At 45.9% G+C, this 65,522-nt stretch overlaps 2 protein-coding genes across 2 annotated transcripts; both read right to left on the bottom strand.

Annotated features, from left to right (window-relative positions):
• Window positions 1-6,578: 6,578 nt before the first annotated feature.
• On the bottom strand, window positions 6,579-39,926 carry LOC137535287 (zinc finger protein 420-like). Its single transcript, XM_068257109.1, has 8 exons — window positions 39,840-39,926; window positions 37,861-37,978; window positions 35,881-36,000; window positions 35,623-35,757; window positions 35,417-35,495; window positions 34,923-35,020; window positions 25,989-26,868; window positions 6,579-12,289 (listed from the first exon to the last, which is right to left on the bottom strand). Exons 3-8 carry the CDS (start codon window positions 35,983-35,985, stop codon window positions 10,239-10,241), a joined length of 3,348 nt encoding a protein of 1,115 aa, XP_068113210.1. The 5' UTR covers window positions 35,986-36,000; window positions 37,861-37,978; window positions 39,840-39,926; the 3' UTR covers window positions 6,579-10,238.
• Window positions 39,927-47,793: 7,867 nt separating this feature from the next.
• Window positions 47,794-64,771, bottom strand: LOC137537114 (zinc finger protein 432-like). The gene is made up of 7 exons (XM_068259249.1): window positions 64,673-64,771; window positions 59,039-59,158; window positions 58,230-58,364; window positions 58,021-58,144; window positions 57,798-57,895; window positions 55,940-56,651; window positions 47,794-50,961 (listed from the first exon to the last, which is right to left on the bottom strand). The coding sequence occupies exons 1-7, from the start codon at window positions 64,769-64,771 to the stop codon at window positions 49,586-49,588; spliced, it is 2,664 nt and encodes an 887-aa protein (XP_068115350.1). The 3' UTR covers window positions 47,794-49,585.
• Between the last annotated feature and the right edge of the window lie 751 nt (window positions 64,772-65,522).

Raw genomic sequence — 65,522 nt, 5'->3', positions numbered from 1 at the left:
ACCTATTCTGGGGACACATATACGCCTGGCTACCTCTTCTGGGGACATATATACGCCTCGCTACATATTCTATGGACTCATATACACCTGGCTACCTATTCTGGGGACATCTATAACCCTGGCTACCTATTCTGGGGACAGCTATACACCTGGCTACCAATGCTGGAGACAAATATACGCCTGGCTACCTATTCAGGGGACATCTATACACCTGGCTAACTATTCTAAAGACACACCTGGCTACCTATTCTGGGGACATCTATACACATGGCTACTTACATTGGGGACACCTGTAGACCTGGCTACCTAAACTGGGGAAATCTATAGACCTGGCTACTTATACTGGGGACACCTATAGACCTGGTTACCTATACTGGGGCCACCTTTTTTGGGGGGAGAACTGCCAGATTATCTGTATTTTTGGGGAACTGCTGCTGTCAGATTAAGTGTATTTTGGGGAACCGCTTCCAGATTATGTATGTTGGGGGAACCACTGCTGCCAGATTACATCTATTTGGTTGGGGGAACCACTGCCATATTATCTGTTATTTGGAAGAACCTCTGCCAGATTACGTGTTTTTTTTGTTTTTTGTTTTTGTGAAATGCTGTAAGATTACATGTATTTTCGGAGGAAACACTATGGCAGACCTTAAACTTCCTCGGCAGACCTTTAACAGCACTGCGAAAGTCATATATATTCAGCCCCACCCATGACCACGCCCATTTTTCGGCACGCAGCGCGTTTTTGTTAGTAAAAAAATCCTTCGTAAGTAAATTTTTATGTCTTTGTCAGTAAAAAATAATGTGAAAGGTTGGCAACACTGACTAGGAAACACCTTTGTTTTTTGTCCTCACCTCGGACAGAAGTAACTTGCTGCTGCACCTTTGCCGGCCACTTTCTTTTAGGTGGTGAGACTCAGTGTTGCCAGGTTCAGCCTCTCCTGATGTGCCCTGTGACTATCAATGGTTCTCCAGTGGCAGGCCCCCATTCTGCTGGTCTTGGGGCCCCGGACATGTCAGGTGGGGGGCTTAATGCCACCTTTTTTGTGAGGTGTCCATCTGGTGTTCTCTTCTGTCTAATCGCCAGCATGCGGGGCAGGTCACATGATGGCTCAGAGTGCTTTCCAAGCACTCGGAAAGCATTAGGCAGCAGTGGTTTGTTCCTGTTTCCGCCCTGAGAAGTGGAAACAGACTGGCCTCTAGTGCATTCCATGCACTATCTGGGAGGAGTCGGTCTCACCTAACTGGTGGTTTGACGCTATAAGGTCACTTCTGGATGCATTCCAGGCCCCGGAAGTGTGGGCAAGCTGCCGGGGACACTCTGTGGAAGGTGCAACAGCATATTTAAAGATAGGGAAGGGCTCACAAGTAATCACGAGTCCGTAACAACTCAAATTCGTTAATAAAATGAGCCTTAATTGCTGCAGCTGTGCGGCTGGATGATAAGGAGTTATTTATCCACAATTCTGCCATCCTGCTTGCGCTCCAAATACTGTAGCTTGCACGCATCCTATTGGACGCGTTGCAAGCCTCACCACAGAGCACTTCCTCCTTCCGGCTTGAAGTAGGAAGTGCGCTGTGGTGAGGCTTGCAACACGTCCAATAGGACACGTGCAAGCTACAGTATTTGGAGGGCAGGCAGGATGGCAGAATTGTGGGTAAATAACCCCTTAACATCCAGCCGCACAGTTGCGGCAATTAATGCTCATTTTAATTAAGAATTCGACTCCTTATGGACTCGTGAGTCCATCCCTGTTTAAACATGCTGAGCATAGCGAACAGCGTCCACAGCTTACAGTTCCTGCGGCTATTGGACTGGGGTGCCGATTGCTTCATTTTTTTTGCCTATTTCACTTGTCATCTTTTGTAAGTCAGCTGTCAGCTAAAATGACACTTTGGTCTCCTGGCAGCCCCCTGAGACATCTTGAGGAATCACAATGTTCTGAAAGAACTCTGAAGATCTCACTCCTATAGATCACGCTCTCATGTGCGGTCAAGAAGTAGATCTCCAAGAGATTATCATCATCACCATCATAAACATTTGCCTAAGCATTGTTGAGCATGTGGCAGGACGCGTACGAGAGGAATCGGCGCAGGAGACTTGGGCGCAGGATAAAGCCTGTATGGCTGATCCTGCTTCTGCACAAATTCCCATTGATTTTAAATACTATTCCCCCTCCAGGCCGCCATGGATGGTGGGGAATGAAATCATTTGGTTTCCAGCAATTGCTGGAGGCCGAATTATAGTGTTTTATAAGTAATTTCAGCGCCGTCTTCTGACAGCGCTGAAGTTACTCACTGCTGCGCCCAAGTTTCCAGCGCTGGAATGGCAGTATTTGGGCAGGACAGCCTTGACTGGAAAGCTAGCGTGCTGAAGGTGCTTTGATGTCCAGCGAGCAACAGCAAGCCATAGAGGTCTCGGAGCTCATAAAAATGCCATTCGTGAATCCATGGCAGAATACATAGGAAACATTCTGCAATTGGCCACCATTGAGCCTACCCCTTCTACATCGCAGCAGGAGCAGATCGAGTCAGTAGATGAAGGGGAGGTAGCAGGGGCATAGCAATAGCCATAGCAGCTGCAATGGGGCCCTTCAGCAAAGGGGGCCCAGTAGGTATTTGATGTATTCACTATTAAGTTTGTTGTGTTTCTTCACCCTCTGTCTCAGTGCCCATGAACAATGTGCAGTGTTGGAATGCATGGGAATGTAAATTACCCAATTAACTCATATCCATAGGGAGGTTAAAGAAAGGCACTAAATCTAACTTATGTATAACAGAGATGGTGGCATATCTCTGCCCTGACCTTCACTTACTTCTCCAGGATTACTTTACTTCTTGTGTATGAAACTGATCACCCAAAACTGGGGTGCACAAACGGTAATCAATTTGTCCGTATGGCATTGTGATTTCTCCAGGCTTCTAGAACTTGACATACCCCCCCCACACACACACACACACCCTTTTTATGTTGTTTTGTTTATCCTCTGACCACTCCTATATGTGAAAAGCTTAATGTGACCTAAACTCCACATAACCAGTCCCGGCTGTTACAGACACAGTATGTGCTGCTAAGGCTCTTCTGCTATCCCAGCCATCTGCCCCTGCTGCCTCCAGCATGTCCTGGCTGTTACAGGCACAGTGTGTGCTGCTGAAGCTCTGCACTTCTGCTATCCAAGCCATCTGCCACTGCTGCCTCCAGCATGTACCGGCTGTTACAGGCACAGTGTGTGCTGCTGAAGCTCTGCTCTTCTGCTATCCCAGCCATCTGCCCCTGCTGCCTCCAGCATGTCCCGGCTGTTACAGGAAGTGTGTGCTGCTGAGGCTCTGCACTTCTGCTATCCCAGTCATCTGACCCTGCTGCCTCCAGCATGTCCCGGCTGTTACAGGCACAGTGTGTGCTGCTGAGGCTCTGCTTTTCTGCTATCCCAGCCATCTGCCCCTGCTGCCTCCAGCATGTCCCGGCTGTTACAGGCACAGTGTATGCTGCTGAGGCTCTGCACTTCTGCTATCCCAGCCATCTGCCCCTGCTGCCTCCAGCATGTCCCGGCTGTTACAGGCACAGTGTGTGCTGCCGAAGCTCTGCACTTCTGCTATCCCAGCCATCTGCCCCTACTGCCTCCAGCATGTCCCGGCTGTTACAGGCACAGTGTGTGCCGCTGAGGCTCTGCACTTCTGCTATCCCAGCGATCTGCCCCTGCTGCCTCCAGCATGTCCCGGCTGTTACAGGCACAGTGTAGTGTGTGCTGCTGAGGCTCTGCACTTCTGCTATCCCAGCTATCTGCCCCTGCTGCCTCCAGCATGTCCCGGCTGTTACAGGCACAGTGTGTGCTGCTGAGGCTCTGCACTTCTGCTATCCCAGCCATCTGCCCCTGCTGCCTCCAGCATGTCCCGGCTGTTACAGGCACAGTGTGTGCTGCTGAGGCTCTGCACTTTTGCTATCCCAGCCATCTGCCCCTGCTGCCTCCAGCATGTCCCGGCTGTTACAGGCACAGTGTGTCCAGCTGAGGCTCTGCACTTCTGCTATCCCAGCCATCTGCCCCTGCTGCCTCCAGCATGTCCCGGCTGTTACAGGCACAGTGTGTGCTGCTGAGGCTCTGCATTTCTGCTATCCCAGCCATCAGTTATGGTGAGAGGCCCCTTGTTGTGTCACACCTGTCCCCCAGAGCTCTCTAGTCTTCACAGATGGGTGTTCTCTCTGGCCTTGTGGCTGCTCTGCTGAGTTCCTCTGTACTCTATACCTACACAAGGGCAGCACCCCACCCCCCTGCGGTGTCGCCCATCACAGTGTGGCCATACTGAAGGGTATCCCTGCCCCCTGCTGCTTCCGGCTCCTGTGATTCAGCTCTGCAGTCCGGGTAGTGTGAAGGTCGGCAATGGCATCTGGAATTTTGTGGCAGAATCTAGTGGAGTGGATGGAGGTGAAGGGAGGTCGCCCTGTTGGGATGGGGAACAAGCTGTGTCTGTTCAAATTGCTGCAGGCTTATGTACATTAAAAATAGACCATATCACACATTAGCTTTATTTTATTGGTTTATGTCAATGTTACAGAGTGCTCTCTGGCTACTAACACTGAGCTTACAATGGTCTCATTTTCATTCATTACAATAATACACTTTATTTATTACAGTAATTTAATTGATGCAGTTAATAGTACATCTTACATTACATGCAGAGGAACAAAACACGTCACACTGTGGGAACAATATACAGCTGATATTCAGCACATTATCCAGAGGAATAACTTTATTAGCAGCTTTAATGACAGGAGCTTGTAGTTGGAAGGTTCCGGGGAAAGGTAGGACCAGAAAGACACAAAGAAATCCGGGAACCAATAGTGAAGATGGTCAGAAAACATGAAAGGTGCCCAAGAGGAATAATACTCCCACTTTCCTGGTTGCCAATATATAGCACCACCTTTATAGCATACGGGGGATGGGCCGCCCTGCCTCAGTGAGCGCTTGTGCCTGTTATCACAGACCCCACCTTTATAGCATACAGGGGATGGGCCGCCCTGCCTCAGTGAGCGCTTGTGCCTGTTATCACAGACCCCAGCTTTATAGCGTACGGGGGATGGGCTGCCCTGCCTCAGTGAGCACTTGTTCCTGTTATCTCAGCCCCCACCTTTATAGCATACGGGGGATGGGATGGGCTGCCCTGCCTCAGTGAGCACTTCTGCCTGTTATCCCAGCCACCACCTTTATAGCATACGGGGGATGGGCTGCCCTGCCTCAGTGAGCACTTCTGCCTGTTATCCCAGCCACCACCTTTATAGCATACGGGGGATGGGCTGCCCTGCCTCAGTGAGCACTTCTGCCTGGTATCCCAGCCACCACCTTTATAGCATACAGGGGGATGGGCTGCCCTGCCTCAGTGAGCACTTGTGCCTGGTATCCCAGCCACCACCTTTATAGCATACAGGGGATGGGCTGCCCTGCCTCAGTGAGCACTTGTGCCTGTTATCCCAGCCACCACCTTTATAGCATACGGGGTATGGGCCGCCCCACCTCAGTGAGCACTTGTGCCTGTTATCCCAGCCACCACCTTTATAGCATACGGGGTATGGGCCGCCCCACCTCAGTGAGCATTTGTGCCTGTTATCGCAGCCACTACCTTTATAGCAAACGGGGATGAGTCACCCCACCTCAGTCAGTGATTGTGCCTGTTATCCCCCAGTCACTGTGTCACTATTGCTGATATGACCAGACAAATAGAGTGATACCTGAGAAATGTGTTGTTAAAGTGAACCTCCGGACTAAAAATCTACTCAGCAGAACTGAAAAGGCTTGGGGTTTCTTTAACAGTTTCACAGCATCAGGACTTTGTTTTTCTTACCAAAGCATAAATTTTAGCTGCATTTTTAGCTAAGCTCTACCCATCAAAGAAAACTGCCTGGGCTTTTTTTCCCTGATGCTGTGCAAAGCATGATGGGTTTTCCTATGTTGTTATTCACGTTGCCTAGCAACTGGAAGGGGTGATCAGCACACAGGACATTCGGAACTGTGTCTCAGGCTCCCTGTCACCTGCCCTCATAAAATCAAACATTTGCCTGCTCTTCTAAAACAGGGTGGGTAAGAGATTATATTACCTATTTTAATTAAAATAACTAATGTAACTTTAAATTTTAAAGTATTTTATTCTTTTTGGACACCTCTGATAACCCTTTCTGATGCCCTTAACCTGCTGAGCGGTCTGGACGAGCTCAGCTCGTCCAACACCGCCAGAGGCTGCCGCTCAGGCCCTGCTGGGCCGATTTTCACCAAATAAAGTGCAGCACACGCAGCCGGCACTTTGCCAGCCACGTGTGCTGCCTGATCGCCGCTGCAGCGCGGCGATCCGCCGCGTGCAGCGGCGAAAGAGGGTCCCCCCAGCCGCCCGAGCCCAGCGTAGCCGGAACAAACAGTTCCGGCCAGCGCTAAGGGCTGGATCGGAGGCGGCAGACGTCAGGACGTCGGCTGACGTCCATGACGTCACTCCGCTCGTCGCCATGGCGACGAGGGAAGCGAAACACGGAGGGCCGCTCATTGCGGCCTTCCGTGTTATTTCTTGCCGCCGGAGGCGATCAGAAGATCGCCTCCGGAGCGCCCTCTAGTGGGCTTTCATGCAGCCAACTTTCAGTTGGCTGCATGAAATAGTTTTTTTTTTATTAAAAAAAAACCCTCCCGCAGCCACCCTGGCGATTTAATCAGAACGCCAGGGTGGTTAAAGTGGGATTAGACTCCTAAATCTAAAAGTTCAGTAAGTGTACTTGGTTACATAAAAGAACATTTGAAAGCATTTCCACACATTCTCTGTGTGTAAAAACCTTTATTATCACTGCAGAGAGCAGTACAAGATAGCTCATCTCTGGTCATCGGCAAATTGAATCATTGCTGGCCATGTGGTACTCTCTGCCTTTTTTCTGCTGAAGTGACTCAAGCTATTGCCAGGGTGATGTGTCTGCTCAGCAGAGGGGCAGAGGGAAGGGTTGGTGCAGAGTCAGAAAGCTGACATTCTGCCCTGTTAGCTATCCTGGCCTGTTAATTGCCAACATGACTGCCCTAGCATGTCGTCTAGAGCAGGATTCAATGGAGCCCCATATTAGCTACGTTCCAGCGTGTAGCCCTTCCACCTTACAGAAAAAGGCCTCTACCTCTTTTTTTTTTTTTTTTTAATAAATCAATATGTTTCTATTGAATTTTTAACAGACAATACAGATAAATAAGTAAAAGTAGCTATAATTACAATAAACTTTTCAGGAATCTAGAGTAGCCAAGATTCAAGTTAAAAAAAACCAAAAAAAACAAACCACTGGGTAATATTCAAATTGTACATCATAGATATCCCTTATAAGGGATAAAGGTGGGATGTAGCAGAAACAGAAAATGTGAATAGAAGTCAACAGATAAATAACTGAGGGAAAAAACAGGTACAGGGTAAGACCAAGTCTGCTCAAGTGGTCTCCTCCTTCCGTGTTTCAGGCTCTTCAGGAGGGAGACCTTTGGGGGAGTAAGGAGAAGAAATGACAGACCTCTACCTTTTTTTATATCAGGGCCATTTTCTGCAAGAGGGCAGATCTATGCATCGGAACCCAGCTGATAAGGGGTTCCAGTAGATCTAATTAAACAGACAATGTGTGGGGACAGTCTAAGTTTTAAGCATTGGTGTACCTCTGTGTTTTGTTATGAACACCAGAGATGCATTTTAACTAAACTTAGGATATTGCTTTATAGTAGCTGTTCAATAGAAATCAAAGCTAGTGCTTGGTAAGATTACTTATAGATGGTACAGACAAGAACTGTAATGCTCTTACCTGCTAATGGTTCCAGCGAGGGCTCAGGCAGCACTGGGCTGCTGCAGGAAGCTCCCTCTTCCGATTTCTGCAGCGGCATCCCCAGCACCCCTGCAGCTGTGACTCAGCATGTACGTTCCTCTAGCCTCCCCAGGGGGACACGCCTGTCCCAGAGCAGTTCTTATAGGTTGAGGAGGCGGGTCTAGCGGGTGTCAGCTGACACATTGGTCAGCTGACACTTTTCTGCTGGAACCTTTGCTGATTGGCCAGTTCCTTTTCTGGGCAGGTCTGTGATCTTTTCCACCTGTATATAAACTCTGTTCATTCAGTTGCTCACTGCCCGTGATAGCAATCAGTACGCTGGTTTTGCTGGGCACTTTATCACTCCGTGATAAACATATTGTAATTCAATGCGACTTCCATTATTGTATTTCTATGTGACTACCAGACTGCCTTAGATATGACTGATCTAACGTGTATGACCTTGGCCTGTTACCGATTTCGATTCTGCCTAGTCCTCTGTACTGCAGCCATCTGATCTAACGTGTATGACCTTAGCCTGTTACCAACTCCGATTCTGCATAGCTCACCGTACTGCAGCCAGCTGATATTGTGTATTGGTCCACATAGCACCTAGTGTGATAGGAACAAAGAACATCTATCAAGCTCTAGGCAATCTGACTGTGGGTACATGTAAGAGTGATGTGCAGGTACTCTGCAGGGAAATGAGGAGATTCTTCCTTTATTACACATTCTTCATGCACAATCTGAACCAGGTTTACGGGTGATTGACAACATCTCTGCATTCAATGTGCACAACATTCTCAGTGGATTCACTACAGCTCTGCGGGGAGTGCATATGTACTACTGGGTAACTTAATTCATAGTCACTAAACCCAATTTTACCAACATATCAAATTAATTAATTTCATGAGCAAAGGGAGTGCATATATTTGCATAAATGCTCAGCGCAGAGTCCAAAAACAAAAGAATCCCCTGATGACGCTAGTTTGCGAAACCGGCCGGGAAGGAGACAGGCGGCACCTTCATACTGTCCTTTACTGCTGACCCATACACGCGTGCAACTTTCTCGGGGTTCCCATTGCATGGGCCACGTATTGAGAGGTATCATTGCTGAATTGGTGGATCCTGGACAGACTGTTGCTTCCTGATGTCCTAGCAAATCGTTGATACAACCTTATAATGTGGGTTGTCACCAGCTGGTAAGCCTCTTTCCTTTTTTGGATATCCATGATTGCAGAGCTGTGCCGTGAACCCAATATTTATTGTGGTGGAGATTTACCTGCTTTTATCCTTTGTTGAAGACTCGTCTTTTGTTTTTGGACTCTGCGCTGAGCATATATAATTTATCTGTTTGTGAACTCTGGACATCGTTCTTCTCTCAGCAGCGGCCACTTTGTTTCCTTGGCGCTGATACACATATGCAAACTTGTATATTTGCATAAACCTGCATCAACACATAATTATTTGCATCTCACTGACCATCCGTACTAATAACACAACTACACATCAGGCTTAATTCTTACAGCAGAGATATAATATATAAAAGATTCCTGTGTACACATCAGATATACAGTCACAATCAGAAATGTATATCTGACTTTAAAAATACGGTGACTGCGTTACTTTATTTCATGTTTGCGGACTATGCACTTCTATTACTGTATATATCAGTTATTTATAATGATTGTTATCTGAGAAATATAATATTGTATCATATTTTATCTTTTTATTACAGTTTATATTTATTAGGAGCATTTTTTCCCGACTCCAGGTACCCGAAAATAGCTCAGATTGCACAGCCCTGGATGGGAGTGTAATATTCCCACATCTCCAGCTCACAGTAGGTAAATAACTGTGCTATGCAGGATTTTCCTGGGGAATCACATTCCTATTTTCACTTACATTTAAAAAAATAACAATTTGTAAAATAAAAAGGGATCACAGGCAAGTTCTAACTAGGCTTAGTACTATATGTACCCATCCCCTCAGTTCAGGGACTTTACCAGTTTACACGCCAATGCACTGAGTAGCCTGAAAGAATATCAGGATTCTGGTAAAAACTCTACATGTGCACTTTGCAATAATAGAAGCATTGGGAAAGAACACTTATGGCCAAGACATTTCCCACACTCAGCATACATCTGACAAGCAGTGATTAATGCACAAAACATTTCCTACACTCAGTACATGACTAGGTATTCTCACAAGTGTGAGATCTCTCATGTTTGACAAGCTTTCCTTTCTATAAAAAATGCTTCCCACACTCAGCACATAAATAGGGATTTTCAACAGTGTGAGATCTCTCATGTCTGGCAAGCCTTGATTTATACACAAAACTTTTCTCCCACTTAGCACATGAAAAGGGTTCCTCCCCAGTGTGATATATCTCATGTCTGACAAAGTTTGATTTTTGCACATAACATTTCCCACACTCAGTACATAACTAGATATTCTCACCAGTGTGAGATCTCTCATGTTTGACAAGCTTTCCTTTCTCTAAAAAACGCTTCCCACACTCGGCACATGAATAGGGCTTCTCACCAGTGTGAGATCTCTCATGTCTGACAAAGTTCGATTTATGCACAAAACTTTTCCCACACTCAGCACATGAAAAGGGCTCCTTCCCAGTGTGATGTATCTCATGTCTGGTTAGATGTGATTTATGAATAAAACCTTTCCCACACTCGGCACATGAAAAGGGCTTCTCACCAGTGTGAGATCTCTCATGTATGACAAGCTGTGATTTATACACAAAACATTTCCCACACTCTGCACACGAAAACGGCTTCTCACCAGTGTGAGATCTCTCATGTGCAGAAAGATGTGACGTGTACCTAAAACATTTCCCACACTCAGCACATGAAAAGGGTTTCTCGCCAGTGTGACATCTCTTATGCCTATCAAGTATTTCTTTTTGTCCAAAAAATTTCCCACACTCAGGACATGAATAGGGCTTCACACCAGTGTGAGATCTCTCATGTATGACAAGGCTGGATTTACAGCTAAAACTTTTCCCACACTCAGGACATGAATAGGGCTTAACACCAGTGTGAGTTCGCTCATGTATGATAAGATGTGATTTTTGCCTAAAACCTTTCCCACACTCAGCACATGAATAGGGATTCTCACCAGTGTGAGATCTCTCATGTGCAACAAGCTGTGATTTAAATGAAAACCATTTCCCACACTCTGCACATGAAAAGGTTTTCTCACCAGTGTGACATCGCTCATGTGCGACGAGACATGACTTACGCATAAAGCATTTCCCACATTCACCACATGAAAATGGTTTTGCACCTGTGTGTGATCTCTCATGGGTGACAAGAAGTGATTTTTGCGTAAAACATTTCCCACACTCAGCACATGAAAAGGGCTTCTCACCGGTGTGATATCTTTCATGTGAGACAAGCTTTGATTTATATGCAAACCATTTCCCACACTCAGCACATGAAAAGGGCTTCTCACCGGTGTGAGATCTCTCATGTGAGACAAGCTGTGATTTATATGCAAACCATTTCCCACACTCAGTACATGAAAAGGTATATTCACCAGTGTGACATCGCTCATGTGCAGAAAGATGTGATTTATACTTATAACATTTCCCACACTCAGCACATGAAAAGGGTTTCACACTAGTGTGAGATCTCGCATGTGCAACAAGAAGTGATTTTTGCATAAAAGATTTCCCACACTCAGCACATGAAAAGGGCTTCTCACCGGTGTGATATCTCTCATGGGAGACAAGCTGTGATTTATATGCAAAGCATTTTCCACACTCTGCACATGAAAAGGTATTTTCACCAGTGTGACATCGCTCATGTGCAACTAGATGTGACTTATGCTTATAACATTTCCCACACTCAGTACATGTAAAGGGCTGCTCACCAGTGTGAGATCTCTCATGTGCGACAAGATATGATTTTTGCCTAAAACTTTTACCACACACAGCACATGAATAGGGATTCTCACCAGTGTGAGATCTCTCATGTGAGACAAGCTGTGATTTATATGCAAACCATTTCCCACACTCTGCACATGATAAGGTATTTTCACCAGTGTGACATCGCTCATGTGCGACGAGATGTGATTTATGCTTATAACATTTCCCACACTCAGCACATGAAAAGCGCTGCTCACCAGTGTGAGATCTCTCATGTGCAACTAGAAGTGTTTTTTTACTAAAACATTTCCCACACTCAGCACATGAATTGGGCTTCTTAGTATTGTGAAATTTCTTATGTCTGACAAGAGATGATTTACAAAGAAAACATTTTCCACATGTGGAACAGGAATAAGACCCTCCAGCAGGGGGAGAGCTGTACTGGGTATGGGGCCCCTCAGGGTTAGACAGGTGAGGGGAGTCTGGGGGAATATTTGGGGTCACCAGGATATCTGCAGGAGACTCTTGTCCAATGTCATCATCATCATCCGTTGTACAGTCTGTGGATACAGAGAGACGAGTCTCTGAGAGGTTCCTGATTCCAGGAGTCCGCGCTGCAAATAAAAGAAACATCATCACTTCCGGTTAGAGAATTCTGAGGGGAGGAACAATTATCATTAGAGTTGGTCAGTGAGCTGCTGAGGACTCTAAGTTGATGCAAAGTTTATGCAGATTTAAATTGGACCAAATGCGGCAGCTGCATAGCTTTGCATATCATTAGCATATCATTTGCACCATCTCAATTTTATTGGCATCTCTCTCAGAATTCTTGCAGTTTGTTCATGGAGGAAAAGCTGTTTTAAGTTTTATGTTTTACGTTTGAGGGGGCTATGCCTAATTTCAGTGGGAGCTGTGATGTTAGGATACCACTTTAACCTCTTAAGCCTATCTGGACGAGAATTTTTGTCCAGATAGGCACAGCTAAAGGTAAACTGGACGAGTGGGAGTTCCCATGGGGTGGCAGGGCTGTGGCCCTGTGCACCCCGGCGGTTTTCCGTTTTGGCAATTGGGGAAGAGAAGCAAAGCTCGCCGGAACCTATTGCAGTGCCCGTACTGAATGGACATGACCCCGATCACAGGCCATGTCCATTCATAAGAATGAACGTGAATAAACAGGACTGTTCAAGCGATCATTCAGAAATGGAAGGAGTATGGCACAACTGTAAACCTACCAAGACAAGGCCGTCCACCTAAACTCACAGGCCGAACAAGGAGAGCGCTGATCAGAAATGCAAGAGGCCCATGGTGACTCTGGACGAGCTGCAGAGATCTACAGCTCAGGTGGGGGAATCTGTCCATAGGACAACTATTAGTCGTGCACTGCACAAAGTTGGCTCTTATGGAAGAGTGACAAGAAGAAAGCCATTGTTAACAGAAAAGCATAAGAAGTCCCATTTGCAGTTTGCCACAAGCCATGTGGGGGACACAGCGAACATGTGGAAGTAGGTGCTCTGGTTGGGACCAAAATGGCACTTTTTGGCCAAAATGTAAAACGCTATGTGTGGCAGAAAACTAACACTGCAGATCACTCAGAACACACCATCCCCACTATCAAATATCGTGGTGGCAGCATCATGCTCTGGGGGTGCTTCACTTCAGCAGGGACAGGGAAGCTGGTCAGAGTTGATGGGAAGATGGATGGAGCAAAATACAGGGCAATCTTGGAAGAAAACCTCTTGGAGTCTGCAAAAGACTTGAGACTGGGGCGGAGGTTCATCTTCCAGCGGGACAACAGCCCTAATGATAAAGCCAGGGCAACAATGGAATGGTTTAAAACAAAACATATCCATGTGTTAGAATGGCCCAGTCAAAGTCCAGATCTAAATCCAATTGAGAATCTGTGGCAAGATCTGAAAACTGCTGTTCACAAATGCTGTCCATCTAATCTGATTGAGCTGGAGCTCTTTTGCAAAGAAGCATGGGCAAAGATTTCAGTCTCTAGATGTGCAAAGCTGGTAGAGACATACCCTAAAAGACTGGCAGCTGTAATTGCAGCAAAAGGTGGTTCTACAATGTGTTGACTCAGGGGGCTGAATAATTATGCACACCCCACTTTGCAGTTATTGATTTGTAAAAAATGTTTGGAATCATGTATGATTTTTGTTCCACTTCTCACGTGTACACCACCTTGTATTGGTCTTTCACGTGGAATTCCAATAAAATTGATTCATGTTTGTGGCAGTAATGTAACAAAACGTGGAAAACTTCAAGGGGGCCGAATACTTTTGCAAGCCACTGTAGACTCTAATGGGACATACCTGGACACAAAGAGACTCTTTCCAGGGAAGAATGTCATTAAAATCACCTGCTCAGCTATTGAACAAGCAGCAGGGGTAATTAATAAGCCTTATTTCACTGACCCAAAACATCTCATCCTGCACATCGGCACCAATGACATTAAACAAGGTAATTACACAGACCAAGAAACCATCACAGACAAACTGTCACAAATGGTTAAAAGGGCACAGCAGAAATTCCCCAGTGCAAAGATTATCCTCTCTTCCCTGCTCCCAAGAAAAGACATCCCTCACCAGACAATTAAACAAATCAATGCAGGACTGGCCCCTAATCTCAGATCCTCACCAGATATACAACTGGCACAGCACACCACAATCACAACCCGACACCTGTAAAACAACAAGCACCTTAACAAACAAGGAGTCAGCCTCCTTGCAAAGGAGTTAAAGGACATGGTACTCACTAGACCTCAGAGACCCCAAGAAAGACCTAATCCAACAATCAGATGGCAAACTCCAATAAAGTGTTACCAAAGTGAGCGTCCACAAACAACGCAAATGTGGAGGAAACCGCCTGCCCCACAATGGCAACACGGAGGAAGGGAGGGCAGAAACATGGCGGAAATCCGGACTTTGTGTAGCACTTTATATAGTATACTGATGCAATACCCCCATAATATTGAGTCCTATGACAATCCCTGCTCATTACAAGGTATACAGACTCAAAATGACATCACTCATTATCAGTAGCTGGAACATTCAAGGGCTGAATGCCTCAGCCTTTGGATCCAAAACAAATGATCCAGACTTTAAAACGAGACTTGAAAACATTGATATTCAAATCCTCCCAGAGACATGGACCCGGGCAGAGGATGAATCTCTTGCACCCATAGGATACAGGGAATTTTCTGTATCTTCACAGAAAAACAAGAACGTTAAACAGGGTCGTCGTTCAGGAGGCATACTAATATGGTACAAGGAGGAGCTTACAGAGCACATTAAAGCAATCAAATGAGGAGACAGCCACATCTGGATCAAAATAAACAGCTCCATCCTCACCTCTCAGTCCGACATGTACCTGTGTGCAGCATACATCCCCCCAACAGAGTCCCCTTACTACAAACCTGATATCTATGAGATCCTACAAGGAGAAGCCAGCCACTTCCAGTTTCAGGGCAGGATGCTCATCTATGGAGACCTCCCTGCTAGAACAGTCATAGAGAAGGACTACCTGACCATTGAGGGAAACACATACATACTTGGAGGAGAGAGCTATTACCAGGAACCAATGCAGACAGCAAGAAATAGTTATGACAAGGCAGTAAACAAAAGTGGGAAAGCCCTGTTGAACCTGTGCCGGAGCCTCGGCCTATACATAATGAATGGGTGAACTAGGGGTGACTCTCTTGGGAGATTCACTATGAACTCACACGTAGGCAGCAGTGTGGTAGATTATGCCATCACAGACACAGACCCCATAAATATCAATGCCCTCATAGTCACCCCTGAAACACACCTGTCAGACCACAACCAAATATTGCTGTACCTGAAATCCACCGATAAACCAACCGCACAGCAGCCTCACCAGACCGGTCTCTACAAGCTGCCACCATCCTTCAAATGGCCCATACAGTCTGCCACCGAATACACCAACATGACCAAAACTGCCAAAATCCAAGAACTGCTGACAAACTTTTATAACAACCCATATGAACCAAACCAACAAGGTGTCAGCCATGCAGTGAAGGACTTCAGTAACATCCTATATACCATGGCAGTACTAGCAGGCCTCAAGCAGACCAACTATAAGAGATCCACAAATAAACATTCCCAAAAATCATTTGACAGTGAATGTAAGGCTCTACGTAATTCTCTAAGGGCAGCCTGTAACCAAAAGCACAGAGACCCCAACAACCAGGACCTAAGGGAAACCCATGACCACCTACAGAGACAATACAAAGACGCCCTCAGGAGGAAAAAACAGAGCCACATCTCCCACAAACTCCAACAGCTGGAGGACTCCCTCTAGGACAACTCTTTCTGGGAGACCTAGAACCATATTGGTGCAAAGCCAAAAAAAAAGCCCTCTTCATATCCAAAATGGCCACATCTGGCTCCACTACTTCAGGCACCTCTACAAAGACATCCCAGAAAATGCTCAATCCCTGGAACAGAAACAAACAGCCGCAAAACTGAAGAACATGTAGGAGACAATCAAGGACTTTCAAAACCCTCTGGATACACCAATCACGGTGCAGGAAATAAGAGAAAGAATAAAGATGATAAAATGTAAGAAGGCCAGCGGTACTGATGGCATCCGGCCAGAGATGAGGAAATACAGCCCCCCCAGACATACATGAGGCACTCACAAGACTATCCAACCTCATCCTGAGTGCAGGATCCTTTCCTCAGACCTGGAGCGAAGGCCTCATAACACCCATCTACAAGAATGGGGACAGATATGATCCAGGAAACTACAGAGGAATCTGTGTCAGCAGCACACTGGGGAAACTCTTTAACAGCATCATGAATAAAAAGATCCTCTCCTTCCTCACACAGCAGGACGTACTCAGCAAAAGCCAAGCTGGGTTCATGCCAAACCACCGCACAACTGACCACACACTGATCTACACACTGCGCAGCCTCATCAAGACCCATGTCCAAAGTTCACGTGGAAAAATACACGCTTGCTTTGTGGATTTTAAGAAGGCGTTTGACTCGGTGTGGCACCCAGGCCTTTTCCTAAAACTCCTAGAGAGTGGAATAGGAGGAAGAACCTATGATGTCATCAAGAGTTCATATACCGGGAGCCAATGCAGTGTGAAAGTGGATGGGAAGAGAATCGCTTTCTTCAAGCAGGGTCGAGGAGTCAGGCAGGGCTGCAGTCTGAGCCCAACGCTCTTCAACATATACATTAACCAACTGGCTGTAGCCCTGGAATCCTCCCCAGCTCCAGGCCTCCTCCTGCATGACCGTGAGGTGAAGTTCCTGCTGTATGCAGATGACCTTGTGCTGCTTTCCCCAACAGAGAAAGGGCTACAGGATAGCCTGGCAGTATTGGAGAGTTTCTGCACCACATGGGCACTACTCATCAACCCAAAGAAGACAAAAGTGATGGTGTTCCAGAGGAAGAATGGAAATAAAAACCCCACCTCCTCATTTATATTAAATGGCTCCCCACTGGTGTCCACTAACAGCTACACCTACCTGGGACTGGAGATCAACCAATCAGGAAGCTTTAAACCGGCAGTAAAGGCCCTAAAAGAAAAAGCCTGCAGAACATTGTATGCCATCAGAAGACAGCTTTACCACCTAAAACCACCAGTAAGAGTATGGGTAAAGATATTCGACAGCATCATCACCCCAATCCTGCTCTATAGCAGTGAGGTATGGGGCCCGGTCACCTACCCTGACCAATCAAAATGGGACTACAGCCCAACAGAAATCTTCCATCTAGAGTTCTGCAAGTATCTTCTCCAAGTCCATCGTAGCACTTCGAACTCAGCCTGCTGGGCAGAGCTAGGTAGATTCCCACTATGGCTGACTATTCAGCAGAGGGCACTCTCATACTGGGCGCATATACAGAGCAGTAACCACTGCACTTACCACCATAAAACTTTACTGAGCCAGGGGGGCGAGGCCATACCACGCGCTCTCAAGCAAAGCATCAGCAGCCAGTCCAACCAAGACCACCAACACAGGCTGACAAAAGCCCAAATAAAAGGGACTATAGAAAGCTGCAAGGAACGATACATAGAGGAATGGAGAAGTGACATAAAGAACTCGCAGAAACTCACTGTCTACCAATCACTACAGAGTGAGTACACAATGGCTCCATATCTGGAGAGGCTACACCACCACAAAGACAGACAGACCCTGAGTTTGTACCGTCTGAGTGCCCGCAGCCTGGAAATAGAGACAGGGTGGCACAGACATGGAAGCCCCGGGAGGAGAGACTGTGCAGACAATATGAACAGGGGTCTTGGAGGATGAGGCCCACTTCCTGCTACACTGCAGCAAATACGCACCTGTGAGGACTGTCCACTTCCAGAGACTCTCTGACCAGATCCAGGATTTTACCTCCACAGATGAGGAGAGGAAACTCTACATCCTACTGGGGGAGGAGGAAACAACCGTGCAAATAGCTGCCCGATATGTCACAGCCTGCCACCAACTGAGAGGAACATCATACCACATGGACTGTACACCCCCAATACCCCCTATGGACTGTATATCCCAGTTCCCCATACTGTCCCTTACACCCTCCACACACCTATGGACTATATACCCCAACTCCCTATATCCTTCCCTTATTCCCACAATCCCACTCCCCATGTTAATGTTTTGTTTTGCTTTGGCAATACTAAATGTATTTGGTCCTGCCAATAAAGCTTTTTTGGATTGGATTGGATTGGTCCTCAAGTGGTTAAGGTGTTGGAGACTTTTGGGCTAACAGGACAGTTTCAGATTTTATTTACATTTGAGCAAAAAGCAAAAAGTTTACCCTTCTCAATAATCAATAGAAAAGCATTTATTGGCTATTACAGCAATCAAATGCTTCCTATAATTGCAGACCGGCTTTTTGCATGTCCCTACAGGTATTTTTGCCCATTCATCTTTAGCAATGAGCTCCAACTCTTTCAAGTTGGAGGGTCTTCTTGCCATCACCCTGATCTTTAGCTCCCTCCACAGATTCTCAATTGGATTCAAGTCAGGACTCTGGCTGGGCCACTCCACGTCAATGTGTTCTGCTAACCATTTCTTCACCACTTTTGCTGTGTATTTTGGGTCATTGTCACTTTGAAATGACCAACGCTGCCCAAGGCCAAGTTTCTCTGCAGACTGCCTGATTTTGTTGTTGAAAATCCTCATGTATTGCTCTTTTTTCATGGTGCCGTTTAATGTGGTTAGGATCCCTGGTCCATTGGCTGCACAACACCCCCAAAGCATTAGGTTCCCACCACCATATTTCAGTGGGAATGGTGTTCTTTGGGTTGAAGGCTTCTCCTTTTTTACGCCAAATAAAGGAAACATCATTGTGATCCAACAATTCAATTTTTGTTTCATCTGACTATAACACCGAAGACCAGGAGTCTTCTTCAGGCCCGGCCCTAGACTTTTTGCCGCCTGAGGCAATTTTCAAAGAAATCGCCGCCGCCCCCCCCCCCAAGCCGTGGGTGTGGGGGGCCGCCCGGGCTGGAGGGGATAGCGGGCAGGAAGGGGGTATTGGGCCTAGTGGCGGGGGAGGGGGGTCGGACCCCCCCTCCCTCGCCTGGGTCCCCCGTCCTCCGCTCCCCTCCAGCTTTAAAAAGTTCCTTGCTGGCTGCAGCTATGTGTAAGAGGCAACGGGCGGGGATTACTCAACTCTTCCTCGTTCCAGGCCAGCGTGCACTCCAGTGACGTCACTTCCTGCGGCGTAGCAGGAAGTGACGTCAGTGGAGCGCATTCATCTGGAATCACCTAACCTGGATGAATGGGCAGACACGGTCACTTCCTACATAAGATACTGTGAGGAAACCTGCATTCCCTCAAAGTCCTTCAAGGTCTATCCGAACAATAAACCCTGGTTCTCCAACAAGCTACGGAAGCTGCGGAAACAAAAAGAGGCTGCACATAAGTCCGGCTCCATAGAGGACTTCAGGATAGCAAGGAACTCCCTCAACAAAGAACTGAGAGTGGCAAAAAGGGCATATGCAGATAAGATGAGGAAGAACCTAAGCTCAAATGATCCACGGGCTGTTTGGAGGGGGCTCAAGGAGGCCACAAACTACAAGCCTCCCCCTCTCCATGCAACACCAAGCACTGAGTTAGTTGAGGAACTGAGCAGCTTCTATTGCAGGTTTGAGGACCCGACAGACCGTCAGAGATCCCGCCCGGCTGCCCTCTTTCCAAGCCCGAGCCCTCCCTCCCCAGTAGTAAAAGAGGCGGAGGTTCTGCGTCACCTGTCCACACTGAATGCTAGGAAAGCTTCGGGACCTGATGGGGTATCCCCAGCCTGCCTGAAAACCTGCTCACGGCAGCTGGCCCCCATCCTCACTTCCATATACTCCAAGTCCCTGAGGGATGGCAAGGTACCTACTTGCTTTAAAAAGTCCACCATTATCCCTGTCCCAAAAAAACAAGGAGTCTCGGACCTTAACAATTTTAGACCTGTGGCCCTCACTTCTGTTGTGATGAAAACCTTTGAGAAAGTGATCTTATCCCTCCTTAAGAACTCCACACTGCACTGTCTGGATCCGTTCCAATTTGCCTACAGAACTAATCGGTCCACCGACGATGCTATTAATATATGCCTGGAGTACATCACCGGCCACCTGGACAGCCCGGACTCATATGCCAGAATGCTCCTCCTGGACTTTAGTTCGGCTTTTAACACCATCTGTCCTCGTATACTGCATGACAACCTAGAGGAACTCGGTGTTCACCCCTCCCTCCGCTGCTGGATCACGGACTTCCTTACAGACAGGTCTCAAGTAGTTAAGCTGGGCGACATCTTGTCCAGACCAAGGATTACCAACACGGGAGCCCCTCAGGGATGTGTCCTGTCACCTTTCCTGTTCTCGCTCTACACCAACAACTGTACCTCTAAGGACAACTCTGTCAAGGTCATCAAATTTGCTGATGATACCACCATTGTTGGCCTCATAAGAAAGGGTAATGAGCAGGCCTACCGAGACGAGGTGGAGAGAATCTGCCACTGGTGCAGAGCGAACAAGCTAGTGCTCAATACCACCAAAACTGTGGAGATGGTCATTGACTTCAGAAGGCAGAGTACGACCCTGCACCCAATTCTCATTGATGGTGCTGAAGTTGAAGTCGTTTCCAGCGTCCGACTCCTGGGCACAACCATATCTGATGACCTGAGCTGGAAGATGAACACCATCACAACCCAAAAGAAGGCCCAGCAGAGACTCTTCTTCCTGCGCCAACTAAAGAAGTTTGGTATGGCCCAAGAACTCCTTAAATCCTTCTACTCCGCCACCATAGAGTCTGTCCTCTGCACCTCGATACTTGTATGGTACGCTGGCGCCACCGCCGGCGACAGATACAAAATTCAGAGGGTCATTAGATCAGCGGAGAAAATAATTGGGAAACCCCTCCCCCCCCTGGAGCTCATCCACAACTCTAGGTTGTGCGCTAGAGCAGCAAAGATTTCCAATGACCCATCACACCCAGGTCATCGCTTCTTCCAACGGCTCCCATCGGGTCGGAGGTTCCGGGCCCTCCCCACCAAGACATCAAGGCACAGAGACACTTTTTTCCCCACAGCGGTGAAACTCTTGAACTCCCTATAAATCCTGTGGTGCTCGCCTCACACTGGTATTTAGCCATGACACGTGAGGGTTAGTGTGCTGGGATCTTTCTCAGCACGTGTTTTTGCTTCTTGCTGTGATACTGCCTCACGGCTCTTCGCATTGTATATTTCTGCTGTAACTTAATGTTTGTACACTGTTTGTGTTGTTATGTTTATGTCTCTGCTGTAACTTTGCCCTGTGGTGCTAAAACCAATTCCGGGCATGACCCAGTCATGCTTGGCGAAATAAACGATTCTGATTCTGATTCTGATTCTGATTACATTTAGAATGTCATAAAGATTAAAGCGGACCTGAACTCAGAACCTCCCTGCTCTAAACGATAAGCAACAGGATAATAACCTTTAAAGAAAAACATTTCTCTTTTACAGCTGACAGAAATCCTGCAATAAATCTGTAGTGTGTCTACTTCCTGCTTTCATGGAAGCAGACATAGGGTTCAGTGGTGCTCAACCGGATTCCAGATATCCGGGTAACCTGGATATCCAACCATTTTTCAGCTATCCGATTCGGATTCCAGATACCGGATTTCTGTAGAAATCCAGATAGCTATCTACAGATAGTTGGCTGGCAATGCGGATATCCGCGGATATCCGGAGAAATCCGACTATTGAGATACTGTAATAGGTCCAGGACGTCATTGAGCCAATCAGAGGGCTCCCAGCAGAAGCTTTAGCAACCAATCACAGAGGGGAACGCTGGCCAGCCCCACCTGACCTCATTGAGCCAATCAGAGGGCTCCCAGCCTAAGCCCTGGCACCCAATCACAGAAAAGAACACTGACCAGCCCTCCGTATAATAAAAAGGGCTGCCATGATGAGACATATCGTCCCTTGCTTGTGAATGCTCACTGAGAGACATGCTCCAGTGCTGCTGGCCTAGCAAGTGCTTACACAGTGATAAACCTAAAGCTGTTCAGTGATTAACCCCTTCACTATTGTTATATTGTTAATTAGACTAGCTAACTTGATTTCATTCAGTGAGTGACAGAGTGTGTGCTCCAGTGCTGCTGGCCTAGCAAGTGATGTACACAGTGATAAACCTTAAGCTGTTCAGTGATTAACCCCTTCACTATCACTACACTATTGTTGTATGTTAATTAGCTTGATTTTATTGTGTGACAGTCAGAGTGTGCTGCAGGGCTGCTGCAGCTGCTATGTGTCTGTGTGTGTGCTGTGTACAGACCAGGGCTGTGGAGTCGGTACAAAAAATCCACCGACTCCGACGCCTCAGTTTAGGATTCCACCGACTCCTCGACTCCGACTCCTCTAATTTGCATATTACAATCTTGTTGATTGAAAGTATGTAACATGAAATTCGTCTCTTAAAGAGAATCTGTATTGTTAAAATCGCATAAAAGTAAACATACCAGTGTGTTAGGGGACATCTCCTATTACCCTCTGTCACAATTTCGCCACTCCCTGCCGCGTTAAAAGTGGTCAAAAACAGTTTTAAAAAGTTTGTTTATAAACAAACAAAATGGCCACCAAAACAGGAAGTAGGTTGATGTACAGTATGTCCACACATAGAAAATGCATCCATACACAAGCAGGCTGTATACAGCCTTACTTTTGAATCTCAAGAGATCATTTGTGTGTTTACCTTCTGTCCCCCTGCAGCTCTCATCCACTGAATAGTGACAGGCTGCAGACAGCTCTGCCCTGTGTCTGTAATTCCTCAGTATGTGTCAGCCCAGTTCGTTTCACAGCCTAACAGAGGAGGATTTTTATCCAGCTCTCTTTCACTGATAAGCAGAGACGCTGCTGGCTTATGTAAAAAACACACACACTGGAGTGTGCATAGAGGGGGCCTGGAAAGGGGTGTGCATAACAGATCAGCATGGAAGAGTTGGCAGCCTTCCAGACACAGGGCGACAAGTCCGACAGGGGAAATATACATTGATTTATAACAGAGATGGTGATAGTAGAAAGTGCTGCAGTAAGCTAGAGCACATTACAATAGGTTTAGGAACTTGTAGGATGGTAGAAAAAAATTATTACATTTTTGTTACAGAGTCTCTTTAACTGCCAACGCTTAGGAATTTTAAAAGACAACTGCAGTGAGAAGGATATGGAGACTGCAATATTTATTCCCTTTAGTCATAGACTAAAACTAGTCCTTGGTAAGAGTACTTGTAAAAGGTACAGGCCGGAACAAAGAACATCTGTCAGGCTCTAGGCAACGTAACTGTGGGTACATGTAAGAGTGATGTGCAGGTACTCTGCAGGGGAATAAGGAGATTCTTCCTCTATTACACATTCTTCATGCACAATCTGAACCAGGTTTATGGGTGATAGACAACACCTCTGTGTTCAATGTGCACAACATTCTCAGTGGATTCCCTGCAGCTCTGTGGACAGTGCATATGTAGAGTATAGTACTACTGTGTAACAAAGTAAACCTGAGACAGATGAAATTAAAGTTTTATACATACCTGGGACTTCCTCCAGCCCCCTTCAGGCTAATCAGTCCCTCGCTGTCCTCCTCCGCCACCTGGATCTTCTGCAATGAGTCCAGGTACTTGAGCCAGTCTGGCGTAGTGCGAATGCACACACTCCACCGCCGGGAGCGTACTACACCTGCGCAGCACTTTTGCGCAGGTGCAGAACGCTCCTGGCTGTGGAAGCGGCATGCGGTCGGACTGCACTGACTGGATGAATTACCAGGACTCATAGCAGAAGATCCAGGTGGTGGAGGTGGACAGCGAGGGACTGATTAGCCTGAAGGGGGCTTGAGGAAGCCCCAGGTATGTATAACACTCTTCTTTTCATCCTTCTCAGGTACCATTTAATTCGTAGTCACCAAACCAAATTTTAACAACATATCAAATTATTTGATTTCATGAGCAAAGAGAGTGCATACATTTTCATAAATCAGAATCAATGCAGAATTATTTCCATCTCATTGACCATCTCTATTAGTGACACGGCTACACATCAGGCTTTATACTTACAGCATAGATGTTATTTAGTATATATAAGAGATTCCTGTGTACACATCATATATACTGTACAGTCACAATCAGATATGTATATCTGACTTTAAAAATACGGGGACTGCTTTATTGGAGCAGCACAAGTAACTAATTTTGATTGGTTTATTTCATTTTTGTGGACTAAGCACAGCTATTACTGTATGTATAAATTATTTATGATGACTATTATCTGAGAAATAAAACATTTTATCATATTTTCTATTTTCATTACAGTTTAAATTCATTAGGAGTCGGAGTCAGTGCATTTTTTCCCGACTCCGACTCCAGGCACCCAAAATTGCCCCGACTCCGACTCCACAGCCCTGGCACAGACCAGGTCAGCTGCTGCCTGCTGGCCAGCTATTAGCCTTAGCTAGCTACAGTATAGGTTAGGTTAGGTATTAGGAAATAGGATTACTGTGTTATTGTGTAGTTAGTACTGTAGTACTGCAGTCAGTGCTAGTAGTTGTTAAGAGTAGTAGTACTACTGTGTTAGCTTACTACAGAACTGCTATGCTGCTGAGCAGTGCCAGTGTGACAGTTAGTGTCTTCTCCTCTGCTGTCTGACTGTCACTTGGCACGTGGCCCTTGGCACGTTTCACTTTGCACCTGTCACGTGCAAAGTGCCACGTGCAAAGTGCCACATGCAAAGTGCCACGTGCAAAGCGGTAAGTGCCATGTGGAAAGTGCAAAGTGCCACGTGCAAAGTGCCACGTGCAAAGCGCCACATGCCAAGTGATACGTGCAAAGTGCCAAGCGACATGTGCCATGTGCCACGTGACATGGCACTTTGCACGTGGCACACTAATCAGGAAGTAGTAATAGGCAATAGAGACAGAGGAGCCTGGCGGCACATCATCCCCGCTCGGAGCCCGGAAGGCGAGTTTCCACTTACCTCATCCCACCACTCACACATTTCAGAAATGGAGGGGGGAGCATGGAGAGGGAGGGAGGAGTCGGGATCCCATCCACGGGATCCCACTTCCCCACCACCACCACCACTGTGCCCGGGGCTGGGTCCGAGGCAGCACCAGGGAGCTTGTGGAGGATGTGGGCAGTCTCTGGAGGATATAGAGGCTTCCATCCCCTTAGGTAAGTAACTTTTTTTTAAAAAAAGTCTCAATTTTGCTTTAAAGGGGAACTGAAATAAGAGGTATACGGAGGCTGCCATATTTATTTCCTTTTAATCAATACCAGTTGCCTGGCAGCCCTGCTGGTCTATTTCTCTGCAGTAGTATCTGAATAACACCAGAAACAAGCAAGTAGCTAGTCTTGTCAGATCTGACATTAATGTCAGAAACAACTGATCTGCTGCATGCTTGTTCAGGGGTTATGGCTAATAGTAATAGAGGCAGAGGATCGGCAGGAGGGCCTGGCAACTGGCATTGCTTAGATGGAAATAAATATGGCAGCCTCCATATCCCTCTCACTTCAGTTGTCCTTTAAAGATCTAGAATGCCGGAGCTATAAACAACAGCAACTCTAGAGCACATTGTTCCCCTACTTGCTTCTCATTCATGCACCTCCTTCCCTCTCCACAGAACAGACAGACTAATCCAAATCCATCAGTGCCTTCTGTGCGGTTATTGTTAGTAAGCTGTCACCAAATACTGTACACTCAGGAATAATAATGTCTAGCATAACCCCTAATATGGCCAGTCTGTGAGCAGTGACAGTCATAGCTGCAATACAGATACACATTACTCTATGTTTACTGCTGATTACTCACCTGTTCTGCGTTCTGTAACAGTGTCCTCCTCTTTACTTGTCCTCATCATGTTACCCTCCTCCATAGACTGCTGATCACGTCTCACATAGGTTTTTTCTTCTTCCACTTTACTTGTCCTTATCATGTCACCCTCCTCCAGAGAATGCTGATCTCTCATCACATATGTCTCTTCTTCTTCCTCTTTACTTGTCCTCATCATGTCACCCTCCACCATAGACTGCTGATCATTCCTCATATATGTATTTTCTTCTTCTTCCACTTTACTTGTCCCCATCATGTCACCCTCCTCCACAGTCTGCTGATCACTCCTCACATACGTCTCTTCTTTCTCTTTACTTGTCCTTATTATGTCACCCTCCTCCATAGATTGCTGATCACTCCTCACATACGTCTCTTCTTCCTCCTCTTTAATTGTCCTCATCATGTAACCCTCCTTCATAGACTGCTGGTCACTCCTCACACAGGTCTCTTCTTCTTCCACTTTACTTGTCCTCATCATGTCACCCTTCTCCATAGACTGCTGGTCACTCCTCACAAATGTCTCTTCTTCTTCCTCTTTACTTGTCCCCATCATGTCACCCTCCTCCATAAACTGCTGATCACTCCTCACATATGTCTCTTCTTCTTCCTCTTTACTTGTCCTCATCATGTCACCCTCCTCCACAGACTGCTGATCACTCCTCACATATGTCTCTTCTTCTTCCTCTTTACTTGTCCTCATCATGTCACCCTCCTCCATAGACTGCTGATCACTCCTCACATATGTCTCTTCTTCTTCCTCTTTACTTGTCCTTATCATGTCACCCTCCTCCATAGACTGCTGATCACTCCTCACATATGTCTCTTCTTCTTCCTCTTTACTTGTCCTCATCATACTAGGCTAAACATCACAGGGAGGAGGGGTTACATACCAATATACTGTAACATAGGAGACTGCAAGTATAACAATATTGGTGAATTAATGGGGCTGTCTAGTATCTGGTAACATTACTGGCATGGTTAGGGTCAGTGTAAGCACACTATTAGCTTAGTTAGCAATGCCATATGAGTTCTGAGAAGTGAAGGTAGTTTGTACTGTAACTCAGGATCCAGATAATGGGGGATTGTAAATAACTATTATGCACTCTTTGGAACTGCTTCAATATGTAAGTGTGACTGTTAAACTTTAATCAGGCATAAATAAACTGTATATTACCGCAATATATACATATAGGAAGTGATTCTGAGGCATAATTAAGGTAAGAAATGTGGGTATCCTGAATAATCTGCTACATTCTACAATTCAGGTGATACTCAAAAATTACAATGTTGTGCAAAAGTCCAATTATTTTAGTAATTCAACTTAAAAGGTGAAACTAATATATGAAATATGAACACTTTTTCAGGTGTTTGGGATGAATAAGGTGATTATAGTCTGACACTCTGAGCCTAGAATATTGAGCATTTTAACAATATTCTAATGGTCTGAGATTTTGGGGTTCTCATAAGCTGTAAGCATAATCATCAAAATTATAACAAATAAAGGTCTGAAACATCTTGCTGTGCGTGTAATGAGTCTATCTACAGTGGCTTGCAAAAGTATTCGGCCCCCTTAAAGTTTTCCACATTTTGTCACATTACTGCCACAAACATGAATCAATTTTATTGGAATTCCACGTGAAAGACCAATACAAAGTGGTGTACACGTGAGAAGTGGATCGAAAATCATACGTGATTCCAAATATTTTTTACGAATAAATAACTGCAAAGTGGGGGTGTGCATAATTATTCAGCCCCCTGAGCCAATACTTTGTAGAACCACCTTTTGCTGCAATTACAGCTGCCAGTCTTTTAGGGTATGTCTCTACCAGATTTGCACATCTAGAGGCTGAAATCCTTGCCCATTCTTCTTTGCAAAACAGCTCCAGCACAGTCAGATTAGATGGACATCGTTTGTGAACAGCAGTTTTCAGATCTTGCCACAGATTCTCGATTAGATTTAGATCTGGACTTTGACTGGGCCATTCTAACACATGGATATGTTTTGTTTTAAACCATTCCATTGTTGCCCTGGCTTTATGTTTAGGGTTGTTGTCCTGCTGGAAGGTGAACCTCCACCCCAGTCTCAAGTCTTTTGCAGACTCCAAGAGGTTTTCTTCCAAGATTGCCCTGTATTGGGCTCCGTACATCTTCCTATCAACTCTGACCAGCTTCCCTGTCCCTGCTGAAGAGAAGCACCCCCAGAGCATGATGCTGCCACCACATTTGACAGTGGGGATGTTGTGTTCAGAGCGATGTGCAGTGTTAGTTTTCCACCACACATAGCGTTTTGCATTTTGGCCAAAAAAGTTCCATTTTGATCTCATCTGACCAGAGCGCCTTCTTCCACATGTTTGCTGTGTCCCCCACATGGCTTGTGACAAACTGCAAATGGGACTTCTTATGCTTTTCTGTTAACAATGGCTTTCTTCTTGCCACTCTTCCATAAAGGCCAACTTTGTGCATTGCACGACTAATAGTTGTCCCATGGACAGATTCCCCTACCTGAGCTGTAGATCTCTGCAGCTCGTCCAGAGTCAACATGGGCCTCTTGATTGCATTTCTGATCAGCGCTCTCCTTGTTCGGCCTGTGAGTTTAGGTGGACGGCCTTGTCTTGGTAGGTATACAGTTGTGCCATACTCCTTTAATTTCTGAATGATCGCTTGAACAGTGCTCCGTGGGATGTTCAAGGCTTTGGAAATCTTTTTGTAGCCTAAGCCTGCTTTAAATTTCTCAATAACTTTATCCCTGACCTCTCTGGTGTGTTCTTTGGACTTCATGGTGTTGTTGCTCCCAATATTCCCTTAGACAACCTCTGAGGCCGTCACAGAGCAGCTGTATTTGTACTGACATTAGATTACACACAGGTGCGCTCTATTTAGTCATTAGCACTCATCAGGCAATGTCTATGGGCAACTGACTGCACTCAGACCAAAGGGGGCTGAATACTTACGCACACCCCACTTTGCAGTTATTTATTCGTAAAAAATGTTTGGAATCCTGTATGATTTTCGTTCCACTTCTCACGTGTACACCACTTTGTACTGGTCTTTCATGTGAAATTCCAATAAAATTGATTCATGTTTGTGGCAGTAATGTGACAAAATGTGGAAAACTTCAAGGGAGCCGAATACTTTTGCAAGTGAGTGTGTGTGTGTGCATGTGTGTGTGTGTGCGTGCGGCACTCGAAAACGGCTTGACCGATTCGAATTAAACTTGGTATACAGATCCCTTACTACCTGGGATGATATGTTCTGGGGGTCTCACGTACCCCCTGCACACCTGGGCGGAGCTACAAACAGAAAATCAGATTTCACCCATTTATGTCAATGGAAAAGGCTGCCATTCTCACAGAACTCAAGCCGGAGTCCCCACACTTGGCACAGTGTGTCACTTGGTGACCGAGGTTACAAATCCAGGGAAAGTGGGTGGAGCATAAAACAGCCAATCAAATTTCAGCCATTCGGTTTTAATGGGAAAAGGTAAACTGCAGCCATTCTTAGACTGTTAATCGCAGGATTCTCAAACTTGGCACACTTGGTCACCGGATGAGATTAATATTTAGTGGGTTGAGCCTACAACAGCCAATAAAAATTCACCTATCGATTTTCAAGGGGAATATTTAAACTGCTGCAATTCTTACACTGTTTATGAAAGAGGCTTCAAAATTGCTACAGTCCTATTGTCTCTTTGTGGGCACCTGAGTCTGTTACCGTCGGGAAGTTGCTTGCTGGTTGGATGGAGGTGACTTTGGGTCAAGGTTGCGGGGAGGGGGTGATTGGGGGTGAGTGGATATGTAGTGTACTATTTATTATAATATATGGTATAATCTCTGTATGCCTCATGTTGGATGTTATTATTTTTGTTTTCTTTGATTATCATTAATAAAATAAGACTCTTCAAACTGTGATGCAAATTTTACCTGACATGAGGAGCACTTCTGTGAAACCTTGAAATCAGTCGGGATATACATTGAAGGTATGCTGAGTTTGAATAAACAAAAAAAAAAATGCTACAGTTGGTCATTGGGTGACTGGGGTCCAAATTTACTAAAGGGGCGTGCCACAAACAGCCAATCAGATTTCTTTGCTGCATAAACTGCTTCTATGCACACATTTTTGATGCCAGGAACCTGAAAGTTCACAAACTTGGTCATTAAGTGACTATGGGCTCAATTCTGGTAGCTATGTGAGGTAAATATTTTTTTGTAGGTAAAATACCTCATGAGGTATTTTCCTCCTCTTTTATCAATTCTGAAAGATTTTTCTCCATTTCCGAACATGAGGTAAAACAGGAGGTAAACCGTGGTAAAATATGAGGTAAATGCATAACGTGAGGTAAAACATGCGGTATTTCAGTGGTAAGCCTGCAGCAAATAAGTAATAGTCTTTAATTGTCTTCCATAAGTTAGGATAGTCTTTGGAAGATGTTTTGTTTTTTTGTTTTTTGAGAAGGGAAGGTGTATTTGATTATGTAGCAACCTATGAAAAGTAAATTTATAGGCATTCATTATTAAAAAAAATATCCAGCTCATTTACCTTTAGAGGCTGGGAGGAGGGGGTAGAAGCACTTTTAGAGGCTGGGGGTGGGGGGTAGGAGCACTTTTAGAGGCTGGGGGTGGGGGGGGCGGAGCACTTTTAGAGGCGGGGGGAGGGGTCAGCACTTGTAGAGACTGGGGGTCTGGAGGGGGGTTACAGCACTTTTACTTTTAGAGGATGCTGGGGGGGGGGGGCCTCGGAGCACTTTTAACCAGAGGAGGGGGGGGGGGAAAATCGGTGTTTGCCGCGGTTTTACTTAATTTTTTTTAAACATAGATGCTGTGGGTTGGTGCATTTTTACTTTTTTTTTTTTTTTTTCCAACCAGAGGTTGGGGAATGGCAATGTTGAGGGGGGGGGGGGGGGCAGATGAAGGATTGTACAGGGTTTGGAGCACTTTTTCTTTTTAAAAACAAAATGGAAGCTGGGGGGGGGAGGGGGATTCGTTGGTCATATCACTTTTACGTATTTCAGCAAAATATGGGGGCCCTGAACAGGACAAGCTGAAAAGGCTCTATATTATGTGACAGATATCACAATTCTGTCACAGCACTGCATTTATCATGTGGTAACGGTAGGTCTAATTATGTGAGGTAAAAGACATGCAAACACGCACCTTATTTCACTTCAGAATTCAAGTGTGAGGTATTTAACTACTAAATACCACACATTTTTAGTAGAAAATTACCACATGGATTACCTCATGAAATTACATGAGGTAAAACTTTACCTAAACTACCAGAATTCAAAAGTTGATTTCCCTCATGAGGTAAACCCAATTCCATGAGGTAATTATTTACTAAACACTACCAGAATTGAGCCCTTTGTGTCAAGATTACACAAAGTGGGTGGAACCAAAAACAAGTTTCACTGGTCAAATGTACACTGTTAATGGCAGGGTTCCCAAACTTGACACAGTTGGCCACTGGGTGACTGGGATTAATATTTAGAAAGTGGGTGGAGCCTACAACGGCCAATCAAAATTCACCTATTGATTTTCAAGGGGAATATTTACATTGCTGTCATTACACTCTTAATGGCAGATGCCTCAAATCTGGTACAGTCAGTCACTGGGAGACTGGGGTTTAAATTCTGAAAAGGGGGCGGCCTACAAACAGCCAATCAGATTTGTTTAATTTCAATGGAAAAATGCAACTTATTGATGCCAAGGACCCTGTGCAGTACGCCGCGGACATCGTGGGCTTGATTGACAGCAGCGCCGCATGCAGGTGCAGTAAGGACGACCTCAAGGTCGTCCTCTGCACCGTGCGGGGATCCCGGGCTGGCGGCTGTGAACAGAGTTGTCAGCGTGGGACAGACAGCTGCGAGGGGCTGGAGAAAGCCCCAGGTAAGTGAATCGGATTTCCTATTCTTTACCTGTCGATTCCGTTATCCACTTCACATCCAAACCTTGTTTCCCCTTATGGACCAGAGCGGTTTTGACGTTTTAGCTATGTCCCTAATTAGCCATAACTTTATCCCTACTCACAACACCTTCATGACCTAGATATCATTTTTTTCAGTACAAACAAGATTTTCGTTGAGGGGTATTTTGTCCCATGAAAAATTTTGTTTTCTATGCATTTTATTGCGAAAAGGAGGAAAACCAATAAAAAAAAAAATACATTATTTCTCAGTTTTACCAATTCCAGTTTAAAAATAAAAAGTGCTACAGTATATAAATACCATGCCACCAGTATCATGCCCCCCCCAGGATAGATATCCTGGTCTGTCCCCAGTATAAGCCCCCTCCCCCCCCCCCCAGGCCTGAAAGATAAATCGAATTTAAACCGAAATCGCGATCACCAAGATCACAATTTCAGAATCGTCAAAGCAGCAATTATCGCGATCACGTCATTTCCAAATGGGGGAAGTTTGAAGAAGTGGCTTCAAACTTCCCCAAAGTCCAATGCTGTCCTCTATCGCCGTCTGCCAGCTTTTGTGCTTTACAAAACTCTGGGTTCCTGTATGTCAAATGATATACAGGAAGTATTCAGTGCGTTAGAACCTGCAGGAGGCAACGAGATTAAATACTTGGGGATAAAAATATGTAGCAGGGTAGATAGTCTATTTGCTGCTAATTACAACAAGCTGATAAAAGATTTGAAAGGAAAGTTGAAAAACTGGGATAGGCCACTGTTTAATGTAGTAGGCCGCATTGCGATCATTAAAATGATGATATTGCCTAAAATCATGTTCGTAATGCAATGCGTCCCAGTAAAAATATCGGGAGTCTGGTTTAAAACTTGGCATAAAATCTTCCAAGACTTTATTTGGACAAATAGCAAGAGGCGGATTAAATATAATATAATATGCAGAAGAAAGGAGAACGGAGGCCTGGCGGCACCGAATCTAATGTGGTATTATAAAAGCATACATTTGGCAAGGGTTACCATGTGGAGGTGGGCAGAGAGTAGAGAGGATTTTGGGTCAATCTGGACTGCTTTGGAACAGAATGAAATAGACTTTACAAAGATCTTCTCATGGATCCCCGAGAACATACAGCTACAAAGCAAAACTACGGTAAATGTATTGATTAAACCAACTTTAAGGATACTATCACAGACAATAAAAATGAGTGATAAACAAACGGGCATCTCCCCATTAATGACCTTGAAAGACAATAAGGCATTTCCACCGGCCAGCAACTTAAACTGGTTTGAAAGAAATAATATTGCAATGGACATTAGAATACTTGATTTGATAGGCAATAAAGAACTTAAAATCGATAGTCTTCTAAACAAAAATGGAGGGAAAGGGTTTTGGTGGGTAAATCAAGTCAGTAGCTATATCAACAAACTAAGATCATCGGGTAAAAGAATAAAGGAAAGATTAAATATATTTGAGAAAAATATCTATACAAAGAGTTGCCAGAAAGGAATAATCTCCTACTACTATATATTTTTTGCAGATTTGTATAGTGTGACGCCACCAGCGTATTGTGACGGCTGGGAGAAGGATTTAGATAGAAATTTAGCTGATAGATGGCATAATATTTGGCAGAGGTTGAGTACAATTCATGATACTAGTTTACTGTTAGTGCAATATAAAGTGTTGGCAAGGTGGTACATGACACCGAAGAGGCTTAATAAAATCTCTAGAACAAATAGTGATAAATGTATTAAATGCAGTAAAGGAATGGGAGATGAAGTACACATGTGGTGGGGATGCCCAAAAATTCAAGAATTTTGGTGTAACCTGGAAGCTTTTGTAGTGGGTGGAGAAGTGACGAAAGGTGAAAGATTGACGGTTGAGGGAGTGATATTCAGTACCTCAAATCAAGGCGATGACAAAGTGTTGAAGCTTTTGAAAGAAATGGGAACGTTGGTAGCTAAGGCTTTAATTATAAAATATTGGAAAAGCAATATGACTCCGACTATAGAAGAGTGGTGCAGATATATGGGTGAAACTTTGACAGTATATGAGGACGGGTCAACAGAGGGAACACAGGTAGTAAAGGATTATAGAGACATGTGGGAGGATTTATTGTATAAACGGGGAGAAAATATTAACTAAATAGACCGTGGGAAATACCTGTCTTATCTTTCTGACAATCTTCCCTTATTGGCCTTGTACTTCACTTCACTTCACTTCACTTCACTGGATTGGTACCCTAAAATATGACTCGACTGATGAGAGATGGAAGAAATAAAGATATATCCCTGTAGGCCCACGATCTGTAAGGGGGGGGAGAGGTATGGATGAATAGTAGGATGAATGGTTGGGTGTATGGAATCTTTTGGATGTATTAGGTCCTAGAAATGTATGGGAGTATGTTTTGTATGGTCGGTGTTTTGTTTTATATAGATTATTAATATTATATGGACTATGATGCAAACTTGAGCCCAAAGCCACAGGAGCATTGCAGTGAAGTGCATCTAATCGGCTGGGCAACAAATTGAGCTGAAGTCCAAAAAAAAAAAAAAAAAAAGAACCTGCAGGAGGCGAAGTGGATAGATGGGCATCGCTTGACTCGTGCTTGAAGCTATGTCCAGAACTGATGCAGCTTGGGGGACAGAGGAGGCACAGAGACAGAGATAGGAGACACAGAGGGGGCACAAAGAGAGACACAGAGAAACAGAGCGGGCACAGTGACACAAAAGGGGCAAGCGAGAGATCTAGAAGAGGCATAAAGAGGCAAAGGGGGCACTAAGAAAGAGAGGGACAGAGGGGCAAAAAACAGGCACAAGGGGGTAACAAATCTTGATTTGAAGGAAATTGTGAATCGAAACCGCAATTTCAGACAGAAATCATTCAATTCATTTTTTTCCTAAAATCGTTCAGGCCTCTCCCCAACCCTACAGGTTTCCTTTAAAGATGCTACAAAGAATATTACATCACACAGTTTCGAGTAGCTGGGGACCCTCAGTCCCCCCTACCTGATAATAGTGGGGGATGGTGTGATTTTCCTGTGGACAATCCTGGGAATAAAGAGGACCTGTACATCTCTCTGATGGGTTTCTGTTACGGGATCCATCTGTAGGAAACAAACACATGAAGACAATGGGGTTGATTTATCAACCAGAAGGACAAACTTATAACTGATAATTAACTAGCATGGCCACTTCTATGTTAATTAACATAGTAGCGGTCGCACTAGTGAAGTATCACGGTCACAATACTTCACAGAGCTGGCTGCTATTTTAAGGAGCAACACGCATAACAAAATAAGGCACGCTACGCTGCATGGAGCGAGTGTAGCCTCCATAGCAGCCGCTAATTGTTTTAGCACGCGCTTCTGAATCAGCACTCGTTATTCTGGTTGATGAATCAACTCCAATGTATTGAGTCAGTGTGTGTATATCAGATAATGATCTAAGTGGACCTTCCATACTGCTTTCTCCTTTACAACAAAAGAAAGGTCTCCTCTTACCCGGTGATGTGAGGGGCGGCAGATTCTCCATCATGGTGTCCTTGTAGAGGTCCTTGTGTCCTTCTATATACTGCCACTCCTGCATGGAGAAATAGACTGTGACATCCTGACACTTTCTAAGAACCTGACACACACAATGATACAGTCACCACCCAGACACACCCCTTATTACTGGATAATGTCCCATAATTCCCAGCACCGCTCACCTCTCCTGTCAGCAGCTCCATCATCTTCCTGATGACTTCCAGAAACTTCTGCTTGTTGTGTCTCACAGATATCAGGGAGTGAGGAGGGGGTACTGTGATGGTCACATGATCAACAGACTTCACTGGAAAATAACTCTGCATAGAGAGACCAACAATAATGTCAAATGACCTCACAAAATTCTCCTCACCTCTCCAGTCAGGTGTGATTTATTCTTATAGATAAGAGTGATGTCATGTGACCCCCAGAATTCTCCTCACCTCTCCGGTCAGCAGACAGATGATCTCCAGGGTGAGGTTGAATATCCTCTCCGTCATGTGACTCTGGTCCTCATCCATCCTCAGTGATGTGGTCATGTGATCCATACAAGATGCTGCTTCCTTTTGACAGATAATAAGGCAAGGAAAATCTAGGTTATACAGTGGTGAAACTACCGATATAGGATCCTCCATTCCCCCCAGTATATATTGTGAGTGTTATCGGCTACTTGCCAAATACAATACTTGGCTATTAGCAGCCGATAGGTTAGTATTGCATGAAAGTGAGGTCTGAAGTGATTTCTGACAGGCTAGTAGTAAGGACAACTAAAGTGAAAGGTATATGGAGAGTGCCATATTTATTTCCTTTTAAGCAATACCAGTTGCCTGGTTATCCTGCTGATCCTTTGCCTTCTATACTTTTAGCCATAGACCCTAAACAAGCATACAGCAGATTTCACAAATATGACAAGACTATCTGCATGCTTGTTTCTGGTGTAATTCAGACATTACTGCAGCCAGATAGATCAGCAGGACTGCCAGGCAACTGGTATTGCTTCAATAGAAATAAATATGGCAGCCTCAATATTCTTCTCACTTCAGTTGTCCTTTAAGCACCCAAACCACTGCCCTCGGTGCCATGAGACAGTAATTTTAACATTGCAGTCCATTACATGCCTGCCAAAGCTGGCACCCAATTCATCTCTCCCCTCTGCACTCCCCATTGCTGTCACTTGTAGGTGGTAGGGCCATGCAGAGTATTACAGGAAAGCATAATACGTTGGTATATAGCTACCTGTGCACTATACTCACAGCGTGCTGCAGTTCTGTCCTCCCTCTGCCTGCTCTCCAGCTGGCCTTCTCTCCTCACATCCACCTCCCACTGTTACCATTCCTGTGATGTTACCGCAGTACTGGTAGTGGTAGATGGATGAGGATATGAGGAGAGGCAGAGACTGAGGCTAATGAGAGCAGAGGACTGGAGCACACTGTGACAGCTAGCTATAAACCAATATAAATCCTTCCTTTTATTACACTGCTTGGAGATGGGGTAAAGGAGAAATACTGGAGTGTTATCATGGCTATACTGGGAAAGAAATTTCATTACTGGGATGGATTAGGGGGGGGGGGGGGCATTACATACTAGAAGATAATGGTAATGCTGGGGGACATGACATTACTAGGGTGGGGAACATTACCTACTGGAGGAAAAGGGCAATGCTGGGGGACACAGGGAGGACATGGCTATACTGAGGAAAAATGGCATTACTGGGGTGGGAACATTACCTACTCGAGGATAATAGCAATGCTGGAGGACACAGGTAGGATATGGCTGTACTGGGAAAGAAATTGTATTACTAGGGTGTGGGGACATTACATACTGGAGGATAATAGCAATGCTGGGGGACACAGGGAGGACATGGCTATACTGGGGAAGAAATGGCATTACTGGGGTGGGGAACATTACATACTGGAGGATAATAGCAATGCTGGGGGACACAGTGGGACATGGCTATAATGGGAAAGAGATGGTATTACTGGGGTGGGGGGACATTACATATTGGAGGATGATGAAAATGCTGGGGGACAAAGGGGGACATGGCTATACTGGATGTACATGCAGTCTTGTCTCTGTGATGTGACTGAATTATTATTAGGAAGGTGAGATAGCAGCCATAATCTATAAGTCACCACAGTTATATAAAAGGCTCTTGTATGACACTTCAAGGGGGATTTGTACAAACAAAAGGGACATCGAGAGCCCACAATAGTGCAGTATGTTAAAGTCACGTTGCATAGAATAAAATCAATGCGAATGAACACTCACAAGGAAGGGTTACCGCTAAGACAACCACTGTATAGGCAGGGGGGAGATTACCCCATGGGAGGACAAAGTGATAGGTAACAGGACAAATCAGGGGTGCCAGGAAGAATAAAAAGCACTAAAAATAGTGTAAAAATGGGAGGTAGTGCTGGACTTACCTCATCAATGAAGACTTGAATTGTCTAATTCAGGCAGATTTTATCATATACTCCACTAAACAGTGCGATATGTTTCGCTGGTATTTCACCTGCTTCTTCAGGCAATTAACAGGAGCAACTGCAAGGATTAAAACAATAAGCGAAGTGTTCAATTCAAAAATGAAGTGCAATGATATCTAATAGTCAGATCGTAGATCTTTCAAATAGTAATGCTTGGAGGTTTGTTCTAACATTCCCTATTAAAATAATTGTGTCACATGACCAGTGAGGTAAGGTTTCTTGTCAGATATTAAATAATGATATCCCTATAAAACCATATACAGTATAATCTAGTTATAATAAACTCGGGTATAGTAAGCTACCTCTCCAGGTCCTGGCCAATCTCCATTATAAGTCTATGGGAGCAACGCCTTGTATAGTAAGCCCGGATGTAATAAAACTTCTGTTCAGGAAGCCAGCACCTATTCAGTAGGAGACCTTGGGCAAGTCTCCCTAACACTGCTACTGCCTATAGAGCGCGCCCTAGTGGCTGCAGCTCTGGCGCTTTGAGTCCGCCAGGAGAAAAGCGCGATATAAATGTTATTTGTCTTGTCTTGTATAAAAAACATGTTTTTTGTCCGCTACATGACGCTAACTCTGGATATAGTAAACAGTGGGCGGTGCATGCGTCACATGTCCATGTGAAACTCAAGGTCTGCTGCTCTCTTCAGGCTGGTTGCAGGTGAGTTGATGCCTAATAACATTTGTAAGACAAGAAGAATGGCACCGGCGCTGGACATACAGTACTGTACAAATAAGCAGCCTGAAGAAAATGAGGAGATTTAACCTCCCTGGCGGTAAGGCCCCGCTGGGCCGATTTGCATAATTTTTTTTTTGCTGCACGCAGCTAGCACTCTGCAAGCTGCGTGCAGTGCCCGATCGCCCCCGCTACCCGCCAATCCGCCGCTATACGCGTCGCCGCAGCCGCCCCCCCCCCCCCCCCAGACCCCGTGCGCTGCCTGGCCAATCAGTGCCAGGCAGCGCTGTGGGGTGGATCGGAGTCCCCTTTGACGTCACGACGTCGGTGACGTCATCCCGCTCCGTCGCCATGGCGACGGGGGAAGCCCTCCAGGAGATCCCATTCTTTGAACGGGATCTCCTGATCTCTGATCGCCGGCGGCGATCGGAGGGGCTGGGGGGATGCCGCTGAGCAGCGGCTATCATGTAGCGAGACCTCGTCTCGCTACATGAAAAAAAAAAAATTAAAAAAACGAATTTGCTGCCCCCTGGCGGATTTTGACAAACCGCCAGGAGGGTTAAAGGACGTGCTGCAAGTCCCGCCCGCAGGCGCAGAGGTAGCGGAGCCACTCACAGGAAGCAAGTCACTGCCTCTATTCAGTGATGGCTGCAATTTTTAAGGAGCCCTGGATACTGAACCAGCAATTTGTCCAGCCTGGCTATGCAGCCCTAAGGTATATTTAGCATACATCCCAACTTTTTGAGATAAGAAAGAGGGGCATTTAAGCCACGCCCCTGCCACAACCCTAGTCAAGCATACCATAAAGATTTCATAAGAAAAATATGTTGTTTTATAATTCAAACCACACTGGTCCTTTCTATACTGATTAATTTTAATTTTAATCTCTGCAAAAGAGGGACAGTTGGGAGCTATGTCTTTAGCCTTGTAAGTGTATGCAAGTGCCTGTACTGCACCTCCAGTGGGAGGATAGAGTTGGTCCTTTGCAGTAGTGAATGCACCAAGGTATGCTGGGCCATTTCTAGGAAATTTCTGATATAGTAAACTTCTGATATGGTAACACTTATCACACAAAAGATATGGTGCTAGACTAGGATAAATGGCCCTCAGAAAAAGTGAAGGCAGAGCAGCAAAGCTAATGGACAATGGCCAGCCCAGCTACTGCTCAGAGAGACTGGGAGGGGCTATGCATGCTGTTAGCAGCGAGGCTGTGTAATGAGGAGCTATAAATAGACCTAGTTACCTGAGCGCGAGCTCTCAGCAGCCAGGCCCGGGGAATGTAGAAGTAACTACAGAGGAAGCTGCTGTCCACTGTCCAGTGCGGGTGGAAGCTGCCTGTGACGTCATCATTCTGTGCGAATGGGCAGTATGATATGAGAAGCTGATGCGGCCATCTTAGGTGAGGGAACTGGGTGATGAAGGTGAAAGGAAAGGAGACTGTGTGGCGTTGAAATTAAAAGAAAAAAAAAGCAGAAGACGCGCTAGAGACACTACTGGCCGCTGAAATTGTATTGAACTGTGATAAGCAATAGACGGGCTTACATATGAAAGGTCGGTAGTGATCTGCTGCCATCTAGTGGTGTTACACCAATATAGTTTTTAGAATGGTGAGTATGAAAATTTTGTAAAAGCTCTTCTCCAGAACTCCAGCAGAACACCCAAGCAGCCGGGGTGACCCAAAACTACTAGGAAACACCTGTCTATGTTTTTCGTCCTCACCTCGGACAGAAGTAACTTGCTGCTGCACCTTTGCCGGCCACTTTTATCTAGGTGGTGAGACTCATTGTTGCCAGGTTCAGCCTCTCCTGGTGTGCCCTGTGACTACCAATGGTTCTCCAGTGGCAGGCCCCGTTCTGATGGTCTTAAGGGGCCCGGACATCTCCGCTACATTGGGGCTGTTAGGAGGGGAGCCATCTTTTTTGTTAGGTATCCATCTGGCGTTGTAGCCTGTCTAATCGCCAGCGTACGGCGCAGGTCACATGATGGCCCGAGTGCATTTCGAACACTCGGAGACCGTTAGGCAGTGGTGGTTTGTTTCTGTTTCCGTCCTTGCTTCATTTTTTTTGCCTATTTCACTTGGCATCTTTTGTAAGTCAGCTGTCAGCTAAAATGACACTTTGGTCTCCTGGCAGCCCCCTGAGACATCTTGAGGAATCACAACGTTCTGAAAGATATCCGAAGATCTCGATTACATAGATCACACTATCATGAGCTGTCAATAAGTAGATCTCCCACAGATTATCATCATCACCATCATTAACATTTGCCTAGGCATTGTTGGGCATGTGGCAGGACAGCCTTGACTGGAAAGCTAGTGTGCTGAAGGTGCTTTGATGTCCAGCGAGCAACAGCAACCCGTAGAGGTCCTGGAGCTCATAAAAAAGCGGTTCAAGAATCCATGGCAGAATACATAGCAAACATTCCGCAAATGGCCACCATTAAGCCTACCCCTTCTACATCCCAGCAGGAGCAGATCGAGTCAGTAGATGAAGGGGAGGTAGGATTCTACTTTGTCCTAGTGGAACTCTATGTCACTGCAGAGAATCAAGCTATAGACTGGGAAGAGGAGGAAAAGGAGGATCCTCCAAAAGATAATAAACAGAAAAAGACCTTCTATAAACACTTAAAGGAAAGCTGTACGTCATTTCCTCTTATGGATGCAATAAATAGAGAGGTTAACCTCCCTGGCGGTAAGCCCTCCCACACAGTGTCGGGCTAGCCGCCGCAGGGGATCGCATGGCCCTGGGATGATTTTTTTTAAATAAAATCTGTTGTATATTCTTCAGCTAGCACTTGGCTAGCTAACTATGCCCCCCAAGTGCCTCCGGTCCCCACCGATCGCCCCCGCAATACATACCCCCCAGGGATCCCGTAATGGCGCAGCCTCCCAATCAGCTCCAGGCTTCGCTATGGGGAGGATCGGGACTGCGCATGACGTCATGTCCGATCGTCACCATAGCGAAAACTGAAGCTAAATGGTGAAGCTGCAGCTCTTGCGGGATCATGGTTGGGTAAATATTGCCGGCGGTGATTGGGGGGGATCGGATTGGTGCCGGGGGACTTGAGGGACACAGGTAGCTAGCCTAGTGCTAGCTACAAGCTTTAAAACAAGTTTAATTCCAAAAATCCCTCCCGCGGACACAGCCTCATAAACTGCGAGGAGAACGCCTGCGCATCCCACTAAGGCTGCATCCAAAATGACCACCAGCTCAGTGTGAAGCACCTAAAAAGATTTTCTGCACACTTTGCATTCAATTCAGATGCAAATCATATGCAAATCTGCTACTACTTTTTATGCAATCAGGAAACTCAGGAGGAGGGGCTGGGAGCAGCTAACCTGACAGTTACATAGTTACAAAGTTAAAGAAAGGTGGGGGGAAAGGCTGCGCGTCCCTAAACACATGTTGCAATTGAATGGTTAATCGCACAGGCATACACCGCCTCTGTCAGACTGAAAAGTGCATGCCCTGCATCCTAGACAAGTGCTAACATTTATTAAACTAGGAGGAAATTAAGCTTCCAATATGGTTTGCATACAAAGTATATTATACTAGACACTTGTGAGGCAAACCTCCGGGCAAGTGACCTAACCTAAATTTAAAACCTTGAGAGAAGCTAAGCAAAAAAAATGTGTAACTTACATTTTGTTGAACAGCGAGGAGAACGCCTGCGCATTCCACTAAGGCTGCATCCGAAATGACCACCAGCTCAGTGCGCAGCACCTAAATAGATTTTCTGCACACTTTGCATTCAATTCAGATGCAAATCATATGCAGATCTGCTACTACTTATTATGCAAACAGGAAACTCAAGAGGAGGGGCTGGGAGCAGCTAACCTGACAGTTACATAGTTACAAAGTTAAAGAAAGGTGGGGGGAAAGGCTGCGCGTCCCTAAACACATGTTGCAATTGAATGGTTAATCGCACAGGCATACACCACCTCTGTCAGACTGAAAAGTGCATGCCCTGCATCCTAGACAAGTGCTAATATTTATTAAACTAGGAGTATATTTAGCTTCCAATATGGTTTGCATGCAAAGTATATTATACTAGACACTTGCGCCACGGTGAGGCAAACCTCCGGGCAAGTGACCTAACCTAAATTTAAAACCTTGGGAGCAGCTAAGCAAAACAAATGTGTAACTTACATTTTGTTGAACAGCGAGGAGAACGCCTGCGCATCCCACTAAGGCTGTATCTGAAATGACCACCAGCTCAGTGTGAAGCACCTAAATAGATTTTCTGCACACTTTGCATTCAATTCAGATGCAAATCATATGCAAATCTGCTACTACTTATTATGCAAACAGGAAACTCAGGAGGAAGGGCTGGGAGCAGCTAACCTGACAGTTACATAGTTACAAAGTTAAAGAAAGGTGGGGGGAAAGGCTGCGCGTCCCTAAACACATGTTGCAATTGAATGGTTAATCGCACAGGCATACACCGCCTCTGTCAGACTGAAAAATGCATGCCCTGCATCCTAGACAAGTGCTAACATTTATTAAACTAGGAGGAACTTTAGCTTCCAATTTGGTTTGCATGCAAAGTATATTATACTAGACACTTGCGCCACGTGGAGGCAAACCTCCGGGCAAGTGACCTAACCTAAATTAAAACCTTGGGAGCAGCTAAGCAAAAAAAATGTGTAACTTACATTTTGTTGAACAGCGAGGAGAACGCCAGCGCATACCACTAAGGCTGCATCTGAAATGACCACCAGCTCAGTGTGAAGCACCTAAATAGATTTTCTGCACACTTTGCATTCAATTCAGATGCAAATCATATGCAAATCTGCTACTACTTATTATGCAAACAGGAAACTCAGGAGGAAGGGCTGGGAGCAGCTAACCTGACAGTTACATAGTTACAAAGTAACAGCCTCATAAACTACGTACCGCCAGGGAAGTTAAAGAGGGACAGAAACCAAAATAACATCATAAATAAAAGGTTTTCAATATCTATTTATAAATTATTTACTCAAGTGATTTCCCATTGTAAAATCTTTCCTGTTGCGATTTACTCTGAAATTTATAATCGGCAGTAGCATCTTTAGTACTGGCTGGTGATCTCTGCGGAATATCCGTTTACTGATATTTCTAAAGCCAGTACAAAAACAAGGCTGGTCTCCCAGATTATTCAGGGGGGGGGGGGGGGGGCATTGTGCATATAAACAACCTAGGATATACCTCAGTGGCCGGGTGGGGCTGTATATTAATATATAGCAAAATATAGCTATAGGAAGTGTTCCTGAAGCTGAAACCAGGAGAATAACCATTAAATTGTATCCTGAATAATTTCCTGCATTCTACTATATGTAGTTACAGAACAAACTATGGGGAATGTTCCAATTTCAGGATTAACATTAACCTCCTTAGCGGTTATCACGATTCCAGCTCGGGGTTGAATAAACAAGCTAGGAGTAGTTATCCCGAGCTGAACTCGTAGTAGCCGTCGGTAGGTCTATGCAGAGCATTGAGTGCAGCAGATTTTTTACTCCCCTCCCGGGGGATCCCGACGTCGGCCGCCATTCTTCTTCCTCTCCACCGAGGCTCTGCTTCCCCCTGGTGAGGTCGCTATCTGGGCAATCTTGCTATAGGTTTACAGCGCCCAGCGCCACAAGGAGGACGGAGGGAGAACTGTAGCGCTGAATCCCAGGGATGGTGAATTAGTGCTGAGGCTGCTGCAGATCTCTCTGCAGTGTGATTTTTTTCCCCAGGCTTTAGGGTCTAAAAGCATGCTAAAAAATTGCACCGATTTTAGACCCCAAGATCCGGAAATAATCAAACAGCCAAGGGGGTTAAGGCCTGGTTCACACTACAAGAGCTTTTTCTAAGTGCTTGTGATTTTTAAAGCTCTTGCTAATGTAATGCATTGCCTTAGCAAGAGCTTTTCAAATCACAAGCGCTAGAAGAAGATCTTGCAGTGTGAACCAGGCCTTAGTCTGTGATTCTGGGCCTGGGCCCTCCTAACTTGGCAATCTATTCTGTAAAAAAAAACATATTTGTTTGGATCATAAGATGCTCCCGGCCATAAGACACACCGAGAATTAGAGGACAGAAACCAGGAAAAAAATACCCTAGTGCGTCCATGGTGCAGGGACGTCTTATGGATTCTCACCCCCCAGTTATTATGTCCCACTTGTGTCCCCCTTGTGCCTATTGTGTCCTCCTATGTCCCCCTTGTACCTTTTGTGTCCATTTGTGTCTTCCTGTGTCCCCTCTTGTGTCATCATCTGTCCCATTTGCCAAGTAGTGACGTCTACAGTGGCAATGACACCCCACCGAGCCTCCCCTCCCTCCAATATACACTGTGCTGCATCGATGACCAGTGTGACTCGCTATACACCGGAATGTTCTTCTTTACAGTAGCTTAGGGGCCCTTGCTTGATGACCTCTTAAAGCCACAGTACAGAAGAGTCGCCACTCTCCCGAAGCGTGATTAACACTGATCATCGCTGCAGGCAGCAGCAGCACACACTGTCCCTGTAACAGCCGGGGAGTCCCTGGAAGTAACAGCCACCCCCAGCCATCTGCCCCTGCTGCCTCCAGCATGTCCCGCCTGTTACAGGGACAGTGTGTGCTGCTGAGGCTCTGCACTTCTGCTATCCCAGCCATCTGCCCCTGCTGCCTCCAGCATGTCCCGGCTGTTACAGGCACAGTGTGTGCTGCTGAGGCTCTGCACTTCTGCTATCCCAGCCATCTGCCCCTGCTGCCTCCAGCATGTCCCGGCTGTTACAGGCACAGTGTGTGCTGCTGAGGCTCTGCACTTCTGCTATCCCAGCCATCTGCCCCTGCTGCTTCCAGCATGTCCCGGCTGTTACAGGCACAGTGTGTGCTGCTGAGGCTCTTCTGCTATCCCAGCCATCTGCCCCTGCTGCTTCCAGCATGTCCCGGCTGTTACAGGCACAGTGTGTGCTGCTGAGGCTCTGTACTTCTGCTATCCCAGCCATCTGCCCCTGCTGCCTCCAGCATGTCCGGCTGTTACAGGGACAGTGTGTGCTCACTGCTGCTGAGGCTCTGCACTTCTGCTATCCCAGCCATCTGCCCCTGCTGCCTCCATCATGTCCCGGCTGTTACAGATACAGTGTGCTGCTGAGGCTCTGCACTTCTGCTATCCCAGCCATCTGCCCCTGCTGCCTCCATCATGTCCCGGCTGTTACAGGCACAGTGTGTGCTGCTGAGGCTCTGCACTTCTGCTATCCCAGCCATCTGCCTCTGCTGCCTCCAGCATGTCCCGGCTGTTACAGGCACAATGTGTGCTGCTGAGGCTCTGCACTTCTGCTATCCCAGCCATCTGCCCCTGTTGCCTCCAGCATGTCCCGGCTGTTACAGGCACAGTGTGTGTTGCTGAGGCTCTGCACTTCTGCTATCCCAGCCATCTGCCCCTGCTGCCTCCAGCATGTCCTGGCTGTTATAACCACAGTGTGTGCTGCTGAAGCTCTGCACTTCTGCTATCCCAGCCATCTGCCCCTGCTGCCTCCAGCATGTCCCGGCTGTTACAGGCACAATGTGTGCTGCTGAGGCTCTGCACTTCTGCTATCCCAGCCATCTGCCCCTGCTGCCTCCAGCATGTCCCGGCTGTTACAGGCACAGTGTATGCTGCTGAGGCTCTTCTGCTATCCCAGCCATCTGCTCCTGCTGCCTCCAGCATGTCCCGGCTGTTACAGGCACAGTGTGTGCTGCTGAGGCTCTGCACTTCTGCTATCCCAGCCATCTGCCCCTGCTGCCTCCAGCATGTCCCGGCTGTTACAGGCACAGTGTGTGCTGCTGAGGCTCTTCTGCTATCCCAGCCATCTGCCCCTGCTGCCTCCAGCATGTCCCGGCTGTTACAGGCAAAGTGAGTGCTGCTGAGGCTCTTCTGCTATCCCAGCCATCTGCCCCTGCTGCCTCCAGCATGATCCGGCTGTTACAGGCACAGTGTGCTTGCTGAGGCTCTGCACTTCTGCTATCCCAGCCATCTGCCCCTGCTGCCTCCAGCATGTACCGGCTGTTACAGGCACAGTGTGTGCTGCTGAGGCTCTGCACTTCTGCTATCCCAGCCATCTGCCCCTGCTGCCTCCAGCATGTACCGGCTGTTACAGGCACAGTGTGTGCTGCTGAGGCTCTTCTGCTATCCCAGCCATCTGCCCCTGCTGCCTCCAGCATGTCCCGGCTGTTACAGGCACAGTGTGTGCTGCTGAGGCTCTGCACTTCTGCTATCCCAGCCATCTGCCCCTGCTGCCTCCAGCATGTCCTGGCTGTTACAGGCACAGTCACAGTGTGTGCTGCTGAGGCTCTTCTGCTATCCCAGCCATCTGCCCCTGCTGCCTCCAGCATGTCCCGGCTGTTACAGGCACAGTGTGTGCTGCTGACGCTCTTCTGCTATCCCAGCCATCTGCCCCTGCTGCCTCCAGCATGTCCCGGCTGTTACAGGCACAGAGTGTGCTGCTGAGGCTCTGCACTTCTGCTATCCCAGCCATCTGCCCCTGCTGCCTCTAGCATGTCCCGGCTGTTACAGGCACAGTGTGTGCTGCTGAGGCACTTCTGCTATCCCAGCCATCTGCCCCTGCTGCCTCCAGCATGTCCCGGCTGTTACAGGTACAGTGTGCTGCTGAGGCTCTGCACTTCTGCTATCCCCGCCATCTGTAATGGTGAGAGGTCCCTTGTTGTGTCACACCTGTCCCCCAGAGCTCTCTAGTCTTCACAGATGGGTGTTCTCTCTGGCCTTGTGGCTGCTCTGCTGAGTTCCTCTGTACTCTATACCTACACAAGGGCAGCACCCCATCCCCCTGCAGTGTTGCCCATCACAGTGTGGCCATACTGAAGGGTGTCCCCCTACTCCCTGCTGCTTCCGGTTCCTGTGACTCAGCTCTGCAGTCTGGGTAGTGTGAAGGTCGGCAATGGCATCTGGAATATTGTGGCAGAATCTTGTGGAGTGGATGGAGGTGAAGGGAAGTCACCCTGTTGGGATGGGGAGCAAGCCTGTGTCTGTCCAAATAGCTGCAGGATTATGTACATTAAAAATAGACCAATCATATCCCACTTTAGCCGTATTTAATTGGTCTATTTTCAAGCTGAAACACTTTGCATAAAACGTTTGCTGCATTCTGCATGTCCTTGACCATCACCAGTGACAGACTACAGATGTGCAATTTTACAGAGAGCTCTGGAAACAAACACTGAGCTTAGAATTGTCTCAATTACAATAATACACTTTATTTATTACAGTAAATGTGAATGATGCAGTTAATAGTACATCTTACATTACATGCAGAGGAACAGAACACGTCACACTGTGGGAACAATATACAGCTGATATTCAGCACATTATCCAGAGGAATCATTCCCAGAGTGTACTGCACAGGCGCAGTAGAGGACAACCTCTGCACTGCTGGGGACCCCAGGCCGGCAGCTGAGAGAGGAGCTGCGGCGTGGGGCATGACGGCTGCAAGGGGCTGGAGGAAGCCCCAGGTAAGTAGAGCGGGAGGGGGGGAGGGTTATTTTGCCTGACATTTCCTATAAGGAGGGTGACCCTTGGGGAGTAAGAAATGTCCTACCTTTTTATATCAGGGCCATTTTCTGCAAGAGGGCAGATCTACACATTAGAACCCAGCTGATAAGGGGTTCCGGTGAATCTTATTAAACAGACAATGCGTTGGGACATTCTAACTTTTAAGCATTAGTTTACCTCTTTTTTTTTTTTTTAATGTACACCAGAGATGCATTCTAACTAAACTTAGGATATTGTTGTAGAGTAGCTATTCAATAGAAATCAAAGCTAGTGCTTGGTAAGAGTACTAGTAGAAGGTACAGACAGGAACAAAGAACATCAGGCCCTAGGCAATGTGACTGTGGGTAGAGATAAGAGTGATGTGCAGGTACTCTGCAGGGGAATGAGGGGATTCTTCCTCTATTACACATTCTTCATGCACAATCTGAACATGGATCAGGCCCTAGGCAATGTGACTGTGGGTAGAGATAAGAGTGATGTGCAGGTATTCTGCAGGAGAATGAGGGGATTCTTCCTCTATTACACATTCTTAATGCACAATCTGAACCAAGTTTATGGGTGATAGCCAACATCTCTGCATTCAATGTGCACAACATTCTCAGTGGATTCACTACAGCTCTGTGGGGAGTGCATATGTACTGTGTAACTTAATTCATAGTCACTAAAAAACTCAATTTTAACAACATATCAAATGAATTGATTTCATAAGCAAAGAGAGTGCATACATTTGCATAAACCAGCATCAACACGGAATTATTTGCATCTCGCTGACCATCCGTACTAATAACACAACTATACATCAGGCTTTATTCTTACAGCAGAGATAAAATATATAAAATATTCTTGTGTACACATCAGATATACAATCATAATCAGAAATGTATATCTGACTTTAAAAATACGGTGACTGCATTACTTTATTTCATTTTTGTGGACTAAGCACTGCTATTACTGTATATATCAGTTATTTATAATGATTGTTATATGAGAAATATAATATTTTATCAAATTTCATCTTTTTATTACAGTTTATATTTATTAGGAGCATTTTTTTCCCGACTCCAGGTACCCGAAAATAGCTCAGATTGCACAGCCCTGGATGGAAGTGTAATATTCCCACATCTCCAGCTCACAGTAGGTAAATAACTGTGCTATGCAGGATTTCCCTGGGGAATCACATTCTTATTTTCACTTACAATTAAAAAAATTACAATATGAAAAATAAAAAGTGATCACAGGCAAGTTCTAACTAGGCTTAGTACTATATGTACCCATGTTTATCTCATCATGTCCCCTCAGTTCAGGGACTTTAACAGTTTACACGCCAATGCACTGACTACCATGAAAAAAATATTCAGGATTCTGTGTAAAAACGCTTCCATGTGCACTTTGCAATAATAGAAGCATTGGGAAAGAACACTTCTGGCCAAGACATTTCCCACACTCACATCTGACAAGCAGTGATTTATACACAAAACATTTCCCACACTCAGTACATGACTAGGTATTCTCACAAGTGTGAGATCTCTCATGTTTGACAAGCTTCCCTTTCTCTAAAAAATGCTTCCCACACTCAACACATGAATAGGGCTTCTCACCAGTGTGAGATCTCTCATGTCTGGCAAGCTGTGATTTATACACAAAACATTTCCCACACTCTGCACATGAAAAGGGATTCTTACCAGTGTGACATCGCTCATGTGCTACAAGATGTGATATAATCTTACAACATTTCCCACACTCAGCACATGAAAGGGGTTTTGCACCTGTGTGAGATCTTTTATGTGCAACAAGATATGATTTTTTCTTAAAACCTTTCCCACACTCAGTACATGAATAGGAATTCTCACCAGTGTGAGATCTCTCATGTGAGACAAGCTGTGATTTAAATGCAAACCACTTCCCACACTCTGCACATGAAAAGGTATTTTCACCAGTGTGACATCGCTCATGTGCGACGAGATGTGATTTATGCTTATAACATTTCCCACACTCAGCACATGAATAGGGCTTCACACCAGTGTGAAATCTCTCATGTGCGACAAGAAGTGATTTTTGCCTAAAACCTTTCCCACACTCAGTACATGAATAGGGATTCTCACCAGTGTGAGATCTCTCATGTGAGACAAGCTGTGATTTATATGCAAACCATTTCCCACACTCTGAACATGAAAAGGTATTTTCACCAGTGTGACATCGCTCATGTGCAACAAGATTTGACTTACGCTTATAACATTTCCCACACTCAGCACATGAAAAGCGCTGCTCACCATTGTGAGATACCTCATGTGAGACAAGATATGATTTTTGCCTAAAACCTTTCCCACACTCAGCACATGAATAGGGATTCTCACCAGTGTGAGATCTCTCATGTGAGACAAGCTGTGATTTAAATGCAAACCATTTCCCACACTCTGCACATGAAAAGGCATATTCACCAGTGTGACATCGCTCATGTGCGACAAGATGTGATTTATGCTTATAACATTTCCCACACTCAGCACATGAATAGGGTTTCACACCAGTGTGAAATCTCTCATGCACGACAAGAAGTGATTTTTTACTAAAACATTTCCCGCACTCAGCACACGAATAGGGCTTCTTAGTTTTGTGAATTTTTTCATGTCTGACAAGAGATGATTTACAAACAAAACATTTTCCACATGTGGAACAGGAATAAGACCCTCCAGAAGGGGGAGAGCTGTGCTTGGTATGAGGCCCCTCAGGGTTAGACAGGTGAGGGGAGTCTGAGGGAATATTTGGGGTAACCAGGATATCTGCAGAAGACTCTTGTCCAGTGGCATCATCATCCGTTGTACAGTCTGTGGATACAGAGAGACGAGTCTCTGAGAGGTTCCTGATGCCGGGACTCCGCCCTGCAAATAGAGAAACATCATCACTTCCTGTTAGAGAATTCTGAGGGGAGGAACAATTATCATTAGAGGTGGTCAGTGAGCTGCTGATAATTTTAAGTTGATGCAAAGTTTATGCAGATTGGAAATGGACCAAATGCAGCAGTTGCATAGCTTTGCATATAAGCAGCATATCATTTGCACGATCTCAAAGTTATTGGCATGTCTGTCACAATTCTTGCGGTTTGTTCATGGAGGAAGAGCTGTTTTAAGTTTTGTTTCAAGTTTGAGGGGGATATGCAAAATTTCAGTGTAAACTGTGTCATTCACAAGATTGTTTATATGTACTTTAGTTACAAGGTCTTGCAGCCAGCAAGAGCAGATACAATTCCCCAGCCAGGGAAAGTCAAAACATGAACGCATAAACAAATTGAAAGTTTAATACCATTTGTCTTAAAGAGAACCTGAGGAGGGTTTTAAAAATCCTAATTGCACACACAGGCTGGGTCTGCGTCTGCATATAATGCCCAGCCTCTGTTACTATATCGTTCTCCCCCAGACCCTCCCCCCCCCTGCGCTCTGCTGGCCCCCATAAATCAAACCGCCATGCTAGCAACACGCAGCGTGTCGATAGCCGGCTGTTACATGGCCACTGTCACTCTCTGCCCCTCCCCTCCTCCTCTATGTCACCGATCCCCGCCTGTGTCCATTCCCTCTCCGCTGATTGGAGAGAAGGGACACAGGCGGGGATCGGCGATATGGAGGAGGCGGGGGAGCGGTGAAAGGTGACACTGGCCATGTAAACAACTGGCTATCGACGCGCTGCATGTCGCTAGCACGGCGGTTTGATTTATGGAGGCAAGCAGAGCACGGGGGGGGGGGGGGTCTGGGGGAGAACGATATAGCAACAGAGGCTGGGTATTATATGCAAGACCGGCCTCTGTGTGCAATTAGGATTTTTAAAACCCATTTAAAGTTCTCTTTAAATGCCATTATTTTAATGCCATTATTTTAAAATGCCAGTTTATCTTACCTGGGGGTTCTACCGGCCCCTGCAGCCGCCCTGTTCCCGCGCCGTCACCAAGCGATCCTCCGGTCCCCCGCAGCTCCCCGCTTTCGGTACGAGCGACTAAGCCAGCCGGTGGCCACTGCTCCTGCGCACTCCTGCCACTGGGAGCATCCTGCAGAGTAGGAGAAAATCTCTACTGCGCATGTGCAGGACGCTCTCGGCGAAAAGAGCGCTATCGAGGACGCGCGTGGCCAGTGACATGCTGGTGCAGTGACCATCGACTGGCTGAATCGCACGAACCGAAAGTGGGGTGCTGCGGGGGACCGGAACATCGCTCAGTAACGCGCGGGTACAGGGCGGCTGCAGGGGGCCGGTAGAAGCCCCAAGTAAGTTCAACTGTCTTTTTTCAATTACTTTAGAGATTTCCTTTAAACAAATCACAGGCATTCAACCTCCAGTAGACACGCTACTCTGTCTTTTTCACAGCCCTGGCCTACTAGAGGACTTATAGTAAGTATAGTAATCCCCCCTTCTATCACCAAGTTTGAGCATTTTCTTCTTCCGGCGACCCAACAGGCTGTGATGAAACATTGGATATCTTCTGACTTCCCTTCGCTTTCTTTGTCGATTGACCTTTTGAACTATATTCCCCAGATGGAGAGATTACATTTAGAACGTCATAAAGATTAAACCAGAACTAATAACTTCCTCTCTGCTTTAAAAGACAATCAACAGCATCATAACCTTTAAAGAAAAACATTTCTTTGTTACAGCTGATACAAATCCTGCAATAAATATGCAATGTGTCTCCTTCCTGCTTTCATGAAAGCAGACATATCCTGTGTTTAAAAATTAGCTGCTCTGCTATTGCAGAGGAGATTCATGAGCTGACACAGCTGAGAGATCAAATTACAACTTGTGATTATTCACAGACGAGGGGGAATTAGAAAGGCTAAACTCTCTAAATACACACAGGGTGCATTTCTTTATGTTTTCTTTCAGTCCTGTGCAAGAGTTCAGCTCCACTTTAACGAGTTAGAAAGTTCTTTAAGACTTGTGAGGAAATTTAGTGAACATACACATTCCGGGGAACAGATTATACATCTGAGGAAACCTTTTGAGGATACAACATGGTGCCTTACATGTAAAATAGCTGGGCAATTAGAGGGTATGGCCATATAAGACCATCTAGAAACGATAATGTGTTATTGGGAAGGTGGTCGGAAAACTGATAGTGGCGGTGGTGGGGTGGGGCAGACGAGTGGGAGGGAAACCAATTGTGGGTTCGTTCCTCTTTCATTTTATGTGGGATTTCTAGGCTAGTACGATTACTTACTATACTGTTGTTAAAGGACTGGTGAAAAAGAAAAAAAGTAGTCTTTACTTACCTGGGGCTTCTCCCAGCCGCTGGATGTCTTCTGTGTCCCTCGCCACAGCTCTGGTGCTTCCCCCTGTCCCACTGGCCGCGTGTAAAGCTGCTTCTGTACATGCATGAGCAGCCAGCCGCAAGCGCCCACGTCATCCTGTGCATACTGCACCTGTACAGTTAGTCTGAGCAGGCACAGTACGCACCTGATGACAGGGCTGTGGAGTCGGAGTCGGAGTCGTGGAGTCGGAGTCGTGCAATTTTGGGTGCCTGGAGTCGGAGTCGGGAAAAAATGCACCGACTCCGACTCCTAATGAATTTGTAACTGTAATTAAAATAGAAAATATGATAAAATGTTCTATTTCTCAGATAATAGTCATTAAAAATAATGTATATATACAGTATATATACAGTAATAGCTGTGCTTTGTCCACAAAAATGAAATAAACCAATCAAAATTAGTTACTTGTGCTGCTTCAATAAAGCAGTCCCCGTATTTTTAAGGTCAGATATACATATCTGATTGTGACTGTATATATGATGTGTACACAGGAATCTCTTATATATACTAAATAACATCTATGCTGTAAGAATAAAGCCTGATGTGTAGCCATGTCACTAATAGAGATGGTCAATGAGATGGAAATAATTCCGCATTGATGCTGATTTATGCAAATGTATGCACTCCCTTTGCTGATGAAATCAAATAATTTGATATGTTATTAAAATTTGGTTTGGTGACTACAAATTAAAGGGTAACTGAGACGGATGAAAAGTAAAGTTTTATACATACCTGGGGCTTCCTCCAGCCCCCTTCAGGCTAATCAGTCCCTCACTGTCCTCCACCACCCGAATCTTCTGCTATGAGTCCTGGAAATTTAGCCAGTCAGCGCTGTCCAGCCGCATGCCGCTCCCACAGCCAGGAACATTCTGCACCTGCGCAATAGTGCTGCACAGGTGTAGTATGCTCCTGGCGGCGGAGTGTGTGCATGCGCACTACGCCTGACTGGCTCAAGTACCTGGACTCCTAGCAGAAGATCCAGGTGGTGGAGGAGGACAACGAGGGACTGATTATCCTGAAGGCGGCTGGAGGAAGCCCCAGGTATGTATAAAACTTTAATTTCATCTGTCTCAGGTTTACTTTGTTACACAGTAGTACTATACTCTACATATGCACTCCCCACAGAGCTGCAGGGAATCCACTGAGAATGCTGTGCACATTGAACACAGAGGTGTTGTCTGTTTACAATCTCCTCATTCCCCTGCAGAGTACCTGCACATCATTCTTACATGTACCCACACTTACATTGCCTAGGGCCTGATAGATGTTCTTTGTTCCGGTTTGTACCTTTTACAAGTACTCTTACCAAGGACTAGTTTTAGTCCAAAGGGAATAAATATAGTAGTCTACATATCCTTCTCACTTCAGTTGTCTTGTAAAATTCCTAAGCGTTGGCAGTTAAGAGACGAATTTCATGTTACATACTTTTAATCAACAAAATTGTAATATGCAAATTAGAGGAGTCGGAGTCGTGGAGTCGGAGTCGGTGGAATCCTAAACTGAGGAGTCGGAGTCGGTGGATTTTTGGACCGACTCCACAGCCCTGCCTGATGACGTGGGTGTGTACCTGCGCATGCGCAGAAGCGCCGACCTGCCGATGGGTCAGCGAGCTTCATATGCGGCCAGCAGGACAGCGTGAAGCACCGGAGCTGTGGCGAGGTAATCAGAAGACATCTAGCGGCTGGGAGAAGCCCCAGGTAAGTTAAGATTGTGTTTTGTTTTCACCTCGGGAGTCCTTTATAAAAAGCTGAAGCTACTTATCCATAAGTGGCTCCGTGCTACTGCGTAACCACGGCCATATTCACATAATGTAGCCGCACTCTGCACAAAGAGGAGCGCAGCCGCAAACTATCACAGGGTCCGGGCAGGGCGGTTTCTAGGCTAAATTGCTCCCAGGCTGAGGATGTAAACATTGTGCATCCCCCCCCCCCCCTTCCCGGCTTCAGAACATTATTTGCGATGCGGTATTTAGGCCCCCAGCATAGGTATCCAGTTATATTCACTTACCTCATCCCGCTGCTCACACACTTCAGCAATGAAGGGGGGAGCACTGAGGGAGATCCGAGGTAAGGAAGGGAGGAGTTGGGATCCCAAACACCCGTGCCTGAGTCCCAGCGTGCTGCCCCCCCTCACTGTGCCCCGGGCAGTAGCCGGGGCTGCCCGCCCCTAAAAACAGGGCTGGGTCCGAGGCAGCACCTGGGAGCTTGTGGAGGATGTGGGCAGTCTCTGAAGGATATAGAGGCTTCCATCTCCTTAGGTAAGTAACTTTTTTTTAAACCACCTCAAGTTTGCTGTGAAGATCTGGAGTGCCGGAGTTATAAACAAATGTGCCCCTACTTGCTTCTCATTCATCCACCTCCTCCCCTCTCCACAGAACAGAACAGACTAATCCAAATCCATCCACCATGTCTTCTGTGCGGTTATTGTTACTAAGCTGTCACCAAATACTGTACAATCAGGAATAATAGTGTCTATCATAACCCCTAATATGGCCAGTCTGTGAGCAGTGACAGTCATACCAGCAATACAGATACACATTATTCTACATTTACTGCTGATTACTCACCTGTTCTGCATTCTGTAACAGTGTCCTCCTCTTTACTAGTCCTCATCATGTCACCCTCCTCCAGAGACTGCTGCTCACTCCTCACATATGTCTCCTCTTCCTCTTTACTTGTCCTCATCATGACAACCTCCTCCATAGACTGCTGATCACTCCTCACATATGTCTCTTCTTTCTCTTTACTTGTCCTCATCATGTCACCCTCCTCCATAGACTGCTGATCACTCCTCACATATGTCTCTTCTTCCTCTTTTATTGTCCTCATCATGTCACCCTCCTCCATAGACTGCTGATCACTCCTCACATATGTCTCTTCTTTCTCTTTACTTGTCCTTATTATGTCACCCTCCTCCATAGACTGCTGATCATTCCTCATATACATCTCCTCTTCTTCCTCTTCAATTGTCCTCATCATGTCACCCTCCTCCATAGACTGCTGATCACTCCTCACATATGTCTCTTCTTCTTCTTTATTTGTCCTCATCATGTCACCCTCCTCCATAGACCACTGATCACTCCTCACATATGTCTCTTCTTCTTCCGCTTTACTTGTCCTCATCATTTCGCCGTTCACCATAGACTGCTGATCACTCCTCACATATGTATCTTCTTCCTCTTTACTTGTCCTCATCATGTCACCCTCCTCCATAGGCTGCTGATCACTCCTCACATATGTATCTTCTTCTTCCTCTTTAATTGTCTTCATCATCCTAGGCTAAATATCACAGGGAGGAGGGGTTACACACCAATATACTGTAATTTAGGAGACTGTAAGTATAACAATATTGGACAATGAATGGGGCTGTCTAGTATCTGGTAACATTACTGGCATGGTTGGGGTCAGTGTAAGCACACTATTAGCTTAGTTAGCAATGCCATATGAGTTCTGAGAAGAGCAGGTAGTTTGTACTATAACTCAGGATCCAGATAACGGGGGATTGTAAAGAACTATTATGTACTCTTTGGAACTGCTTTAATATGTAAGGGTGACTGTTAAACTTTAATCAAGCATAAATAATCTGTGTTTATTAAAAATTACGCTGTTTGATTGATTCTTTTAACACCTGAATATTACCGCAATATATACATATATGAAGTGATTCTAATGCTAAAACCAGCATAATAAAAAGTAAAAAATGTGGGTATCCTGCATAATCTGCTACATTCTACTATACAGGTGATACTCAAAAATTAGAATGCTGTGCAAAAGTCCATTTATTTCAGTAATTCAACTTAAAGTGGACCTGAACTCTTATTTATTTACTGTATTTATAAAGCGCCAACATATTATGCAGCGCTGTATGTATTTAGAGAGTTTAGCTTGTCTAATTCAAAATTTCCCTAATTTCCCATAATTCCTCATTTGTGTCTAATCAGGATTGCCAAACTATTTTCAGAATGTGTATCAGCTGTAACAAAGAAATGTTTTTCTTTAAAGGTTATGATGCTGTTGCATATCTTTAAGAGCAGAGAGGAAGTTCTGAGTTCAGGTCTGCTTTAAAAGGTGAAACTAATATAGGAAATAGGAACCCTCTGCAGGTGTTTTGGATTAGTTTGGATTATTAGCTGATTAGAGTCTGACACTTTGAGCATTTTCTCAATATTCTAATGGTCTGAGATTTTTGGGTTCTCATGAGCTGTAAGCCATAATCATCAAAACGATAACAAATAAAGGCTTGAAATATCTCACTGTGCATGTAATGAGTCTATTGCAAACATTAGTTTCAGCGTTTACATTGAATTATTGAAATAAATAAACTTTTGCACAACATTGTATATATATCATTACAGTGCCTCTTTAAAGATGCTACAAACAATATTACATTACACAATTGTCTCTGGGACCCCCAGTCCCCCCTACCTGATAATGGTGGGGGATGGTGAGGTCTTCCTGTGGACAATCCTGGGAATAAAGAGGACCTGTACATCTCTCTGGTGGGTTTCGGTTATTGGATCCATCTGTAGGAAACACACACATGGAAACAATGTATTGAGTCAGTTTGTGTGTCAGGATAATGGGGGGGGGGATGTCTAGATGGACCCTCCATACTGCTCTCTCCTTCACAAGGAAGGTCTCCTCTTACCCGGTGATGTGAGGGGTGGCTGATTCTCCATCATGGTGTCCTTGTAGAGGTCCTTGTGTCCTTCTATGTACTGCCACTCCTCCATGGAGAAATAGATGGTGACGTCCTGACACCTTATGTGAACCTGTCACATACAATGATACAGTCACCACCTAGACACACCCCTTGCTGTTACTGAATGATGTCCCATAATTCCCAGCACCGCTCACCTCTCCTGTCAGTAGCTCCTTCATCTTCTTGATAACTTCTAGAATATTCAGCTTGTTGTGTCTCACAGATATCAGGGGGTGAGGTGGGGGCACAGTGATCCTCACATAATCACCAGACTTCACTAGAGGAAAACTCTGTAAATAAGTTCCAAAAATAATGTTATGTGACTTCCCAGAATCCTCCTCACCTCTCCAGGCAGGCAGACAGAATTATCCACTCCTCCCATCGCTCCACCTCAGCAGCTCCCCTCTGTGAATCCCTCCATTGGCTTCCTATCCAGTTCAGAATAAGATTCAAGATACTGTGTCTGGCCTACAAATTTGGCCACAAAACCTGTCCAACATACATTACTGATCTTACCCGGAAGTACACACCTAGCCGCTCACTCAGCTCCTCCAATGAGCTTTGCCTGACTGCCCCTCGCATCACCCAATACCATGCACGCCTCCAGGAATTCTCAAGAGTTGCTCTAACACAATATGGAACTCCCTACCACCCCTTATTAGGGTTTCCCCCTCCTTCCACATCTTAAAGAAGGCCCTCAAAACTCACCTTTTTACTCTGGCCTACCCCCCTAACAAGTGCTCTAAACCCGCAGCTGAACTCTGATCCCCTACCTTTCATGTCCTCACATCTTCCTCTAGATTGTAAGCCTTCGGGCAGGGTTCTTCTCCTCATGTCTCCTACCTGTTCACGCACCTCTATTACCGTAGACCCATCCTATGGATCTGAGTGAACTCGACTTGCCTAATCTCCATGCTCCCATCCAGTGAGCGTGATGTCATGTGACCCCCAGAATCCTCCTCACCTCTCCGGTCAGCAGACAGATTATCTCCAGGGTGAGGTTGAATATCCTCTCGGTCATGTGACTCTGGTCCTCATCCATCCTCAGTGATGTGGTCATGTGATCCATAGAGGATGCTGCTACCTTTTGATAGATAATAAGGGGAGGATATTCTAGGTTGTACAGTGGTGAAACTATTGATATAGGATCCTCCCCCCCCCCTCCCCTCCGTTATGTATTGTAAGTGTTATCGGCTACTTGGTAAATACAATATTAGCCTATTAGCAGTTGATTGGCTGGCACTGAATAAAAGTGTGGTCAGAAGTGATTTCCGACTGGCTAGTATTAACCTCCCTGGCGGTATTGATGGTTATACACATCAATACAAAACATGCTGTGGACAGTATTGCCGTGCATACACGTCAACACTCTCCTGCACTGTATACTAGACCCTTGCTTGACACATTTTGACAAGTTACAGGAAAAAAAAGGTTATGAAAATGAATTAGATCACTTTTTGCACAGAAATCCTGGGAAAACTGAATGCTAAGGAGGTTAAAGAGTAACAGAAGTGAGAGGTGTATAGAGGCTGCCATATTTATTTCCTTTTAGACACCAGTTGCCCGGCTATCCTGCTGATCCTCTGCCTCGAATACTTTTAGCCACAGACCCTGAACAAGCATGTAGCAGTTTTGACAAATACGATAAGACTAGCTGCCTGCTTCTTTCTGGTGTGTGATTTAGACATTACTGAGGCCAAATACATCAGCAGGGCTGCCAGGCAACTGGTATTGCCTAAAAAGGAAAAAAATATAGTAGCCTCAATATTCTTTTCACTTCAGTTGTTCTTTAGGCTGGTTTCACAGTGGGACGTTACAGGCGCACGTTAGAGCAGCCTGTAACGCAGCCCACCGCACAGCAATGAAAAATCAATGGGCTGTTCACAGTGCCTACGTTGCATTACTCAGTAACGCTGCGCCATAACAGAACGTACTGCATGCAGTACTTTATAAGCGGCAGAGCCGCGTTAGACTGCTTGCACATGCGCTGTAATGTTGGGGAGGAGCGGAGAGCGGCCAAGCACATGGCTAATTAATATTCACTGCACTCAATGACATGCAGTGTTTACTTCCTGGAGCGGCCACTCTGTGCGGCGATTGGCCGGGCGGGACCACGTGATGCCGCATGCGTCCAAGAGTGCGCATCACGGACGCCAGAGTGAGCTGCACAACGCGGCTCACTCTGACGTCCACATTAGAGAGCACCAGGCGTTGCGTTAGGGGCACATTATGCGACCATAACGTCCCCTAAAACGCAACGTCCTGGTGTAAAACCAGCCTTAAGCACCCAAATCACTGCCCTCGGTGCCATGAGACAGTAATTTAACATTGCGGTCTATTAAATACCTGCCAAAGCAGGCGCCCAATTCATCTCTCCCGCATAGTATTCCCCATTGCTGTCACTTGTGGGTGGTAGCGCCATGCAGAGTATTGCAGGAGAGCATGAAAATTTGGTTTATAGCTACCTGTGCACTATACTCACGGCATGCTGCAGTCCTGTCCTCCCTCTGCCTCCTCTCCAGCTGGCCTCCTCTCCTCACATCCAACTCCCACCGTTACCATTCCTGTGATGTTACAGCAGTGCTGGTAGTGGTAGATGTAATTTCAACATTTATCTAATTTCAACATCAGAAATTAGATACATTTATTGGATGTTTTTATAAGCAGCTTGTACTGATTTTAATTATATGGTTATAATTTGTATTTTAGTGTAATTTTGATTATATTAATAAATTGTATTCATGTATGGCCAATATATGGAAGTGCGAACTTCCAAGATATGGAGCGCATAATGGAGGTGAGACGTGGAGTGCATGACGCCGCGATAGCTACACCCAGGGGGGAGGAGTGTTCGGACAGTTTATTTAGGCACAATCCGCATGGTGGCTCCATCCCCTGAATGAGTCATGCTGGTGACAAAATCGATTGGGAGGAGCCACATAGGGAAGTGAAGGCACGCGTGGAGAGGGAGGATTAGCGGTGGATGAGCCGGCTCGTGACCCGTTTAACAACAGAGCGGCGGCCAGCCCGGGAGGTCGCACGGGGGGTTCATGTACTCCACATACTTTTCTGAATGCTTTTGTGATACTTCTCCTAAACGCGAGTGCAATAGCTTAATAAAGCACTTTTATTTTTATCAAGCTGCGCAATGAGGTAAACTATGTAAAGCAATGGTCCACTATCACTATTGAAGAGCTGCTGGTGTGAAGGAGGATAAGGAGGTTCGCGGGCGAGGGGAGCCCATTAATGCCCCCAAAGCGTCTGAGGCCTATGTAATCCAGGCCCTCTACTGTTGGTGAGTGATGATCTCACAGGGTGATATCGGTGGAGGTGTAGCGGATTGACAGGAAACTGTAGGAAGCGCTAATCTGATGTTAAAATTATATCATTTGAAGAAACAGCTCATTCTTTAACAGAAGCCCACCTGTATACTAACTGTATTGCTCAGACGCTGGGACTGTGCTTGGACTATAAACATTTAGATCACATTGATGGCCAGTATTGATCTGCAAGCCTCCTTTTATGAGTATTTTTATTAGAATGCTTTTTCCTTTATAGGTGATTCCTGGTGTAATTTTAACCCTGTATAGGGGACTCCCTGTGTAGTGATTAAGGGCTGGTGCACACCGAGAGGCTTTTTCAGCGTTTCTGCAGCCGCTTGCGGCTGCGGATACGCTTGGTCAATGTATCTCAATGGGGTGGTTCACACCAGAGCGGGAGGCGTTTTGCTGAAACGCATACTCCCGGGGTGAGGCATTTTTTGGATTGCGGATGCCTCAATGTTAAGTATAGGAAAAACACAAACCGCTCTGAAAAAACGCCTGTTCAGAGCGGTTTTGCCGGCGTTTTTTTGTTACAGAAGCTGTTTAGTAACAGCTTTACTGTAACAATATATGAAATCTACTACACCAAAACCGCTACACAAAACCGCAAAATGCTAGCTGAAACGCTGCAGAAAAAGAAGAAAAAGCGTTTCAAAATCTGCTAGCATTTTGCGGATCTGCTAGCGGTTTTTGGTGTGCACCAGGCCTTACTCCTAAGGAGCTCAAGTGCTGTGAATTGTTTGTGTATAGGTAGGGGTAGATGGATGAGGATATGAGGAGAGACAGAGACTGAGGCTAATGGGAGCAGAGGACTGGAGCACACTGTGACAGCTAGCTATAAAGCAATGTAAAACCTGCTTTTTACTACTCTGCATGGAAGTGGGGGGATGGGAGCAATACTGTAGTGTGGATATGGCTATACTGGGAAAGAAACAGCATTACTGGGGTGGGGAACATTACATACTGGAGGATAATGGCAATGCTGGGGGACACAGGGGGACATGGCTATACTGGGGAAGAAATGGCATTACTGGGGTGGGGGACATTATATACAGAAGGATAATGGCAATGCTGGGGAGTACTATACTAAAGTATAGTAAACTACCTCTCCAGGTCCCGGGCCAATCTCCATTACAAGTCTTTGGGAGCAACGCCAGGTATAGTAAGCCCGGATATAATAAAAATGATGTTATAGTAAACATGTTTTTTGCCCCTATGTGACGCTGACTCTGGATATAGTAAACAGTGGACGGAGCCTGCGCCATATGTCAGTGTGAAACCCATGGTCTGCTGCTCAAATCAGGCTGGTTGCAGGTGAGTTGATGCCTGATAACATTTGTAAGACAAGGAGTATGGCCCAGGCGCTGGATATACAGTACTGTACAAATAAGCAGCCTGGGGAAAATGAGGAAAAATGTGAATGTAAACAAAAGAGGATGCTGCGTTACCACTTTCACTTTACAATCACTGATAAAAGTATCATCACAGTCCTCCCATGAGATTGTAAGCACTCCTGGGTATCTTTTCCCATGTTAGCGATGGCACTCCTGGTAGCGTTTGGAGCGCAGTACAGGCTAATTTCACTTGTAGTGCAGACAAGTGTGGGCTGTGTTGCTGCTGCAAGTCCCACCCACAGAGGTATTTGAGCCACTCACAGGAAGCGAGTGGCTGCCTCTGTCAATGACAGCTGCAATTTTTAAGGAGCCCTGGATACTGTACCTGCAATTTGTTTAGTCTGGCTACGCCGCCCTAAAGCCAGGTGTACACGGCACGATGTGTCTTTTCAATAAGATCCGACAGGTCCGATCTCGCCGCGGCCGATTCCCCGATAAGCGACGAGGGGGGGGATCGAATCCAACGGACGAGGGGGGGGGGGGAGATCGAATTCAACGGACGATCGGGGACGCGGCGGGGATGCGGCAGAGTCGATCCGTCGGCTAATCGAGCCGCCGGATCGCTCCGTGTAGACCCGGCTTAAGGGCAGCACGGTAGCGTAGTGGTTAGATCCAGTGTTCACCTTGCAACACTGGGTTCCCGGTTCGTATCCCAATCAGATCAACATCTGTGAAAAGTTTGTATGTTCTCCCATGTCTGTGTGGGTTTCCTCCAGGCACTCCAGTTTCCTCCCATATCCCCAAAACATGCAGTTAAGTTAATTGGCTTCCCGTTACATTGGCCCTAGACTTTAATACATACGCTACACCATACATGCATAGACATTGGACTAGGACTATGTATATGACTATGAGCTCCTCAGAGGTACAGTTAGTGACTTGACTATATACTCTGCACAGCGCTGCAGAAGATGGCGGCACTACATAAATACTAAGGGCTCGTTTCCACTATCGCGAATCTGCATGCGTCCAACGCATGCAGATCCGCACATGTAATACAAGTGGATGGGCCTGTTTCCACTGTAGCGTTGTTGAGGTGCGTTTTTTTCAGCGTGAAAAAAACGCACAAAAGAGCCAACGATTTCGCCTGCGTCGGGAATCCGTGCGAATCGCCGCTAATGTATTTAATAGTAAAAACGCATGCGTTTGTTACATGCGTTTTTACCCGCGATTTCGCGTGCGATTTCGCACCTTTTTCAATTTTATTTAGCCCTGGCAGTGTCATGGTTAATTTCGCATGGCACCCTGCCATGCGAAATCGCAGGCGAAATCGCGGGTAAAAACGCATGTGGAAACACATCCGCATGCGTTTTTACAAGCGTCGGAATGCGGGCGAAATCGCGTCGCAACAGTGGAAACAAGCCCTAAGGCCTCTTGCACACTGCACGCGATTCCGATTCAGATTCCGCTTTTTAATCAGTTTTTACTTTAGATTCAGATTCCGATTTGCAGTGTGCAGGGAGCAAACTGCAAATCAAAATCTGAATCGGATGTAAAAACTGATTAAAAAGCGGAATCTGAATCTGAATCGCTTGCAGTGTGCAAGAGGCCTAAATGATAATATACCCTTGTAGTCCACCAAATGTGCAAGTGCTTGTACTGCAACTCCATTGGGAAGAAAGAGTTGCTCCTTTGCAGCAGAGAATGCACCAGGGCATGCTGGGCCACTTCAAGGACAATTCTAATACAGTAAACCACTTATCACACTAATGACATGGCGCAATGCTAGGATAAATTGCCCATACAAAAAATAAAAGTGAATGCAGAGCAGCAAAAGCTAATGGACAGTGGCCAGCCCAGCCATTGCACAGATTGGGTGGGGTTAAGCATGCTGTTAGCAGCGAGGCTGTGTAATGAGGAGCTATAAATAGACCCAGTTACCTGAGCGCGAGCTCTCAGCAGCCAGGCCCGCGGAATGCGGAAGTAAACACAGAGGAAGATGCTGTCCGGTGCGGGTGGAGTGACGTACTGTGACGTCATCGTTCGGTGTGCGTATGGATAGTAGGATAAGAGAAGCTGATGCGGCCATCTTAGGTGAGGGAACTGGGTGATGAAGAGGATAGGAATTAGGAAAGGAGACTGTGTTGTTGGAATTAAAAAAAAACAAAAACAAAAAAACATTAGACTCACTAGGGACACCACTGACTGCTAAAATTGTATTAAACTGTGATAAGCAATAGACGGGTTTACATGTGAACGGTCGTTAGTGATCTGCTGCCATCTAGTGGTGTTACACCAATATAGTTTTTAGAATGGTGAATATAAAAAAATCAGCAAAACTTTTTACCCAGATCTCCAGCAGAACACCCAAGCAGCCAGGGATGGATCAAGACCAATTTGCGCCTGGGGCAAGGTCAGGTTTTGGAGCCTAAAGGTCAGGTTTTGGCGCCTAAAGGTCAGGTTTTGGCGCCTAAACTGCCATTCATTTTGCCGCCTTTTTGAGAATGAAACAAACTGCGCCTGGGGCAAGATACCCGCTTGCCCCCCCCCCCCCCCCCCCAGATCCGTCCCTGCAAGCAGCCGGGGTGACCCAAAACTACTAGGAAACACCTGTCTGTGTTTTTCGTCCTCACCTCGGACAGAAGTAGCTTGCTGCTGCACCTTTGCCGGCCACTTTATTTAGGTGATGAGATTCATTGTTGCCCGGTTCAGCCTCTCCTGGTGTGCCCTGTGAATACCAATGGTTCTCCAGTGGCAGGCCCCGTTCTGATGGTCTTGGGGGGCCCAGACA

This window comes from Hyperolius riggenbachi, chromosome 10 (genome assembly GCF_040937935.1).
Source record: "Hyperolius riggenbachi isolate aHypRig1 chromosome 10, aHypRig1.pri, whole genome shotgun sequence".
Lineage (NCBI taxonomy): Eukaryota > Metazoa > Chordata > Amphibia > Anura > Hyperoliidae > Hyperolius > Hyperolius riggenbachi.
The sequence above is the reverse complement of the archived record's forward strand: the minus strand, read 5'-3'. Positions and strand labels throughout refer to the sequence as shown.

Bases quoted from the DNA above. Each gene is read 5' to 3' on its own strand.
- LOC137535287 (XM_068257109.1), bottom strand. From the start codon at position 35,985: ATGGATCACATGACCACATCACTGAGGATGGATGAGGACCAGAGTCAC. The intron at 35,496-35,622 runs GTGAGCGGTGCT...TTCTCCATGCAG, and splicing joins TGGAGCTGCTGACAGGAGAG to GAGTGGCAGTATATAGAAGG. The intron at 12,290-25,988 runs GTGAGTAATCAG...TTTTATTTGCAG, and splicing joins TGTTACAGAACGCAGAACAG to CGCGGACTCCTGGAATCAGG.
- LOC137537114 (XM_068259249.1), bottom strand. From the start codon at position 64,771: ATGACGTCACAGTACGTCACTCCACCCGCACCGGACAGCATCTTCCTC. The intron at 58,145-58,229 runs GTGAGCGGTGCT...TGTATGTGACAG, and splicing joins AGGAGCTACTGACAGGAGAG to GTTCACATAAGGTGTCAGGA. The intron at 50,962-55,939 runs GTGAGTAATCAG...CTCTATTTGCAG, and splicing joins TGTTACAGAATGCAGAACAG to GGCGGAGTCCCGGCATCAGG.